The following is a 72,089-nucleotide window of genomic DNA, read 5'->3' as shown; positions in this document are numbered from 1 at the left end:
GCAACTCTAGATTTTCTTGCATTAAGGTGACAGTGGTGAGTCGTCCAGCTTCTTCCATCTTTGATTTTCATATTTAGGTGAGAGTTTTCACAGACGACGCCAAATTTGATCTTGTTTGAAAATTGCAGAGATGGTATGATGGACACGGTGGCTTGGTTGTTGATTGAGAGAAGACATTTTACTCCACAAAGAAGCTTCCTTTCAATCCTGCCCACATTCAAATGAGTAAACAAAACGTTAGTGCCCAAAAACTAGGGGGGAGTCCTTAGCGAAGACCCTTCGACACTCAAGTTAGTACAATTCCAGACAAGTGAATAAAGAACAATAGAGAACATGCACGTGAGAGTAAGTTTCAGATGTTCAAAGAATGTACCATGCCAACGGAGAGAACCCTTTTTTTTAATACTACCTCTCATAACTTTCGTAACCATAAGGTGACTTCAAATGTCGAGGTTGTTGGGTAATGTGCAATAATTATCTGAGGAATCTTCTATTTACCCATATATATACCTCTTTTGTCGTTTATAGTTTATGCCGTTGTTGAGGCCATCAAAGGAATATGCTGTTATAAGCGGTTGGTTGATGAAAAACACAGTAATCCTTGAAAAGGTTCCAACATAATATTCTTTGATATGTGGTTATTATTATGACGGATTGTTAGAATTTTCTGCTCATGTTGTTGGCTGAATATATCCTGACCGACCCATAAGGCCGACCGTCTATATATTTGTCCTTGCATTAAGTTGCTTAGTTATGTTCTGCATAGCATTAGCGATTTGTCCAAAAAATATTATGGTGTATTGGGCGTGTAGGAAATCCGTTCAAGAAATTATATGACGAACTGTATATGTTGGAAATCCATTTGGGAATCAATATGACGCTAAGTACCTTAGGCTTGGCCGACCTTTTATCTAGTCGGGCCTGCATAGAGAGATTTATGAGGCTAAGCCCCTTAAGCTCAGTCGATCTTTTATTTGGCTGGGCATGCATAAAGAGATTTGTGAGAATTGGGTAGACCCACCATTATTTTGACCAGATCCATGACTAGTCGATTGTGAGGTGGGTCAGATATTCCAATCGGCCTATAAGCCCGGTCGTCTTTAAACCCGCTTGGGCATGCTATCTTTTCTGTTCAAGAGTAAAATACTAAACCCCCTATGCTCGACCAACTTAAGGGTCGGTCGGCCTTCTCCCAGCTATCTTGCAATTCGATCGAGTTGAACCTGAAAGCCTTAGCACTGGCCGAACAATCAAGCTAGGTGGGGAATGCTCTCTTTCCTTGACTTTGATTGTCATGTCACCTTGACTTTCACCGTTACGTCGCCTTGACCTTGACCATTACATCATCTTCTGGGTCCGCTCGTTACAACCTGTATCAGTATATATATGAGTAGTTGTTCTAATAAATTTTAGGGTCAATTTTTAATGGGTACAAAATATCTTACTGGGGTGTCTGATCTCTTCGTGCAAACAAATGTTACACTAGGACAAATGTCCACCGTGATCACCTATTTCATAGAATGTGAAGCTGCCTTGAAGGAGTCGCTAAGGTGATGATTTCACCTTTTGTTTTAATTAGTGATGATTGAATCCTTGAGAATAATCTCTTAGGGAATTAAATCTCTCGTGAAGCTGCCTTGAAGGGACCGTTAAGATGATGATTTCACCTCTTTCTTTAATTAGTAATGATTGAATCCTAGAGAATAATCTATTAGGGAATAAAATCTCTCCTGATCTATTTGGTCATTATGATTTACTCATTTCATCTCATTACAAAATTGATAGTGAGAAATGTTGGTGCAAGTTGCACCAGAATCAAACATAAGTTTTGATGTTGTCAAAGGTTCAAGTTAAGTCTTGTTGTGATCTAACAAGTTGACTGAGTGTGCAGGCTGTTTACTCAACTGGAAAGACCTAGTTGGAGGCTAGGCAGGAGAAATCTTAGCAGATTATGGAACCCAAGTGCAAGTCCAAGTGGGTCGAGGGGACCCGAAGCTTGGTCGTACGATCGAGAGGTCTGGAGGACCGAAGATTAAGGAGAAAGTCCTGACGGGCCGATCAAAGCTAAGTGAAAAGTCCAAATTAGATCTGAAGGATCTAAGTTTGGCAGGTAGGTTGTGGTAAACAACTAGAGGAGTGACAGTGAGGTCGGGTTCCTGTAGGGAACAACTTTAGGTCGCTGATCCAACTGAAGAAGCCGGGAAGATTTCCAAGTTGAGATCGAGACAGTTCTACTGTCTTTTATATTACTCATGCATTATTATTATTGTTGTGCTAACATCTGTTTTGCAGGTTTATTGCCTAACACTGTTTTGTAGGTCTGACTAGATCAATCGACTGAACAAGGCAAAATCAATACAGTATTCAGATCAGGTCAGAACAGATCAGAGTCTGATCAAACATTGATCGGTCGACCGAACAGTATGATTGGTCGACCGGACCATGATGACTCAGCACCAGTTTATCAGCATCGATCAGCAGCAAAGGAAAAGAAGCGGATAGGTCGATCGAACATAGGGATCGGTCGACCGAACCAATCAGCATTAATGGTGCATTAACTATTGATCTCGGCAAATCACGACGAACAGGGAAGGAAACTGTTCGGTTGACCGAAAAGTTGGATCGGTCGACTGAACCCTTTATGATCAGTAAATGCAAAAGATCGAGCCAGCGTCAGACTCCAGCCGGGAAGGAAGGGAGCGGGTTCAGTCGACCGAATAGTGAGATCGATCGATCGAACGTCTAGTACACCTATAAAAGGAGGCTCAAAGTCTGCGCCAAATAACACTTCTGATTATCTCAAAAGTTCTTCTTCACGTACGGATTGTGCTACACATCTTCATCAGCTCAGCAAGTCACTCCGTCCAAAAGTACCGACCAAGCTACAGCCTACGCATACTATTGTCGGTATAATTTTTTGTATTGCACTTAAAATTAAATAAGATTGTAGGATTGTTACTATCTTATACTTCTTATATCTGTATGATCTGCTTCTTTCCGAAGGTTTCGGAAAGAAGGATTATAGTGATTGCCCATCGGTGCGATCAAGTACCGTGGGCCTTCGAGTAAGAGTCGAGCTAGGCTCCGAACGAAGTAAATGAACCTGTCTCCCTTTTTACTTTCTGCTGCACGATTCTGATTTAAAAGAAAAACAAAAGTTTTAAAGAAAGCGATATTCACCCCACCCCCTCTTGTTGGGTTTTTTAGGTCACAAAAATCACTTTTTGCGTTACAGAAACCCCGAAATTCCCATGCCACGGATCCGTGCGAAGAAATAAAATTTCGTAAAAATTTCACGTACGAGTTTTCTAACCTAGATCTACTTTTGATCTACAAGATAAGAATTTACCCTTGATGCGAAGCCCTTCGCTTAATCACACTCGTCCATGGTTCGCCGGATCTCGAGAGTATCAAAGTAGATACTCCTCTATGTGTATCCACACAAGCGAGAGATGGAGAAACCTAACACAAAGGTGTGCTAGCACCTTTGTAAGGTTCGGCCAAAGAGGAGGAGAGGGAGAGAAGAAACCTAGAGAGCAAAAATGAGGAAGAAGATGAGAGTTACTCCACAAAATGAAAACTCCCACACAAGAATGAATGTGGTCGGCCACTTCATGGAGGAGTTTTAACTCCATGGGATACCAAGAGTCACAACTCTTGGTAACTCCTATGAGGTGGCATCCCACTTAAGTAACCATGATGATGTGGAGCATTATCATTAGTCCACTTAATGCCAACTCACCAATGAGGTGGCAAATGGTCAAGTCAAACTTGACCCTTCATCTTCCTCTCAAGTCAAGTCAAACTTGACCACTTCTCTCCCTTGGTTGATCTAATCTAACCATTGGTTCAAGTCAATTTTAATTTAATGAATCTATATTCATTGAATTAAATTAATTAAATGAGTCTAAGTCTAAATTAGAGTCACTTAACACATGAACCAAATTGAGTCCAACTCAATTAGCCAAATTTGGATTACTCTTAATCCAATTTGGTTCATCACATGAACATAATCCTTTAGGTTCATCAAATGAACCTAATCCTTTAGGTTCATCAAATGAACCTAATCTCCATCTAATTGTCCTTTGTGTGTGACCCTATAGGTTCTTGTAACGTTGGCAATGCTCTTAAACTCATTTAGAAGTATAAGTAATGAGCAGTATCTAGCTGTAAAATACTGAAAATATACGAATATCAATAAGGGATTTTTCAGGAATTTTTGGAAATTTTTCGAGAATTTTTCGGAGCTCGTATGGATGAGTTAACGGGGATGAAAACGGGGCCCGGGGAAAAGCCTGTTTAGGCGACTCATTTAAGCGAGGAAATGTTTATTTTATATTTCCTTTTTCTTTTTCCTTTATTTTTCCTTTTCCTCTCCGTTTCTTTTCCTCTCCCCGTGCGTGCCCTATTTCCCCGAACTCGAGCGGTTCCCCTTTCTTCCTCTCTTCTCACTCGGCGCCGATCTCTTCTTATCTGTGCCCTAGCTAGCCCCGGCCTTCTTCTCCTCTACTGTAGCCCTTGCCGTGGAGTTCCTAGCACCGGCCACTGGTGCCCTAGCCACAGCCGACGCCGCTTGGAGAAGCACCGAGCCGATCCTCTTCCCCTGCTGCCGATCCTCTGCCGCCGTCGAACGGAGAGTGTCGGCCACCCTTCCTCTGCCCTCGAGCCCGAGCGACATTGCCGAGTTCTGTTTCCTCTCTTCCGACAGAGCATCGCCGTTTCTCTTCGCGCCCAACAGCAGCACTCTGTGCCCTGGCATCACCAGCATCTGATCACTAGGCTCTGCTAAGCCCTTAGTCTCACCTTCGGGAACGAGGGGCACTGATTTGGGTAAGACCAGTAGGTGTTGATTGGGGATGTTTAATATAGAGACTAATAGTTTCCTTACAGTGTCGACAATGGATTTGTGGCAGGAAAATTTTTCGGTTAGCATTGTACAACATTTGCATCTCTTGGCCGTGTGTCCACAAGAGTGACTGAGGATAAGGTAAAGAGTATGCTTGTGATACATTTAATTGAGTTTGTTTGGATAAGTTTGATTCATTATATAGTTGGTGGTTCAAGTGTAGTTAGGTCGACTTGTGGTTAAGTTAGGAATGAAACCCTAAGCTTTGAATTAGGTATAGTTAACTGTGATTAACTATTTAATTAGGGTTCCTGGAGAAAAATAATTTGGTTTAGCTATTTTGCTTATAATTAAATTTAGCTAAACTATACGATTTATTACAGGACTTTGATTCGAGACGAGCATCTCGACGTCCGAGTTGGACCGGATTGATCTTATTTCGATTGGAGGCGGGTACTTTGACTTATGTCTTTGATATGCATAATAATATGTTTAACATATAGCAGTGATTGTGTAATCATTTTGTTTCGGTTGGTCACTACATGATAGTTACATGGTTGCTTGTTTATTTATTCTGCACTGCATATTATTTACCTGATCATATATGCTTTAGGTAGTGACCTAACCACATGCTATGTTATCTTCTGGATCTAGGGTTTATTTGATGCCCTATCTGATTTGTGTACCTTCTATCTGATACATCTTCCAGTGATACACACTTTGTATTATTTATATGGTCATTACTATGTTATTCATGAGATTGTCATGCTTAGTGTCATGCATCATGATTGCATGCTGTGCGATTGTCGGCTCCACTATGGTTGAGCCCATCGCCGGTTACATGTACTGCACACACCACCACCACCCATGGGTTAGTGGTATATCAGACAGGTGTGTGGCGGTTCTGTTGTTTGGCTCCGTTGGTCTGAGGACTCAGCGTGGTAGCCGACAGTTAGTTCCGCTCTGTTTGGCTCCGCTGGCATTTAGTGTAGCAGCGTAGTAGCCGGCAGATGGTGGACTCTGTTTGGCTCCGTTGGTCAGGTGACTCAGCGTGGTAGCCGGTAGAGATATCCTCCCCGTCATTGTGTACCGCGAGATGAGAGCATTGAGCTCCCCCATTTATAATTTGGGGTCAGAGGACAGGAGTACTCCGACAGCATCCGTCCACTCGGTCGCTCATTAGGAGCAGTGATGTCAGAGTGCACGGTCACCATATGCATTTATTGCATTTATTGTTTATGATTGCTGCATTTACTTGTTGCATTTATATGGATGCATATGATTGACATGCATACAGGATTATGACTTCCCCGGTCTGACGACCCTATTACCTTTGTACTTTGATTCCGGTTAGTATAGTTATCTCCTGATTTCGTTTCAGTTGTATTTATCCTTCTCGTATTCAGAAGACTGTACGCATGATTATTGTTGTCTGTTATTTGTTTTATTATGCATATCAGTTGTACCTGCTGAGTGTTGGACTCACCCCACTCCATTGTTGATATATTTTCAGGTTGAGGCTGTCCGGAGCAGTTCCAGTCGCTGGTCCCCACAGCACGTAGTGCTAGTCCATCTGCTGGTCTTTGAGTTGTTATTTTATTTTAGCTTTTCTCTATCAGACTTTGTTTTAGTCTTGTTTTGGATTTTACATATGGATATTATATGGACTCCTTCCGTTTGATGGACTTTTGGTATGATTTGGATTTTATTCTACTACATGCCTGCCTGGACGGCAGAAGAGGTGAGTTCGTCGGATTTGAGTTTTACGAGTGTAGTTTAGTAGGGTGGATTTCGAGTCAAAGTATTATTGTTTGCGATTATTAATATTAACTGTGTGGTTGTGACAGCCAGAGGCTGAATATCTATATAAACTGCGTGGTGATTGTTTTTATTTGTGTTATTATTCCAGCCGCATGTGGCTGAGGTATATAGTGCTTGTAAAAAAGTTTCAGATTGTCCGCCGTACAGGGGAGATGCTGCCGAAATTTCTTCGGACAGAGACTCCTCCGGGGCGTGACACTAGCAACACATCATTACTACTCAAGTTACAAGAATGTTAAGATCCAACATCACCTTGTGACTACTAATTGTGACTCCTCACAATATATGACAAGTGTCCTTCTATCATAGACATCTAGATTGATCAATGTGAGGCATAGACCGTGTCATCCTCTAATCGATCTAAATCTTGAACTCCAAGTAGACTCACTCAATCAAATGAGCTCAACATCTCATATTGACTCATTTGGGCATGACCATGCACTTAGTGGTCTCACTCTATCAAGAATATCGATGTCACTCCCGTCATATAGGAGGGATAGATCACATCTACATCACTCACATCCCTCCGCATAATTTGTTACATACCCAGTAATCACCTTTATAGTCCACCCAGTTACGGGTGACGTTTGACGAAGCCAAAGTATGTAACTCCTTATGTAGGGAACCATGGTGACTTCAGGTCCAAGGACTAATAGTCATACTAATAGCCACATGAGAAAGTAAATGACACTCATATAACGATCAATGATATTTTCTCATGGCGGGTCATTCAGTATACATTCTCCAATGCATACCCATGTGTTAACTTGATATCTCTATATCCATGACTTATGAGATCAAGTCATTGAGTTGACCTACATGCTAGTCTCGTCGCATTAACATTGTCCCTGAATGCTAATACTTGACTAGGAATGATTAAGAGTAGTGTTCCCTATATCATCTCACTATCGATTCAACTAACCGATTGATATAAGTAAGAACCTTCTACTCAAGGACGCTATTATACTTAGTTATTTGACACTAATACAAGTAAGCATAATAACCATAAACAAATGCCTTTATATATATATATATAAGAATATGTTACAATGAGTCCATACAACAATTATCAAATGATTGGCTCTAGGGCTCTAACTGACAATCTCCCACTAACACTAGTGCCAATCAGTATAGGCTCTAAGGCCCAATGACCTAGTGTGACCATCATGCTTTCTCTGTGCCAAAGACTTGGTCAAGGGATCTGCGATGTTAGCCTCAGTGGGTACTCTGTAAATCTTCACATCTCCTCTATCGATGATCTCTCGAATGAGATGAAAGCACCGTAGTATGTGTTTGGTCCGCTGGTGTGAGCGAGGTTCCTTGGCCTATGCTATTGCTCCATTGTTATCACAATAGAGCTCTATGGGATCAGCTATGCTAGGAACCACCCCAAGCTCAGTAATGAACTTGCGGATCCAAACTGCCTCCTTTGCTGCTTCTGATGCAGCAATATACTCGACCTCTGTTGTACAGTCAGCAACTGTGTCCTGCTTCGAACTCTTCCAGCTCACAGCACCACCATTTATGCAAACACGAACCCTGACTGTGATCAATAATCATCCTGGTCAGTCTGGAAGTTGGAATCACTGTAACTCTTTACAGCTAGCTCATCATCGCCTCCATATATCAAGAAATATTCTTTAGTCCTTCTCAAGTACTTAAGAATATTCTTGACCGCTATCCAGTGACTTTCACCTGGATCTGACTGGTATCTGCTCGTTATGCTCAAAGCATACGAGACATCAGGACGAGTACATAGCATGGAGTACATGATAGATCCTATGGCTGAAGCATAAGGGATCTGATCCATGCGGTCTCTCTCCTCTCTAGAAGAGGGACTTTGAGTCTTCGAAAGACTCATACCATGTGACATCGGCAGAAATCCCTTCTTGGAGTTCTACATGGCAAACCGAAGGAGTACCTTGTCAATGTATGTACTTTGACTTAGGCCAAGCAATCTCTTAGATCTATCTCTATTGATCTGTATGCCTAGAATGCGGGATGTTTCACCTAAGTCCTTCATTGAGAAACAAGTCCCTAGCCAAGTCTTGACAGACTGCAGCAAAGGGATGCCCTTCCCAATGAGTAGTATGTCATCCACATACAATATGAGGAAGATAACTATGTTCCCTACAACCTTCTTGTAGACACAAGGTTCATCTTCATTCTTGATGAAACCAAACTATTTGATCGCATCATCGAATCGAAGATTTCAGCTCCGAGAAGCTTGCTTTAGTCCATAAATGAACCTATGCAGCTTGCATACTCTGCCAGTATGCTGTGGATCTACAAAACCCTCAGGTTGTGTCATGTACACATCCTCGAGCAGGTTTCCATTTAGAAACGTGGTTTTGACATTCATCTGTCAGATCTCATAATCGTGGTACGCTGCAATAGCAAGCATGATCCGAATGGACTTAAACATCGCTACTGGAGAAAATGTGTCATCATAGTCAATACTATGAATTTGCTTGAAACCTTTAGCTACCAAGCGACCCTTATAAATAAGTCCATCCATGTCAGTCTTTCTCTTAAAGACCCACTTACACCCAATGGATTTGACCCCTTCAGGTGGATCAACCAAAGTCCATACTTGGTTAGTGTACATGGATTCCATCTTGGATCTCATGGCCTCTAGCCATTTCTCGGAATCTGGTCTCATCACAGCTTCCTGATAGCAGGTAGGCTCATCCTCAATGAGTACAACATCATCATGGTCAGACAAGAGAAATGAATATCTCTCAGGCTGATGACACACCCTATCAGACCTGCGAAGAGGTAGGTCAACTTGAACTGGTTGTGGTTCCTCAACTCCTTCTGGAACAACATCATCCACAACACTTTGTGGTTCCAGTTCAACTTCCATCGAGGCTTCAGTGCTATGGTCCACATCTTGAACTTCTTCAAGATTAAACCTACTCCCACTAGTCTTTCTAGAAACAAAGTCCCTTTCTAGAAATACCCCAGTCTTAGCCACAACTACCTTGTGTTGACTGGGAATGTAGAAGTAATATCCCTTCGTTTCCTTGGGATATCCAATGAAATAGCACTTGTCGGATTTGAGTCTCAATTTGTCCGAGACTTGACATCGAACGTAAGCCTCACAACCCCAAATCCTCATAAAAGACACCTGGGCATCTCTCCGAGTCCATATCCTATATGGTGTCTTTATTACAGCCTCAGATGGAACTCGGTTGAGAATGAAGGCTGCTGTGTCTAGAGCATAGCCCCAAAGATACACAAAAAGATCTGTGTGACTCATCATAGATCGTACCATATCTAATAAGGTACGATTCCTCCTTTCGGATACACCATTCCACTGTGGTGTTCCAGGAGGAGTGAGTTGAGATAGAATCCCACACTCAGCTAGATAGTCACGAAACTCATGGCTAAGGTATTCACCACCTCGATCTGATCGAAGTATCTTAATACTCTTACCAAGCTAGTTTTGTACTTCATTCTTGAATTCTTTGAACTTTTCAAAGGATTCTGATTTATGTGTTATCATATACACATAACCATATCTACTGAAGTCATCAGTAAATATAATGAAGTACCTATAACCACCTCTAGCAACGACATTGAAAGGGTCACATACATCACTATGTATAAGACCTAACAAGTCAGTCGCTCTCTCACTGTGTCCACTAAAGGGAGTCTTGGTCATCTTGCCTAGAAGGCATGACTCGCATATCTCATATGATTCAAAATCAAATGAGTCCAGCAAACCATCTTTATGGAGCTGGGATAAGTGTTTGTCATTTATATGACCTAAGCGACAGTGCCAGAGATAGGTTTGGTTTATGTCATTTGACTTGAACCTCTCGATACTTATGTTATAGATAGGGTTCTCAAGGTCTAGAATATAAAGTCCGTTCATCAGAGGTGCACTACAATAGAACATATCATTTAAATAAATTGAACAATATTTGTTCTTTATTATAAATGAAAAGCCTTTCTTGTCTAAACAAGAAACTGATATAATATTCTTAGTCAAAGCAGGCACATAACAACAATCATCCAATTCTAGTACAATCCCAGAGGGCAAAGATAGAGAATAAGTTCCTACAGCAACAGCAGCAACCCGTGCTCCATTGCCTACGCGTAGGTCCACCTCGCCCTTCGTCAATGCCCTGCTATTTCTCAGCGCCTGTACATTAGTACAAATGTGAGAAGCACATCCGGTATCTAATACCCAGATGAAGAAATAGATAGATTGACTTCTATAACATATATACCTGAAGTGGATGTCTCACTTCTCTTCTTCTTAAGATCTTCCAGGTAGATTTTGTAGTTCCTCTTCCAGTGCCCGGTCTGACCGCAGTGGAAGCAGGTAGCATCCTTGGCGACCCCACCTTTGGGTTTCAGTGCCTTGCCTTTGCTCTTGGCTTGGGACTTTCCCTTACCTTTAGGCTTGCCCTTGCCTTTGCCCTTTTGCACCATCAAAATGGAGTTGGGCTTAACCTTCTTAAGGTTGATCTCAGCAGTTCTCAACATACTCAGAAGCTCAGGCAGTGGCTTATCAATTTCATTCATATTATAATTTAGAACGAATTGACTATAGCTATCCGACAAGGATTGCAATATCAGGTCAGTGGCCAGCTCTTGGCCAAGCGGGAATCCCAACCTCTGTAGGTTTTCTATATACCCAATCATTTTGAGTACATATGGGCCTACGGGAGTCCCATCTTGCATCTTGCACTAAAACAGTGCCTTAGAGATCTCGAATCTCTCGTGCCTCGCTTGTCCTTGATATAGTTGACGAAGATGCTCAACCATATCATAAGCGCCCATCAACTCATGTTGCTTTTGAAGCTCAGAGTTCATGGTCACGAGCATGAGACAAGATACATCTAATGTGTCATCTTGATGCTTCTTATTAGCATCTCGATCAGCTCGCGTGGCAGTGGCAGGAGATGCCTCAAGAATGGGCTGCTCCAGGACGTACAGTTTTCGTTCCTGTGTGAGAACGATTCTCAGGTTTCTGTACCAATCCAGGAAATTTGCTCCATTGAGCTTGTCCTTCTCAAGGACGGAACACAGGGAGAAAGAGTTTGTATTTGATGTCATGGTTATCTATAACAGAAAAATGCAGAAAAATAAATATCATATTCTATTAATCATCTAATTAGGCCTTTAATTAAATGATGCTCCCACTAAATTCTATAATTCATGTGGGACAAGATCGACATCATACTATGCCCTGAGTTAGCTTTGGCTAAATTGCCCAAGACTTAGTGTGATCGGTAGGTAACTAATTACCAATTACATCTCTATGCAACTCTTGTTTATAAGATCAAGATCCGCATTTATATTAAAACTCGAGTTAGCTTTGGCTAATACGTCCAAGAGTTACTATAAATGTGATTTTGACCTATCTACCAACCATTGGAAAATGCCTATAGTTAAACTCGATCCAATTGAGTTAACTAGTTACTTAATCTAATTGAGTTGTACTCACCCATGTGTTGATAGGCGGGACTAAGATTGTCCCTCCGCACCCTACCAAGATAGTATGTGTTGCTCTGCTTTGGCAGATTCAACAACAACATGCGATCGAGGTAGTGATGGGTATCACGACATGGTAGGCATTTCGAGTTGATGCGATTGAGATCTAATCTAATCGATGATGCGTATCATATACTCGATTTAGATCTAATCTAATCGTGGAGGTGCATCATGTGCGCGACTTAGATCTAATCTAATCGTTAAGGCACTAATTAATTACTAATCTAGCATGCATCACATATACACACACAAGCAATTAATTAAATATTTTGTGATTAGTCATGACCCTACTACGATCTTCTCAAGCCAATGAGAAGATCGGATGGTCAACCTAAGGTCAGCAGCTTCTCAAGCTCCTTCCTTTGACCACCTTGTGTTGCTCGCGCGCTCCTCGTAACTCCGTCTCGAGTGGACCTTCCACCGTCTTGATTTTGTACATTACAAAGAGTGAAACTCGAGTTACATTCGAGTCTAAATTATTTACAACAAGAATAAATAAATAGAAAGGCACGACGTGCAGGTTGCGTATCAAATATACAACACGCACAATCACATGACGGCACACAGGTCGTATTATGAATTACAACACATAATATCCAATCAAATTGGGTCTTTTGGGTCATGACCATCACAAAATAATACATAATTCTAAATTATGTAATTTCTATAAATTTCTGTAATTTTTCTTACAATTTTTATAATTTTTATGAGTAAAAATTCCCGGCAGTCCCGTTTAGCAATTTTTGGGCGCAATCGCGGAACAAATCCCCTTGCGGGGTTAGGGCCAGTACCCCTACCCGCGATATAACCATCGTGAGTGTTCCTAAGCGATCCTACAGCACCTTAGCCCGCTGTCCCAAAATGATTTGGGGCGAAACCTTGCCATTTCGGAAATATTTTCTCGGTAGTCGAAGCCTACAAGTGTCTAAACACTTGTGTTTCGCTTCTACGAGAAAATTACCTATAAAATCTATAAAAATCATAAAAACACAGAAACTTACAGATCTGTAGAATTTCATAAAATTCAAAATAAAACTCATACGCGCTTCGCACGTGGCTCTGATACCACTGTTGGGTTTTTCAGGTCGCAAAAACCGCTTTTTTCGTTGCGGAAACCCCGAAATTCCCATGTCACGGATCCGTGCGAAGAAATAAAATTTCGTAAAAACTTTTACGTACGAGTTTTCTAACCTAGATCTACTTTAGATCTACAAGATAAGAATTTACCCTTGATGCGAAGCCCTTCGCTTAATCCCGCTCGTTCACGGTTCGCCGGATCTTGAGAGTATCAAAGTAGATACTCCTCTATGTGTATCCACACAAGCAAGAGATGGAGAAACCTAACACAAAGGTGTGCTGCCACCTTTGTAAGGTTCGGCCAAAGAGGAGGAGAGGGAGAGAAGAAACCTAGAGATCAAAAATGAGGAAGAAGATGAGAGTTACTCCACAAAATGAAAACTCCCACACAAGAATGAATGTGGTCGGCCACTTCATGGAGGAGTTTTAACTCCATGGGATACCAAGAGTCACAACTCTTGGTAACTCCCATGAGGTGGCATCCCACTTAAGTAACCATGATGATGTGGAGCATTATCATTAGTCCACTTAATGCCAACTCACCAATGAGGTGGCAAATGGTCAAGTCAAACTTGACCCTTCATCTTCCTCTCAAGTCAAGTCAAACTTGACCACTTCTCTCCCTTGGTTGATCTAATCTAACCATTGGTTCAAGTCAATTTTAATTTAATGAATCTATATTCATTGAATTAAATTAATTAAATGAGTCTAAGTCTAAATTAGAGTCACTTAACACATGAACCAAATTGAGTCCAACTCAATTAGCCAAATTTGGATTACTCTTAATATAATTTGGTTCATCACATGAACCTAATCCTTTAGGTTCATCAAATGAACCTAATCTCCATCTAATTGTCCTTTGTGTGTGACCCTATAGGTTCTTGTAACGTTGGCAATGCTCCTAAACTCATTTAGAAGCATAAGTAATGAGCGGTATCTAGCAACACATCATTACTACCCAAGTTACAAGAATGTTGAGATCCAACATCACCTTGTGACTACTAATTGTGACTCCTCACAATATATGACAAGTGTCCTTCTATCATAGACATCTAGATTGATCAATGTGAGGCATAGACCGTGTCATCCTCTAATCAATCTAAATCTTGAACTCCAAGTAGACTCACTTAATCAAATGAGCTCAACATCTCATATTGACTCATTTGGGCATGGCCATGCACTTAGTGGTCTCACTCTATCAAGAATATTGTTGTCACTCCCGTCATATAGGAGGGATAGATCTCATCTACATCACTCACATCCCTCCGCATAATTTGTTACATACCCAATAATCGCCTTTATAGTCCACCCAGTTACGGGTGACGTTTGACGAAGCCAAAGTACATAACTCCTTATGTAGGGAACCATGGTGACTTCAGGTCCAAGGACTAATAGTCATACTAATAGCCACATGAGAAAGTATATGACACTCATATAACGATCCATGATACTTTCTCATGGCGGGTCATTCAGTATACATTCTCCAATGCATACCCATGTGTCAACTTGATATCTCTATATCCATGACTTGTGAGATCAAGTCATCGAGTTGACCTACATGCTAGTCTCGTCGCATTAACATTATCCCTGAATGCTAATACTTGACTAGGAATGATTAAGAGTAGTGTTCTCTATATCATCTCATTATCGATTCAACTAACCGATTGATATAGGTAATAACCTTCTACTCAAGGACGCTATTATACTTAGTTATTTGGCACTAATATAAGTAAGCATAATAATCATAAACAAATGTCTTTTTATATATATAAGAATATGATACAACGAGTCAATACAACAATCATCAAATGATTGGCTCTAGGGCTCTAACTAACACCTCTATCGCACCCATTCGATCTATCAATTGGTATCAGAGGCTCATTAGCTCTGAAAGTTCTTAACCGATTTTCAAAGCACTCTTTAAAACTGTTTCTTTTCTTGTAGAATAATTCTTTTTCTCATTTCTATTTTTCAAGCACTACTAATCCCAAGACAAAAGTCTTGGAAATATTTTCTCTTTTAATTTTTTCTTACAAGGATGTCTAACTCGTATCAAGAAGGTTACAGTACGGTCCGACCTCCACTATTCAAAGGAGAGAATTTCAGTTATTGGAAGAATAGAATGGAGTGTTACTTAAAGTCCAACATCGAGCTCTGGTTCACAATCTTGAAAGGCTACACTCTTCCAACGAAAGACGGAACAACATTAGAACCAGAAGAATGGACTCCCCAAATGATCAAGAAGGCACAATTGAACTACAAGGCGATCAACACCATTCAGTGTGGGCTCACAATGGAGGAGTTGAACCGAGTCGGCCCCTACGACAACGCCAAAGAACTGTGGGACTCGCTAGTCAAACTACACGAAGGGACAGATGAGTCCAAGGTAAACAAACGAGATCTACTTTTAAATAATTTATTTAATATAAAAATGTTTCTCGGAGAGACGACCTCGCAACTACACACTCGACTAAAGGACATCCTAAACGACCTCCACTTGATCGGGCATAATCTTGAAAATCGCGACACGATAAGGTACGCTCTAAATGCTTTTTCGAGGAATGCTTTGTGGGCATCAATTGTAGATGCGTACAAAGTTTCTAAGGACCTTTCAATACTTAAGTTAGATGAATTATTTTGTGAGTTGGAATTACATGAACAATCTAACATAAGCCATGTCGAGAAAGGAGTTGCTTTGTATGCAGGTCCAAGCAAGGAGACAAAATCAAAAACCAAGATTGAGTCTGAAAGCGAGTCAGACTCTGACGCAACTAATGAAGAAGAGTTAGTCAACATGGTCCGGAGACTTCTGACAAAAAATAAGTTCAGAAGAAATGTCAAGAAGATGTTGGTGCAATCGACCTCCAAGGTTTTAATGTCAGACAAATATGTTTAAGTATGTTTAAGTATGTTTAAGTATCAAGGGAAGTCCTAGTTGTAGACTAGGCAAGGGGAGAAATCTCGGTAGATCGTAGAAGCCAGGTGGATAGGTCTGGAGGACCTGATCCCTGGTAGCCGAATATTGAGTCCTAGTTGTAGGCTAGGTAAGAGAAATCTCGGCATATCGTGAAAGACAGGTGGATAGGTCTGGAGGACTTGATCCCTGGGTAGCCGAATACTGAGTCTTGGTGAGTGAAGCCAAGTGGAGAAAATCCTAAAGGATGGTAACCTTAGGTTTTGGTGAGTGAAGCCAGATGGAGAAAATCCTAGGGGGTGGTAACCTTAGGTAACGAGAAGTCTTGGAGGAGTGAACTCCAAGCAAGGTTGATCGGATGGCGCGGTCGACCGGACCAGCAAATCTTGGTAAATCTAGGTTTAGGTTTACCATTATTTTTTTATATTATTATTGTTGTTGGCTAATATAATATTACAGGAAAAATCTTAGTGGATCAGACGATCAGACACTGAGCAGGCAAAAGTCCAAACAGGTCTGAAGGACCATGTTTGGTAAGTAAGTTGAGGTAAACAACTGGAGGAGCGACAGTGAGGTCAAGTTCCTGAAGGGAACAACCTAAGGTCGTTGATCCAACTGAAGAAACCGGGTAGGTTTCCAAGTTGAGATCAAGACAGTTCTACTGTCTTATATTATTACTCATGCATTTTATATTACTGTGCTAATCTCTGTTTTGCAGGATTATTGTTTAACACTATTTTACAGGTTTGACCCGATCGGTCGACTGAACCAGGTCAACTTAAAGCAGGTATCAGTTCAGACCAAAACAGAGTACAGTCCGGTCAAAGCTTGATCGGTCGATCGAACCAAAGGATCGGTCGACCGAACCCTGATGACTCAGCACAGTCAGCAACGATCAGAGCAGAAGGAAAACACACTGATCGGTCGACCGAACCAATCAGCATTAATGGTGCATTAACTGTTGATCTCGGCAAATCACGACGAACAGGGAAGGAACCTGTTCGGTCGACCGAAAACCTGGATCGGTCGACCAAACCATTAAAGACCAGTTAATGCAGAATATCGAGCCAGCGTCAGACTCCAGCCAGGAAGGAGGGGAGCGTGTTCAGTCGACCAAACAGGAGGATCGGTCGACGGAACGTCCAGTACACCTATAAAAGGAGGCTCAAAGTCTGAGGCTGGATAACGCTTTCTGATTGACAAAAAGGTTCTACTCAGCTCAAGATCATCGTACTACAAGTCTGCAACAAATCTTCAAGCTACTCCAGAAGTACCGACTGCGCTTCATATTCTACTTCTGTCGGTATAATATTTTATATAGCATTGTACTCATTATTTAGTAAGATAGTAGGGTATTACTATCTTACTCATTTGTACGATCTTTTTCTTTCCGAAGGATTTCAGAAAGAAGAGTTATAGTGATTGTCTATCGGTGCGGTCAAGGACTGCGAGCCTTTGAGTAGGAGTCGAGCTAGGCTCCGAATGAAGTAAATGAACATGTCTCCCTTTTTACTTTCCGCTGCACGATTCTGATTTTAAAGTTAAAGAAAAGTTTTAAAAAGAAAGTGATATTCCCCCCCCCCCCCCCCTCTATCGCACTCATCCGATCTATCAGAAGACACCGCTCAACCAGACCCAAAGCAAATCAGAAGTGATTTGTTACGAATGCAACAAAAAGGGACATTTCAAAATCGATTGCCCAAATCGGAAGGAAGAAAGTCTAAATCGACTAGACGAAAGAAGGTTCTTCAAGCGACATGGGACGAGACTTCTTCCGACGAGTCCGACGCGGAGCAAACAAAGCATTCGAGCTATCTTGCATTTATGGCAAGAAACGAAAACTCCAACTCCGAGTCCGATGAAGAGTACGAGTCCGAGAACGACATCGAATTCGAGGAAGGCTACGAATTCGAAAATCCAAATATGGTAACGATTTATTTCAAGTCTAATTTACTTAAAGTAGTTAAATGCTTATTTAAAAAATTATCAAAATCTGAAAAATAAAATAATTTGCTACTTAAGGAAATATACCACCTTAAGCAACAAGTTAACTTGAGTAATTTGACTAACCAAGTTCAAGTCAGAACCTCAACTCAAGTTGAAAAACTTGAGGAAGAGAATTCCAACTTGAAGGATCAAGTCGAGCGACTCAATAAAATGTTGGAAAGGTTCGAATTGGGATCCAAGTGTCTAAATATGGTACTTGGGTCGCAACGAGCAGTGTACAACAAATCAGGACTTGGCTACAACCCTAAACAAACAAACAAATCATATTTGTCTTTAATTAGTTAAAAAGTTAGAAGTCAAGTCCAAGCATGGGTCCAAACAAAACATTTAATCAAACCAATTAAACCAAACCTCTACTTAGTTCCTAAGAGTCAAATTCATTACTTAGATAGACCTTATCTAAGCTATGACTCAGGGGGAGCAAGTAGAAAAACAATACAACCAACTTGATTAACCAAACTCATACACTTAGGATTATGTTTATTTTCTGCTTAGAATGGTTAGATGAAAAAGGTTTACCAAACCCTACAACATAACATCAGAATGGATTGGGATGATAGTACGTCAAGAAAACTTTGTCGAAGGCATGTCTAGGCTGAATATGGAATTCTACCTGGTGCACTAGACTTAGTTGATCTGACCGAAGCTACCCCAGTCAAACATAGGCTAGTTTGACCAAAATTTAGTATTAAGTTCTTTGAGCGGGAATAGTTTAGAAAATCTTCAGCAAGTGGTCCACCGTTGATACACAGAAGGCCATAAGCCTTGCCACTGAACTGAAAGCTTATCCTTAGGAAGTCTACTTGATTAACCCAAAGCTAAGTTTGAATCTAACATGGGTTCAATAGCCTTTTTCAAACCTAATTAAATTTCAAACCTAATTAAAACTTAAAAATTATTTTAAAACTTAAAACTTAAAAATTATTATTTAAAAATTATTTTAAAATATAAACTTAATTAAAAAATTATTTTAAAACTTAATTAAAAAATTATTTTAAAACTTAATTATTTTCAACTTAATTAAAAAATCATTTTAAAACTTAATTAAAAAATTATTTTAAAACTTAATTAAAAAAATTATTTTAAAACTTAATTAAAAAATTATTTTAAAATTAATTATTTTAAACTTAATTAAAAAATCATTTTAAAACTTAATTAAAAATTATTTTAAAACTTAATTAAAAATTATTTTAAAACTTAATTAAAAAAATTATTTTAAAACTTAATTAAAAAATTATTTTAAAACTTAATTAAAAAATTAAATTAAAACTTCATTAAAAAATTAAATTAAAACTTAATTAAAAAATTATTTTAAAACTTAATTAAAAGATTATTTTAAAACTTAATTAAAAGATTATTTTAAAAATAAATTAAAAGATTATTTTAAACTTAATTAACAAATTATTTTAAAACTTAATTAAAAATTTATTTTAAAACTTAATTAAAAAATTATTTTAAAACTTAATTAAAAAAATATTTTAAAACTTAATTAAAAAATTATTTTAAACTTAATTAAAAAAATTATTTTAAAACTTAATTATTTTAAACTTATTTAAAAATTATTTTAAAACTTAATTAAAAAATTATTAAAAAGATTATTTTAAAACTTAATTGAAAAATTATTTTAAAACTTAATAAAAAAAATTATTTTAAAACTTAATTAAAAAAAATTATTTTAAAACTTAATTAAAAAATTATTTTAAAACTTAATTATTTTAAATTATTTTAAAACTTAATTAAAAACTTTTTGAAACTTAATTATTTTAAAGCTAATTTAAAAATTATTTAAAAAATTATTTGAAAACTTATTTAAAAATTATTTTAAAACTTAATTAAAAATTATTTTAAAACTTATTTAAAAAATTATTTTAAAACTTATTTAAAAAGTTATTTTAAAACTTATTTAAAATTTATTTTAAAACTTATTTAAAAAGTTATTTTAAACTTAATTAAAAATTATTTTAAAACCTAATTAAAAACCTATTTTAAAACTTAATTAAAAACTTTTTAAAACTTATTTGAAATTATTTTTAAAACTTAATTAAAATTATTAAACTTAATCAAAGACTCGTTGAACATTAAAAAAAATTAAATGCAACTCAACTAATTTAAATCCAAAAACTTACCCACTCAATTTCATCCTTTAACCAAACTTTGGTTTAAATCCTACGTTTTGTAAGAATCCAAAGTTCTGGATAAATAGATCTTGGACTGAGGATGCTCCAGACACATGACTGGGGATCAGCACAAATTTACTGACATTGAATTTAAAAATTTAGGGTCAGTTGCCTTTGAAAACAATGACAAACTAAAGGTAATTGGTATAGGTGAAATCTTAAGGAATAAACAAATTGGTTGGACATTTCATCATAAGGACAATCTTTCTTTAATCATGCTTGAACTTTTAGGTTGTCATCATTTTTAGAGGAGCTTTGAGCTATTTAAAAAAAAAGACTATTATATATCTTCAAAAATTTATTTTTTGTTTTTCAAAATTCATTTTCAAATTCTGGTTCAAAATCTTTTAAACTAAAATTCCTTTTCAAAAGTTTTAAAACAAAATTTATAATCTATCTTTAAATCAAAAGTTTTAACTTAGGTGAAACTTTTCACATCTTTCAAAATTATCTTTGTCTTGATATTTTTACACATCTTTATTTTTTTAACTTGGTAAAAGTTTTTGAATTTTTTACTTCCTTTTTGCTCTCAAATTAAAGGTAAAGCTATTTTCAAAGTATTATACATATTTTTAGAATTTTCCTATGTTTCTAAAATATTTTGTTATAATTTTTTACATGTTCATTACTACTAGGTTCACACTGAATTAGGTTGTTGTCTTTGAGCTTGTTTCTTTTACTTCCTTTTATGGTTTTCCCTTATTTTTGATGTGTGCCAAAGGGAGAGATAGTGAATTCAGGGGGAGTTGTTTAACTCAGAGGGAGAATTAAAAGATAAATTGCTTGTTTATTTAATTTTTGCATATTTTAACTTAACTTTGAACCTTGGTTGCCAAACATCAAAAAGGGGGAGATTGTTGGTGCAAGTTGCACCAGAATCAAACTTAAGTTTTGATGTTGTTAAAGGTTCAAGTTAAGTCTTGTTGTGATCTAACAAGTTGACTGAGTGTGCAGACTATTTACTCAATCGGAAAGACCTAGTTGGAGGCTAAGCAAGAGAAATCTTAGTAGATCGTGGAATCCAGGTGCAAGTCCAAGTGGGTCGAGGGGACCCGAAGCTTGGCGGTACGATTGAGAGGTCTGGAGGACCGAAGATCAAAGAGAAAGTCCTGGCGGGCCGATCAAAGCTAAGTGAAAAGTCTAAATTAGATCTGGAGGATCTAAGTTTGGTAGGTAGGTTGAGGTAAACAACTGGTGAAGCGATAGTGAGGTCGGGTTCTTGTAGGGAACAACCTTAGGTCGCTGATCCAACTGAAGAAATCGGGAAGGTTTCCAAGTTGAGATCGAGACAGTTCTACTGTCTTTTATATTACTCATGCATTATTATTATTGTTGTGCTAACATCTGTTTTGTAGGTTTATTGCCTAACACTGTTTTGTAGGTCCGATTGGATCGGTCGACCGAACTGCTGGATCGGTCGATCGAACTGCTAGATTGGTCGACCGAACCGCTGGATCGGTCGACCGAACAAGACAAAATCAATACAGTATTCAGATCAGGTTAGAACATATCAGAGTCCGATCAAACATTGATCGGTCGATCGAACAGTATGATCAGTCGACTGGACCATGATGACTCAGCACCAGTTCATCAGCACCGATCAGCAGCAAAGGAAAAGAAGCGGATTGGTCGACCGAAAAGTTGGATCGGTCGATCGAACCCTTTATGATCAGTAAATGCAAAAGATCGAACCAGCGTCAGACTCCAGCCGGGAAGGAAGGGAGCGGGTTCAGTCGACCGAACAGTGGGATCGGTCGACCGAACGTCTAGTACACCTATAAAAGGAGGCTTAAAGTCTGCGGCCAAATAACACTTTTGATTATCTCAAAAGCTCTTCTTCGCGTACGGATTGTGCTACACATTTTCATCAGCTCAGCAAGTCACTTCGTCCGGAAGTACCGACCAAGCTACAGCCTACGCATGCTATTGTCGGTATAATTTTTTGTATTGTACTTAAAATTAAATAAGATAGTAGGATTATTATTATCTTATACTTCTTGTATCTGTACGATCTGCTTCTTTCCGAAGGTTTCGGAAAGAAGGGTTATAATGATTGTCTATCGGTGCGGTCAAGGACCACGGACCTTCGAGTAGGAGTCGAGCTAGGTTCCGAACGAAGTAAATGAACCTGTCTCCCTTTTTATTTTCCGTTGCACGATTCTGATTTAAAAGAAAAAGAAAATTTTTAAAGAAAGCGATATTCACTCCTCCTTCTATTACATCCATTCGATCTATCAAGAAATACTTAGGATGAGTAACTTACCTTGTGTTATATATTAGTGATGACCGATAGAAGATTAATTCAAATTAGACTCACAAGACTCACAGGCGATGAGAAATTTAAACTAACCATGACAAATTTAAAAAATTAGAAATTTTGCGTTGTGGATATAACCGAGTTGATAGTTGAAGCTTACTACTAAATAGATATAATTTGATTTTTAATAGATATAGACACTATTTTAGATTATCTTATACGCCACTCTTTTAAAGTTGAACGAAAGAGATCGTTAAGATGACTTTTTAATTTTGTCATTAGAAAATTGAAATTTCCGCGCGGTATATTTTAAAAGTTTAATCGCCGTGAAATACGATTGTATTTTTTGTTTGTGTACGGACATTCACTTCTTCAACCATCCGCTTTTCCATTCTACGGCCTCGATTCGACGACAACACGTGGCTGTGGTTCCTGGGCGATGCCGAGGTACCTCTGTAGCTTCCCAGTTCCCGATCGCAATGCTCCACTCCAATTTCTAGGGTTTCTTACTTCACGTTTTTTCTCAGATTAATCCTCCCAGAAATCTCGATGGTGGACTACCATCGAAGCAGATCCAACGCCTTCCTTCTCCCTGGTCTTTGCTTCCTGCGGTACCGAACGATTGCTTATATTCTTTAAAAGTAGGAGCTTTTTTTTTTGGTATACAGCTAGAGCTTTTTCGTTTTTGATCTCAAGTTTTTTTTTTTTGTAGCTGAAGGAGGAAGAGGGATGGGTTCAAATCCTGGTCAGGCCTCCGATTTGAAGACGGATCACCTTGTGCGTCAGCCGGCCGGTGGCGAAGGTCACTTAATCGCCGCCGCGGACGCCAGGGCACTGCAATCGTATGGACATGACAGGGGCAACGGCGGAGCCGGTGATGGCATGGAGGAAGATCTCGACGGTGCTGTTGAGGGGGAGGCTATGGAAGGTGATGTGGGTCATGATCACGGAGGCTTGGGAGATCAAAATGCCATCATCGTGCCTCCAGTTGCTAGCAATCAGCTGACGCTCTCGTTCCATGGGGAAGTCTATGTGTTCGACTCTGTCTCACCTGAAAAGGTGACAGTTTTGTCTGCTGTCTCCAGTTCTCCAGTGGATAGGCATCTTATAGCGTTATGCGTTGTTTATTTTATTGGTATATACTATTTTTTTTTTTCACAGGTTCAAGCTGTTCTTTTGTTGTTGGGGGGACGTGAAATTGCTGCCACCTCAGCCTCAATGCCATCAGCATCTAATCAATTGAATAAGGTACTTGGTAGACAATTTTTTTTTTTTGTTTATGTATTACTGGATGGGCTGGGAGGGTGCTTACTTTTGCAGCTTGCTCTCCTGGTGCATTACAGCGCTTGAATTTCCCTCACAGAGTTGCTTCACTAATGAGGTTCCGTGAGAAGAGGAAAGAGCGCAACTTTGACAAAAAGATACGATATGCTGTACGGAAAGAAGTTGCTCTTAGGTAAGAAGTGATCTCCTGCACCAGTTTTGTAATTATCACTTTTTTTAACAGAAAACATATTATGACATATTAACAACATTATTCATGAAAATTTTGTAAGTATAAAGTCTATAAGAACCTACTTTTTTGGGACATTGCTTGCCTTTCAGGAACTTTAGCTTGGCTGAAAGTTTAATTTATTTCTCAATTTCGTCTTGCACTTTGATTGTTGCAAGTTAGCCTCTGAAACTTTCACACATTGAGAGTGCAAACAAAACTGATGTGTTTTTTTTTTGTGCCCAATTCTTGTTATCAATGATAAATTAAAAGGACAAGTGAATAACAATTCGTGATGAAATATAGTCAATCCAAAGTGATGGCTAAATTGAGAATATTATAGTTGGGAAATATTTTGGTACTATTCCCTAGGTAGTCTATCCTACCTATATGTCAATAATAATATGGAAATTTACTAAAAATAATCCCTATATATTGACAATATAACAATTAGATTCTGAAGCTTTGCTCAAGTGGGTTTAAAGATACAATAAAGTCGTAGTAGAGTCAAATATACTTAGTTTTGGATCTCTTAGTGATAGTTAACAAATATGCTAATAGCTCACCGAAAGTAACAAAAGATGCAATCATCTCCTCAGATTGGATATTCTCTCAACAAAATAACAATCCATCTCTATATCTTTTTTCCTTTAATGAAAGATTGAATTGGAGATAATGTGCAGGATTGGTTGATTATCACTATATAGCTTTATTAATTTGGCAGGACCAAAACCTAACTTGCCTTAAACTTTATGAGCTAAATAAGCTCAAATGTTGAGGGCAATAGGCATGAAGTTTACATTAGCCTTTGTTCTAGCCACTATATTCTATCTTTTGTTTTTCCAAGATATTAGACTCTCCCTAAAGAAATAACAAGATGTGGATCATCACTTTGTGAGGGAATTTGCCCATGTTGCAATGTGTGGGTGGCCTTTTTTGTGGCATGGTATTTAAATATCAAATAATCAATTAGTATTGCCTCCTAACGACATTAATATGGAGATGTAGGAAAGTTTCTAGTCATGTTTAGTAATGGTGAGATAATTCAATTAACTAACCAATTGACAATATTTTCCTAGATTAGATGATTACTTCCCTTGTCTTTCTATTTGGACCTATAAAATTAGGAAGAAGGTTAGCACGTCTTTGAGACGTGAGGCACCAAAAGCGCATAGGTGTTGTGGAGCTTGAGGTGCTAGATGCAAGGTGAGGTATACACCTTACTGAAGTAAGACATTTTGGATATAATTTTTTACAATTCAAACATATATAGGAATTTCTGCTAAAATATTTCACTAATAAAATTTAAATATTTTGCAAACTATTAAACAATAATGTAAATACAAAATTCACTAACATTCAAGTAATCAAAATCGAGCTTTAAATTAAAGAAAAATCAAAATAAGTGGAATGAAAATTCTAAACTAATTTACAATTTGAATTTGTGAGGAATAAAAAAATAATCATTAGAATGTAAATTCTGAACTAATTTATAATTTGATTTTGTGAGATAAAAAAAACAAAACCGATAAGAAAAATTATGAACTTAAATATGTGAAGAAAAAAATATACTGTTATGACGAAATAAAAGGAGAAAAGCAACAAAATGTAGCCAAATCTAGAAAATTGATGCTGATTTTATAGACGAGAGAAGAGTTCACGTTTGAGAAGGAAGTGAGGGGAGGGGAGATTGATGTTGATTTTTTAGGGGTGGTGAAGAGTCATGCAAGAGAAAATAAGTGAAATAAGTTTGCAAGGGACTAAGGGAGGTTGATGTTCATTTTCTAGGGTAGAGTAAGAGTCAAGTAAGAAAAATGTGCCGCATGCATGCGAATTAATGCAACCTAATTAATTTAAAGGGTATTTAAATGTATGGGTTGGACTTTAAAAAAAATAAAATAAAACTTCAATAAAGAGAGGAAAAGCATGCCTTAAGCGTGCCTTAACCTCTCAAAAGGCGCATGCTTAAGCGCGCTTCATTCAAGTACTGTGCTTGGGGTGCAAATGGGCAGGCATAGCCAGGCGTGCGCTTTTCACAACTATGTAGCAGATAACATACTATTAGAGCAAAATGTGACATCACTCATTCAAAGCGGCCCAGTATCGTTGGTCTCACGACCCAATAGTACGTAACATACTAGTCTCTATAACTAGAGGTCGATGAAAAAAAAATCAATAGATTCAACATGAACCAAAAATCAAATTGTTTTGACCTGAAATTTGAGTTTTTTGGTTTGGTTTGCATTTCAGGGATGTAAAATACTCTCTTTTGAATTTGGGTTGTATAGTATATAGTGATTATCTTTAAAGTAGTAAAAAGAATAAAAAAGTAGCACAAAATAGATATCAGAAGACTGTAACCATGGATCCTTTATTACGACCTAGCTATACTTCCTTTTATAGAGAGATACTCTTTGTCGTGACAATTTACTACAAAGCAATATCCATAACCACGATGGCCAGAAGTAGCACAAAATATATATCACAAGACTATAAAGTAAACATGCATTTTATTCATTTATGAGTTAAAATGTGTAACTTGTATAAGAAAGGAAAATGCTATTAGGAAACAATGATTTTGTAGGCAAAAGATGCTTTAAAATTTTGACTTGTGTTGGAGTTTCGGTCTCAGCTAGAACAATATAGTTTTGGTATCGTATTGTGCCATGCCAATACAATTTTGGTATTTTTTTTTATTTTTTTTAAAATATAAGTGTATAATAATTTTATTATTAAATATGCTTATATTTTGAGGTGTCGATTCATATTTCAATATTTTCTTATAAGATAATGCTATTAAATTTTTATAAAAATTCTTTAAAACATAAGTGATTCTCAACATTCAAAAGTAAATCTAAAATTATAAAATTATTTGAAAGACTCAAGAAAATTATAAAAATTTTGAGGTCTTAAATTATTTTTTTGAATGTATCTGTAAATTTTAAATTTTTTTGAAATATTTAAGAATCATATTTGGAAATTTTTTAGATTATTTTAAATTCACATTTAAGTTTTACTATATATTAAATTTTTTAATAAATTATTTAAAAAAATTAAATTAATTTTTATTATTTTAAAACTATTATTATTAATATATTATATTTTTTTTACTATTCTATATAATTAACAATTATATAATAATTTATTTATAATAAAAAATACCTATTTAAAAAATAAAAAATTAATCTTAAAAAAATTCACGGCAATAGTTGCAAGTGCTGCAATCCCATGAAGAGGGCCGTTTTGCATCCCACGAAGGGCCATTGTAGGGTTGTGGCATCCTCCGTGACTCGCGGAGGGTTGCAACACTTTCTGCGCCCCCACGAAGGGCCGCCGCGGGGTCATGGCACCCTCAACGAGGTTGCAATGGCCTCGCGGTCGTGGTGCCGGTAGGGTCCTGGTGCCGGATCTGTGCTAGAATGGTAAATACTGCTCGTTTCGGGTGGCATGGATCAATATTTCACACTATGGGCCAAAGTACATCAAGCTTTGTGTGAGTATAATGCTAAATAAAATCTAACAAAATTATTATTCAATAAAAGTAGTTTTTAGCATGTTTGGGAATCTCTAAGTGACTCTATTATGGCTAAAATTGACTAGACCGAAAATACTTGCTGACTCTTGCAAATTAGAGGCAAAAAAAACATAGATTGAGCACAAAGTTGCTAAGTGGGAAATAGAAAGGATTTGTGTAAGGTACAATATTAATTAAGAATTCAAGGATCCATACGTGTTTTGATTCACATATTAGCATTTGGGTTCCACTTAAGCATATAATAATTTTCCTCTTAATATCACTTGTAATTAATCACACATGTAATTACATCTATATTTACCCATTTTTACATTTGGTTAAAGTAAATAATTGAGTAAGAAGAATTACTAGAGTCAAATTCATAGAATATAGAGTATGAAAAGTGTCGTTTAACATATATGTTGAATCCTTTATCACTCTTAGATAATAATATAATGTAGTGTGTAAAAATAATGGCTCTTAAATCATACCATGTAGGCCGAACCTATGTAGTTTGCATATGGGTAAAAGCTCTGATCATATGATTAGGTTCAAAGTATTCACTATTTTACTTTACTTTTTAACATTTGTTTCACCATTTATAATAGTGGTCTATTCACTTTGGTGGTTTCACCAATTAAATGTATTTTTCCATTTTGACCATTTACATTATATAGTATTTTTTCACATTTAAGGTATGATTAGTTTTGAGGAATTAATCTATATGACTATTTAGTAAATCTTGCATTAATTTAACACTATTAAAAGATCACCATTTACTGGTTTATTCACTTTGGTGGTTTCACATTTAGATCTGTTTTCCCATTTTGGCTATATACATGATATAGTATTTTTCACATCTAAGGTCTGATTAGTTTTGAAGTATCATTAGTTTTGAGGAATTAACTTATATGACCATTTAATAGCTCTTGTGCATTTAATAGTGTATTAAACAATCACCATTTAGTAAATGCGAGTTACAAGGCTTATGTTTTAGCTTTTAAGAAGCAGAAGGATCATAATAAAAATCAACATTAAGCATGCAATGTGAAGCAATTTAAAAAGATGACTTTCAAAAGATGAGCCAACAAATCATCATGTAATAATTTAATAATTCACTCTCTAATTCTCCCTATGTGAGTCCTATATGATAATCCACAATGGTAACATAATATAAAAGGAAAAAAAAATAACTTTGCATTAAACATTATCCAACCTTATAGACTCATGATTAGTTTAGTTTCACCACTTTCGCTCATTAATTATCACTTTTATCCCCTTTTTAAAACAAGAACAACAATATAATGATCATTTTACACAATTCAACTTAATCATTCATGCAAAAATTGGACAATAATTTAATGATTATTATGACACAATTCTTGATCATTTATGCTCAAGGATGGCTATTAAAAGACTAAAGAATTTACACACCTTGATTATGCACTGATGAAAAGAGTCAGAGAAAAAGAGTCAAATGAGATCCATGTGGTCTTGGATGAGCCTCTACAAAAACAAACAGACAAACAAACTAAGAATGGGTGTAAGATTACGCTAATCAATACTAAACCTACACATCAAAATATTTAGGACATGGATTCAACCATGATTTCAATTTCCACATTGTAACTTAAACTAAAATACAATATACCTGCGTTAACAGAACAACCTGTAAACCTCGTAAAATAATCATGTAAACATTAATGTGCAATAAAAGGAATGACATTAATGTGCAATAAAAGGAACGATTATGATCGAAAGATAAAACACTCAAGGATATCCATAAGAAAAGTGTCTATTCAACACAATTGAACCAACATCAACAATTGAAACAACCAAAATCAGCAATTTAAAGAAAAATATAACTCTTACCCAACAACTCCGTCAATCAAGGAAGCAATAGAAGGTTTTGATAAAGGATAAAATTTTGATCACAAATAGGGAAATAATGACCGAGGAAACCTTATTTAAGTTTAATTAGTTTTGGTGGACCTCTGATTCAATGGATTGGATCTAGCAATCTACTCAATACTCCAAATCTATAATCAAAGGGAGGATAAATAAGATCAAATTCAAAAGGCAAAAGAATCAACCATTTGATAGCTCATCAATGTCGTTCATGACTTCAGGAAATGCTGCAATCGCAAGTAGAGAAGGAAGAGAGATTGAGAGAAGAAGATAGAGAAAGAGGGAATATCTAGGCTGTTGGAGGAGAGAGAAGCATTGTTGTTTGTTGACATGATGATCACGCTACTCATGGTTGAGGTCTGGCGGTGTCGTGGGGACAACACAACATGAGAGATGAGAGAATAGGGATAGGGAAGAATAGTTTGAACCACTGGATGCATTGCCACTTGTTGGTGGCTTCGATTGCACTACCCCTTGATCAAGATCTGGGTGGTGATGTGAGGTGGGCTACGAGACAAAATAGGTGAGGGAGATGGGTTTGGTGTGGGTTATGGTGAGGAGAGGAGAGTAAATTTCCTAAGCGATCCTCTAAACTCAGCTAAACCCAAATTGAGACATGATTGAACTAGCTCAACCCAAATCAAATTTGGTTCAACCCTAAACGTGTTAAAACAAATCCAAATTGAGCTTGATTTAGACCCACTTAATCTTGATCACAATGTCGACTTAATGAACTCAATAAAACCCTAATTAGACCTCAATTAGACTCCTCATAAGAAAATGTTGGTTTGGTGCAGCTTTAATGACTTAAAATTCAAAATTAAATCGGGACTAGGAAATGAAATGGAATTGAAATACAAGATAACTTTTTTGGTGCTGGAGAGCTTATGTGTTGGAGTGAATAGGTGACAAATTGGGTCGATGAAGGCTATTGCCACTAGAAAGAGATCCCTCGAGATGGAGGCATCTAGATCTGTGGGTGCAATCTGTAGTTAGGAAATTCCAGCAAGAAGATCCAGTTGTGGATCAAGGCATACCTAATGAGATGGACTTTGCAATGGAGAAGTATGCCAATGCTTGAAGCAGTTAGGCTACAGTAGTCTGATCAAAAATATTTTGATACAATATCATAGGTATTGACGTATGCCTTATGCCTAATGCCTAGGCAGTAAGTGAGCAGTTAAGTGGTTAACATTAAAACATTATTAAAATAGGATCGTGCACTAGAATTTAAGATTGTAAAGATAATAAAAGAACTTTAATTGAATTCAAAATAATAGTGGAGAAATGCAAGGCGCCTAAAAGGATAAGATAAAAATGAAAGTATAAAAATAATGAAGAAGTGGATAGTGATACCTTGTTGTGAGGATGCTGAACTTGTTGAGAGAAAAATAGCTGCCACCACAACAACAACCAAGCTTTATCCCACTAGGTGGGGTCGGCTATATGGAGAAATTTACGTCATTGGGCTCTATCTCCTAAATCATCATCATCTATAGCCACAAATTTAGAAAAAAAAATTCTAGGGTAAGAATAAATGTTGAAAATTTAGTTATATATGAACGGAAAAACAAAAGGGATAACAAACTTAGAAATTGCTAGAAAATGGCAGAATTGGTGAAGAAGTTCTGACATTGTTGGAAATAGTAGGCTTGTGTGAAATTAGTTGTTTGTAGCAAATAAGAAAATTTAGGGCTAATTTTTATCAACAAATGAATTTCAAATAAAAATAATTTTTTTACCCTAAACATAATTGCCTAAATAGTTTGCTTGGGTCTCCTAGGTATCCATTTGGGCTGCTTAGGCAGTCTGCTTGGGCCACTTATGTGTTCCTTCTGTATTGCCCCTTAAAACTCCTGCCTTTTAGGAGCTGCCTACCACCTAAGTGAAGTGCCTCTGGCCAAACATGCCTAGGTTAATGTTGGTAATAGTTCATGAATTGTTTATAAGGGGTTCTTTAATATTGTAGAATATGGTCATAATTGTAGTGCATGAATCATGATGCAACAAGATTCTGAAGGATTGTATTTTGTTTTACTTAAGGCTGGTTTGACGAATTTGCATTTTTTTGTATATGTATCATGACCGCAATTTATCTTTTTGTAGGATGCAGCGAAATAGAGGTCAGTTTACTTCATCAAAATCAAAGCCTGAGGATGCCAATTCAGATGTCACAAATTGTGAGGGAACCCAGCATTGGGGTTCAATTGAAGGTCGGCCACCGTCGTCAGCTGTGTGAGTTTCTCTAACTTAGAAAGATCTAAAAATTGAAATTGAAGTCTCCTAGTTGAATTTCAGTAACAGTTTGCAGGCTTTCATTCAGTTGCAAACTTTCTGATGAAGTTGTATGTTATTTGTTAGTTTCTTTCAAATCGGGAACATCGTGTCTGAATATGATTTGTCTATTAATCTAACATGCAACCTCAGATTTAAGTCTATAAAAACTTTGCTTGCTTACGATTTTTCCTCATTTTGTAACCCTGGACAATATTTTTTGACTGCTGTCTGCAAGTTATAATAATTTAGACTATGCCAGTGCTGAAGGTTTTGTTTTGCTATTTGATTGAAAACTTCAGTTGCCATCATTGTGGTATCAGCTCAAAATTGACACCAATGATGCGCCGTGGACCTGATGGACCAAGGACACTATGCAATGCTTGTGGACTCATGTGGGCAAATAAGGTAATCTCTTTGTTTGTAGATCAATTGGCTTTTGATGTGGCCGTGTTAGATGCTTGTATTTTAATTTTTATATAGTTGCTACCTATTCTTTTACTTAAACCAATTGACCTTGTCTCATTTCTTTTATGTTCACGATTATATTTATTGTTCTTTTACCTCAGTGCCCCCTTTCTTTCTCTCCTTATCACCGCTAATAAGTAACAAGCACTAATACTCGTGCTCCTTCTTTGGCTTTTATTTAATTATTTTTTTTCCAGAGGTTGACAAATTATTGAGATTGCTTAAATGGTAGTCGTTGTGGTCAAGTTTACTGAAGTCTAGTGATAAATATGAGAGATTAGACTACTAAAGTTTACCTAGATGGATAATATGATGGGGTTGGGTTATTGTTGTTGGACCTATGGTGTAGTGCTATCATGATTTGTGTCCCTCAACCAATGATCTCACTAGGTTGGTTATCTTAGTCGACAATCTCATGAGAAAAAGGGGGAAAAAAAAATAAAATTATCAAAACAATGTAAGAAATGTCTCTTTTATAGTTGTTACAATAACAGGATCACACATAGTCAATCAAAATTGATTGATCTGTGTAAAAGTAGAGATATTATTATTATTAAGTATAGAAAAATAAAATTATTTTTTTGTATGGATTAATTTATTTAGTTGGATTGGTTTATTTGTTAGAAAATATTGTTATTGTATCATTCTCCTTATCCAAGAGCTATACCTCAACAAGTTAAAAGAAGATTTGTCTCAAGGAACAATGCATTTGTTTCATTGTCATCTCTTTTCTCTTCCCAAAAAACTAAGGAAATTTGAGAGTATTACGTAATTGAAAGTTAAAAACATTGTATGCAGGTAAACTATGGCTTTCATCTTTAAAAATGTTAATGTTGATGATCAAAAAACTTTAAGTGGTGATGAAAGTGAGTCATCTAAAGAGAAAACACTTGGATGTCTTTCAATGCAATGATGTTTAAGTTTGGAAAGTAAAAAATAAAATTAGAATTAATTTTTCTAATCACATATATTGTCAGAGTGAGGACCCAAAAGCTTCTGGAGGGTTTTTTTGAAGGAATTGTCAAGGCTTATAAATAAGGATATAATCTTTTGTATTATAATATTTTAGTCTTGAGATACTTTTGTATATATTTTATAATAATGATTATTTAGCATCATTCTTCTAACATAATGTGATTTCTCTTTTCTACAAATTTTTAGTTTTGTGGAAATAAATAAACAAAGAACCCAAAAGAAAAGGTTAGCAAGATTTAATTGCTCTTGATATTATTTCATAGGGTGTTACTTCCAAGCTTGACATCACTTTTGTTGTACATACCTTGTATTGGAAAGCAACTAGTTGCCCAAACCAAAGAAAAGAGCTTCGACACGTAAGAAGATTAGATTCTTCTTTAGATGCGTGATTCATGAATGACACATTTTACTTTTCTTTTATATTCCTCTCAATTTTTTTGATATATATTAATTATATAATGTCTTTAAATTTTCTTCTCAAGCTTAGTCCAAGACAACTTTGCCCATGACGAATTAGGAGGGTTGCGTTAGGTTACCAATCAATGTTAAAACTATGACAAATGTTCAATGAATGGATCAACTCTGATGCTAATGCTAAGTTTTTCCTCGGAAGAAACCCGTTGCAAGTCTGACTGTAACATCTTTGCGAGGACCGCTACATTTTCAGAATTGGGGTGTAGTACTAAATATGCAAGAGTTCCTGTTACAGGGTCCGACTATAATGTATCGGTAAGGATCGCTACATCTCCATGAGAACTTGAGTGTAGTGGCAAGAGTTCTCACACTATATATTGGATAAGAACAAATATGATAGGAAAATTAATAGTTTAAGATTTTGAATATGGAACATAGGAACTTTCATTGATAAATCAATGGAGGTAGTAGATATGATGATTAGGAGAAAAAAATAATATTTTGTGTGTATATGAGATAAAATGGGTAGGTGCGAAGGCAAAGATGATAAAGAACTTGGGTTTTAAGTTCTGGTACATAGGAAAGAGTAAAGCAAGAAATGGAATGAGTATTGTTGTAGATAGTTCGTTAAAGGATGAAGTTGTAGGAGTAGTTAGAAAAGAGGATCAAATTATAGCCCTCTTAAGATAATAGTGACGAAAGAAACTATGAACATTATATGCATCGGTAGAATTAGATGAATCTACCAAATCAAGATTTTGGGATGACTTAGATGAAGTATTACAAAACATTCCGCCAAATGAAATGATTTTAATAAGAGGTAATCTAAATGAGCATGTCGGAGTGAAAAATGAGGAATATGAGAGGGTATATGGGGTTATGGGTTTCGAATGAGAAATGAAGAAGAGAAAACTATATTAGATTTTGCGATAGCATATGACCTTATATTAGCTAATATATTTTTTAAGAAAAGAAAAGAACACTTAGTTACTTCAAAAGTGGGAATAATAAATTGTAAATTGACTTTCTTATGGTTAGGAAGAAGGATAGAAAGATTTGTAGATATTGCAATGTTATCTTTGGAGAAAGCTTAACTATCCAACATAGGTTAGTAGTGTTGGATCTAGCCTCAAGCATAATATCAATAGAAAGAAAATATATATGACTCCTAAAATTAAGTGACAGAAATTAAAGGATGGGAAGCAAAATATATTTACGGAGAAGGTAGGAGTATAACTATTAGGTGAAATATATGGTGACTAATACGATATGGGATAAGATTGTATCAAAGTTGAAAATAGTAGCTAAGAGTGTATTCGGTGAGTCAAAGGGATATGCACCACTAAATAAGGAATTTTGGTGGTGGAATGAGAAAGTACAGAGAAAGTGAAGAAAAAACGAACAACTTATAAGGAATTATAAGGACGAGAACAATTTTAAAAAATATATAATAGCCAAGAAAGAGGTTAAGAAAGTAGTGAATGAAGCAAAGAATGAAATTTTGAACAATTATATCAAAAATTAGATATAAAAGAAGGGGAAAGAGATATTTATATAATAGCTAAAGTGAGAGAAAGGAAGATAAAAGATCTTATCCAAATAAAATGTATTAAAGATGAATGTAATAGGATACTAGTAAACGATGGAGAAATAAAAGAGCGGCGAAAGAGATATTTTCATTAACTTTTTAATAAAAGTTTAGGTGACCGAGTTAACTTAGGTAAATAGTTTTATCATAGAATTCAAACTTTAGAAGTAGAACAAGCTTTAAATGGGATGCACAATGGAAAAGCCGTTGGACCAGATGATGTTTCGATAGAGGTATGGAAATGCCTAGTGAAACAAGGTATTGAATGACTTATAAAATTATTTAACATGATATTGAAAACGAAAAAAAGCCTGATCAATAGATGGTAAGTACTCTAGTTTCTTTATATAAGAATAAGAGTGACGTATAAAATTGTGCAAACTATAGGAGTATTAAACTAATGAGTCATATCATGAAACTCTGGAAAAAATAATAGAAAAAAGATTAAGGAAGGAGATCGTAGCCGAAAATCAATTTGGTTCATGCCTGGAAGGTCGACAATAGAAGCTATACATTTTTTTTAGACAACTAATTGAAAAATATCGTGAGCAAAAATAAGATGTATACATGGTATTATTTAGAAAAAGCTTATGATAGAGTCAGAGAAATTATACAGAGAATTTTAGAAAAGAGAGGTGTTAGCATAACATATATTGAACTAATTAAGGATTTGTTCGAGCATGAACGAACAGAGTAAAAACTTCAGACGGTGTAATTGAAGCATTTTCAATAAAGATAGAGTTACATCAAGGATCAGTTTTAAGTTCTTACCTTTTTACACTAATTATGGACGAACTCACTACACACATTCAAAACATAATACCGTGGTGCATGTTGTTTGTAGATGATATTGTTTTGGTTGATGAAACACGTGAAGGAGTAAATGTTAAACTAGAATTTTGATGGAAAATAATAGAAGGAAAAGATTTTAGACTTAGTAGAATAAACATAGAATATATGAAATTTAAGTTTAGCAATATTAGACGTAATGAAACAATTGTTAAGATAGGGGATGATGAGTTGTCTGGAATTAAGAATTTTAAATATTTAGGATTATTTTTACAAAACCATAGAGGGATTGAGAGAGATGCCTTACATAAAATACAAGCAAGATAATTGAAATGGAGGAGAGCGTTAGTTGTTTTATCTGACCATAAGTATCTTTAAAACTTAAAGAAAAGTTTACAAAATCGCAGTTAAATTTGTTATATTATATGGAGCTGAATTTTGGGCTATTACTCGAGCACATGAGTAAAAGATGAGAGTTGCAGAGATGAGGATGCTAAGGTGGATGTGTGGACATACGAGAATGAACAGAATAAGAAATAAGAGGATTAGAGAGAAAGTCAGAGTGATATCTATTGAGGGAAAACTCTGAGAGACACGTTTAAGATGGTATGAGCATGTAATTAGACGACCAATAAATGTTCCAGTTAGGCGATATGAAAATATGACAAACACACATATCAAACGAGGAAGAGGAAGACAAAAAAAAATCTTGGTTAGTAACAATAAAACAAAATAAAATTTATTTAAGTATAGATGATGATATAGTAGGAGATAAAGCTTAATGACGTAAAATGATCAATATAGTCAACCCTACCTAGTGGGATAAGTCTTGGTTGTTGATGTTGTTGTAAGCTTAATCCAAGACAAGTCATCAAATGACCAATTATTTGGACTCATTTAAAAGTTCTTTATTATTAAAAGAAGGGCCGACTAGATGAGATGTGGCTCCTACTATTGTCTAGTAGGATATTAAGGTTGACATCGCTTCATCTGGATTTTTTTTTTTAAGTTTCACGTTTAGTTGCGCCTGAGTGGGAAACTGAGGGGTTTAATTTGTTGTTTGTCGCTTTCAATTGGTTACATGTTTATGTTTTTAGAAATAAGCATAATAGTTCTACTGTTGTGTTTAAAGCCATAGCCGTCCTTTTTTTATTGCATGTGATGGAAGGCCATTCTATTAGGGATGTCTTTTAAATGGCTCAAACCGACCAACAATGAACTGTTCTTTTAAAACTAATTGGTATGGTTCAGTTTGGGTTTACTGAAGCATGATAAAAGTTCAGTCTATTTGATTAATTGTATACCATAATCATAAAACTGAATCTTTCTTTTTGTATAAATAATATATTATATATTTATGATTGAGATTCACATTGAACAATTCATTGTTCATAAACTTTGTGTAAAAGCGCACAAAATAACATTTAATTCGACATGCTATATTTAAATTAAAAATTCTGTCAAGAAAAATAATTTAATAATAAATTTTAAAAATTATGATGTATTGTTGCAAATTTCATTAAGTATGAACCAAACTGAACTAAACTAACAACTCCTTTGATTCAGTTTGGTTGGATCTAAACCGAATGGACACCCCTGCATACAATCAACTTAGATCAAGGATGATGTGTGCTACTTTGTGGAATACATTGTTCCGTATTATTGTGATAGTCTGATTGTCTCCCATTTGGATGGGCATTAAGTACTCTAGGACTGATTAAGAGGTTTGATCCACTCAGGGAGTTTGTCCTAGTGATTACATTAGTATAATTATATTCATGCAACTTTCTACATTCAATGGCATTTTTATAATTATTCCTAGATTTGATTAATGTGTGAGAGATGCTTATGCACTTCCAGATGTTATATAGAGCAGGTATCAATAAATATTATGCACAACAATCTTGTAATATCTTCATTCTTTGATGATTCATCTAAAGGATTTGATGATTCATCTAAAGGATTAACTTATTTCTGTTTGGTCTTTTTCATTGTTAACCTAAATGATTGACTTCTCTTTATATCTTCAATGGTTCACCTAACTTACTTTTTTGCTTGAATTATACTAGTATTATATCTTTCTAAACATGAATTGTGAGCAAGGTTGCATGCTAGCTTTTGAGATAGTATTTGTTGAGGCACTCTATTTTTACAAATTCGACGATGTATCATTCTATGTCCATCCTCCATATTGGATTACTTGGTTCTAAAATTTTCTCTTTTTGTAGCTATATCTTTCACATTGGGTGATGGTATTTCTCATCATACTAATATAAGATTTTTTTTGACAACTAAAAATGCTCATAAAGTAAATTCCACAATAAATTTGAGCAGATAATTTTTTTTTAGAATATGAATACTCTATCTGAATCATGTACCCAAAAAAGGTATTTGTCACACTTCCACTTTACAATTAGCAATAATTATCCTAAAAATTAACATTGCATTGCTTTTGCAGTTTAGAATGAGAAAATGTACCACTTCCACTTTACAATTAGTAATAATTATCCTAAAAATTAACATTGCATTGCCTTTGCAGCTTAGAATGAGAAAATGCACCACATAAGTATGATTTTGCAACTTCATTTTTTTTTGCTCTAATTTCATTTCTTTGCTTTTGGGAGTGAAGAGAGGTACTTCTCTCTATTCTGTACGTCTTAATTCCATGTGTCCATGCGAACATCCTTCTCCATCTTTAACATTGATTCTTGATGTGTAATCTCAATCTCTTACTGAGATATTTGTTCTTTCTAGGCTTCGTTCCTCAAGGATCTACATGTGTCTTCGATGTAGCTTTGCATTTCCTTTTCCTTTGTGATCCGGTCTTGGTTGTCCTCATCCAATGCCCTCTTGAGCTCCCTTATGAACATATCCAGCATTGTGTTTATATGTAGTGACATTATCACAGAAGATGAATGTAAACTACAAAAGGTTTCAAATACCTTAGCTTACCTCCTTGCGAGATTGTATCTTCTTGAGTTATATATGCGCCTGTGGAAACTGATGAAAAAACAATGCAGTCTGGTAGCCTAGAGTTAGTAATCAAGATTGTGGATGGGGGATGAACATGTGGGGGTAAGGAACACTCCATGTTTAAAATCTCGACCCATGTCAAGATTTCGGTCCCAGACCGAAACGATACGGTATCGTATCGTGCCGTGCTGATACGATTTTGATATTTTTTTATTTAAACTTAAAACAGTCTTCTAATAATAATAATTTAACTATCTCAATTTAGAATGATCAGAGGTGTATAAGATTATCAGTATTTTATTATGAATCATAACTTGATAGACCTTTATAAAAATTTTTTAAATAAAGCACCTATAATATTTCCTAGGTAGAGTAGCAACATTCTAAGATAAAAATATATGTTTCATATATTCAGGAAGCAAAAATTCTAAAAGTAAAAAAATCAAATATCTTAATATTTATGGATCTAAATTTTAAATTGATTCTACGCTACGTATAATATTTATATAAATTAACTATTTATTTATTTATTTAAATTAATCATTATTTTAAATAATATATATTAAAAATGATAAAAAATATCAGAATATTAATTACATAGTAAAACAGAAAAAATATAAAATAATTAAAAAATATCAGAATATTAATATGATTTATTAGATTTTTTTAATTTTTAAATCTTTTTTTGAATTTTTTAGAACTTTTAAATAAAATTTAAATCAGTAAAACTAATTTTCAGAATATTAATTAATAAAATTTATTATTTTTTTAAATTTTAAATATATTTATATTTTATTGGGATAATTTTATTAGACTTTATAAAAGTCAATTTGAAATATCACACTTAAGTTAGGAAATATTTAAATTAATTAAATCGGAAATATTTAATGTTTAAACCCTAATTTCTTCATGATAGTTCCGTCACGGCACGCTCATCCGACGGGGCCGGAGAGTCGTGGGATGCCTCCAGCGCTACCGGAGGAGTCGTTAGAGGAGTCCTGCGACTCCTCCAATGATGCCTACGAGGCTCTAGCGACTCCTTCAGTGACGTCGGAGGAGTCCCACGACTCCTTGGGCAGCATCGGAGGAGTCCCGCGACTCCTCCGGCAGCGCCGGTTGCGATGGAATTGCGACATGCTATCGCGATTCCTTTTGTCGCATGATGACGAGTGCGCGCGATTCCTCTTGTGTGTGCATGCGATGAAATCACCGCTTGTTGGGTGCCGGTTTCGGTGCCGGGCGGAACCGTAAGTTTCGCCCGTTCCGTCCGTTCCGCTCAGCACGGAATGAAATTTTGAACATTGGGAACGCTAGCTAAGTCAGGATATAATGTTACTTGATGTGTCACCAACAAGTTCCAAGCCTCAATTGGCTATCTCACATAGTTATGTGCCTCGATTGGCCATCTTAGGAAAATTGTATTATCGCTTTGAATGATCAAAACAATGAAAGAGGATCTCTTTAATTGACCTTACAATTTACGTTGTCCCATGTGATCACGTAAAATTGACTATATTTGCTAGAAAAATAAAATTACAAATAACAAAAATGATTCCAAATAGAAATAAAATATAAAAACTAGACCATTGCGTTTGTCGACTGGTTTATTTTATTTAGCCAAATTATTTAGTAGTATCAAATTGTCAATATGTGGAACTTTATATCCACCACAACGTCACTACTTTGACCTTCTAGGCTCCCTCTCTTCTGCATTCTTGTAAATTTTGTTTGTTATCAAATCAAATATTCTACAGTACGAATGAGCACCACTATATTATTACTGTCAGATGTTTGTTTGGAACACAGCATTTCCTTGAAGTGTTTTTTAATTATGTTGTATGATTTGTTTAATCCCTGCAGGGTACATTGAGAGACCTCTCTAAAAATCCTTCCCTGATTCTACAGAGTGGCCCTCAAGAAGGAAATGAAATGGTAGGCTATCTGGTTTCCAGAAAAGATGAAAACATTGATCGTTGTTTTGTTTTCTACTATTTTTTTACCACATCACCATCCCCATGTAAAAAAAGCCCAATGTGCAACAACCAATAGAAGAGAACTGATTTCTCACTTATTTCCGACTTCATTCCTTATATATACATATATTTTTTTTTCTTCAGATACTTGTTTCTCCCCAGAATGAAGCCTCTGCAACAGTAGTTGAACAACAACCTCTTGCTGCTAACCGTCCAGAATCGTTGTCGCCATGAGAAATCCTAGTTGCACATACTGTGGGAGCTCCAGTAGTAGTCAGTAATAGTAGCATACATTTGCCCTGTATTATATCCTCTCACTAGGTTTATCTTGTGTGGATGACCAAGAACTACTTAACTTTAATGAGGATTCATCTGCAGTTAACTCTTGCTGATTAGTCGCATTGATTCTTTATTACAACTTTTTCTTTTAGACTATCGCATTTCTGACACTTTTACATCTATACGAACCATTTACTTAGAGTTAAATGAATAATGTGAGACATGAATCTGGTCCCAATGGTTTAGGACCAACACAACTTTTCTATAAGCCCATTTAGGACAGTCTAAAATATCTCTATATCTAACATAGTCTGTTGGATAATGTAGCTGATAACGTTGGTTATCTTTAGGGACACAGTGAAGTGAAGGTAAGTATTGTTTAGAACCTTTTTGTTTTCACAGTGACTGCATGATAGGTTCAGTAAAAGTACTTGTTTCTCTTGACATCAAGCTTTTGTATGTGCATGGGAATTGTATCTTCTTAAATTTTGCTTTCCCTAGTTGAATGTGTGAAAAAGATGGAATTGATCCTTGCTAAAGGTGTCCATGATAAAAATTTTTAGACCTGGCTAGATTCAAATGACTTGGGGTTTGGTCACAATTATGAGAAATCCCAAGGTGGTTTGGATAGCCTGGGTCATTGGGCTTTGGTAGGGTTTTGGAGAATGATACGGTTCATTGTAGATCGAGACTACTTGTAAAATCCTTGAGGTGAATGTTTGACTCGAATGATATGAAGATTGATTCAAGGAACTTGGAGCCTATATAAGGTTAACAAGACTACTGCAAGCTTTGAGAGTCCATGATGAGAATTATACCGCAATTAGAGTCCTTGAGCTGCATACCTTAGGGATGAAGACAGAATCATAATGTCCCTAGGGCTATGGTACAGTGAAAGGACGTCTAGTTGTCATTTGGGTATTCACGGTTTAATTTCCAGTTATGGTGTATTTGTAGGATTTTTTTTTCCCAATGAGATGCGTAATTAAGGGATGTTGGATTTTTGGGCCGTCTGTTATGAGTGTTTTTGATTTATTCTGGCGGTTGGCGGACCAGTCGTTTCAGGTTTGACGTTATCTAATCTAGTTAATTATATTTTTTTATTATAAGAAAGAATAAGAATCCTAAGACATGTAAAAGGGTCACACATTACACAAAAGTTTAGAATCCAGGAGATTTTGAGTTGTAGGTATAAGTTTTGAGAATTTACATATAAGTGAAGAATTTAATGTTCTAGTTAAAGAAAAAACAAACCAAAAGGTTGTGGATGAAGAAGGAAAATCAACCATGGACGGCTTCTTTCAAGGATGAGCAAGAGATGAGTAGAAGAGTGAAACAAATGATGAGAATAAGGAAGATGACTTGGACAAAGCATTTCAACCATGTAGATCATACAAATCAAGTTCAAGCTATTTAATAGAATAAGTCATGGGAGATATATCTCAAGGGGTAAAAAATAGATCATATTTGAGGAATTTAAAAAAATTATTTTGTATTGATCTCCCAAATTGAGCTAAAAACAAGATGAGACATGTATGACCCAAATGGGATACTTGATATGCAAGAGGAATTGGCTTACTTTGAAAGGAATTAGGTTTACAAACTAGTTATAAGACCTGAGGATTGGTCATTCATGTGTACTCGTTGGGTCATTCATTTGCACTCGTTGGTTCTATCTCGAAAGAGATTTATGTTGAACCTCTTAGTTTTGAACATTTGGATTTTCCAAACCATGTTTTTGAACTTAACAAGACTATGGTCTGAGACAAGTTCCTATACAAGACTGTGGAACCAACAAATATAATATTCTTTTCGGGGCTTAGTTGATTGGAACATTGACTAATTTAGATTTTAGTTGATTGGAAATTTGACTAATTTAGAGTTAATCAACATGAATTTTAGTTGACTTATGGTGGTTGAGTCGATCAAGTAATCGACTCAAGATAATCAATCAACGAATAAAATATTTCTATTAGTGGTTGAGATGGCATGGCTAGCATAAAAACTTATTTACATTCATATTCTAGCTCTTTTGTGTAAATCTTAAGCCTTACTCTACTTGGCTTCATTATTCATCTTGCAAAGAAGATTGTAAGAGAATTTTTCAGCTTTGAGAGAAGCTAGAGTTATAGGTCATAGAATGGGAACGAGAGTTCCAAACCATATTACATTTGAATATATTAGCGTTTGCTTTGTTATTTATTTATTTATTTTCACTATATATTTTGTTTAATTGACCTTCCTAAGTTATTAGAAAGTCCTTAAGTGTCAATCGTAGGAACTACCAATATTCACTCCCTGTCTACCTATCTTACCATCTAACTACAAAATGGTCCCAACAAAATGTGCTCATCGTCAATAGAAAACCATGATATCTATCCAAGAAAATGCTCATTGTGAATAGGTCAACTTCTAAGATAGAAACTCTAGGATATTTGCTACTAAAATATGTCACATTTATTTCAGTGAACTTATAAGGGTAAATTAGGAATACCCTCCCATAAGCTTCAAAATCCCTAAAACATTCGCCAAGCTAATTGACATCCTTAATCTCAAGTACAACCTACTCAAGTGGTTCCTTGAAACTTAATTCACACAGGTATCTTGGGAGATCACCACAAGCCTTATTCTGGTTTGATACATACCCAAATCCTGATTTCATTATTCTTATTCTTATTGCTATCCTTAGTTTATATTTATCTTTTAACACAAATTGTCCTTCAACCTATGACATAATAAATGTGAAAGTACAAGCATGGTGATTAATAGTTTCTATTGGATATTATGCCCGCTTGGGGCATTTTGGTAATATCACTTGTGATTATGAGTGATTATTCTCATGATCTTATTTCTCCATTATTCCGATGTCTGCATAATTCTGTGTAAAAGGGAATGAGAGAAATGGGTAAAGGTAAGTGTGTATTATATAAAGAGCACATTGCATAGAGAAAGAAGCAAGATGTTTTTGACACTTCTTGAATCGTCGAACTTTAGATTACGACGTTGTGGATTCGTGGTGATAGTTCGTTTGTGATTATCACCTTGACTACGAGTTTGATTCGAGGAGATTTTTGTGGTTCCTAGATCTTCGATATTTATTCGCTGAGATCTTTGATATTTATTTCCTGAGGTAAATTTTTGAAAACTCAATCCTATTTATTTTTTTGAGAAATTATAGATGTCACACTTCTGCATTGTGATATAATAAATCTAACATTGATATCAGAGTAAGGTTAGAACAATTTTAGATTTATTAAATAATTTTTCAGAATTCATTATTGAGAAAATAAAATAGGATATTAAATTTTGGGGTCCAGATCACTAATGAGTTTTATGAATCTGATTATAGCACAAAATTATCCATGACTTGTAAAGCATACAAATAATTTTCATTGAATTTTTGAAATCATGTTTAGGCTATGGAAATGGCGATTGAACATCTCAGTCATCATTAGTCGCAGTTTGTCGGCAAACCAAAATTGGCCGAGAAGGGTCATGAGAAAATTTTGAAATGTCAAGTCTAGGGCTTCAATCTTCAGTAAACCGAAATCGGCCGAGAAGGGTCATGAGAAAATTTTGAAATGCCGTGTCCAGGGCTTCAATCTTCCCAAAATCGATTTAGAATTGTCAGGAAAGAAGAAATCATGAAAAACAATCGAAGAAAATAGAATCGGGGTGGCCAAAAATGGGTTTTTCGACTGCCAGGTCTACCCATACTCGAATCTGGATCCGTGTCCTAACCCGGTTCACAACCTCGTTGTCCCGGTCAGTGTGCTTGGAGGCATATGGTTGGGCCATTGTGTGTCTAAGGAGTGGCCCGAGGCCTTAGTAGCGCATGCAAGCACGTGGGAGGTCCTCCAGCTGCTGGTGATAGTGATTTTTCTTCCTATTTTAATATTCAGACTATGTTGATGATTTCTATGAGATTTATGTGACTATTTGTGGATTTTTATGTGATGAATCCAAGCCTGAATGGTAAGATGATGGTGTCCGTTGACTCATATGCTCGCTATGGGGTTTATACTCGAACCATTTGAGACTTGTTGATTTATGGGGTACACAAAAATAACAAAATAAGCATCATATGTCACTAATGCCTCTCATTATATGTAACAAAGACTATGGTTGGATCAAAGACTGTTGTACCTGATCTCATAAAGGGAGAGAAGTTGAATGGCGACAATTATGGGATTTGACACTTGAAGATTTAGCTACTCTCCGAGGATCAAGAATTGACTGAGGTTCTAAAGCATGAGATGCAAGACCCCGGGCAGGGTAACATGCCTCAAGCGAGGTGGGATCAGAAGGTGTACCATGCATGGAAGAAAAAGGATAGCCAAACTAGAGCAATCCTTCTGAGCAGCATGAATGATGACTTGATCCCAGTTTATGAGTAGTTTCCTACTTCGATCTCGATCTGGCAGGCTCTTAAAGAGCATTTGGGCTCCTCGTCAGCTCCTAAGTTGAGGATATTGACTTATAGGTTCATAACCTATAAGAAGAAGCGAGATCATACTATGAAACAACATCTCATTCAAATGTCGAGTATGATTGCTTCTTTGAGGAATATGGGGAAGCCATTATCTGATGAGCTTCATATACTGGGGGTGATCCAGTCCTTGCCTGACTCCTGGGAAGATTGTTAAGACCTATCTTATTTGCAGTGAGAGTATCCATACTTTCATGGATGTAAGTATTGTGAGCTTGAGGAGGAGTGTTAGGAGGTGACTAGATCTACTATAGGTCATGCTTTTGCCATGAAGTCGAGTAAGGGCTTTTGAGGTACCAAGCGCAAGTGGCACAAGCATGATAGAAAGATTAAAGGCCAAGGAAAGAAGAAGCAACTAGTGAGGGCAGATGATAAAGGATAGAAAGGAGAAAGAAAGAGCTCGATAAGAGTAAATTCAAGTTCTACGTGTGTGGTAGAATGCGGCATTTCGCACGCGATTATGGCGAGCGAAAGATATTTCCCTCTTTCTTAAATGGTATGAGTCATGTATCATCTACTGTGATGTTGGCTGACTCCTCTCCTTTGTGGATTGTAGACTTAGGAGCCACCGATCATGTAGCTCAAGAGAGGAGCACATATGTGGAGGTTCGTCGATTGAGTCCCTAGATGAGGAGGTTGTATGCGGGGAATGGAGAATTTGTTGCTGTGAAGGGGATTGACACATGCAAGCTATTGCTATCATATGGTCAAATCCTATATTTACATGATGTTTTGTATACTCCTGAGATTCGGCAGAATCTCATTTCTGTTCGTTGTCTTGATCGTTTAGGATATTTTGTTTGTTTAGGAAACTCTTTTATTTCTATTTCATTAGACAGTTCTTTGATATGTTCTGGTTCAGTCCATGATGGACTCTATGTACTGGATATGGTTTCTATTTATGATATTTCTCATTTATCTCATATTGCCTATGCATTTGATAGTGTGGTTGATGATGTTTCTGTTTGGCATAATGGACTTAGCAACATAGGGCAAGAGAGAATGAACCGATTAGCAGTAAATTGCTTGTTGTGCCAGCTAACCAAGGTTGTGTTGCCCCTATATGAGTTTTGCCTAGCTGATAAAGCTACGAGGAAATCATTTGGAAAAGAAATGAGAGCTAGGACTCCATTGCAATTAGTCCACTCCGATATTTATGGGTCTATGAATGTGAGAGCCCGAAATGAAGTTACGTATTTCATTACGTTTATTGATGATTACACGCGCTTCAGTCATGTCTATCTGATCTTGCACTAGTATGAGGCACTAGAGTGTTTCAGGAGGTATATTAACGAGTTTGAAAATCAACTAGACTTGAGAGTGAAAACTCTCAGAACTGATAGGGGGCGCGAGTATTTATCTGAGCAATTTAAAAAGCTCTATTTTGAGAAAGGTATCATAAGACAGTTGACCATTCATGCTACTCCTTAGCAATGGCTGAGAGAAGGAATAGGACTTTGTTGGATATGGTAAGGTCTATCATGGCATAGGCTAATTTTCCTATTTCCCATTGGGGAGATGCCTTGTTAACTACAGCCTACTTCCTTAACCGTGTTCCAACAAAATCTGTGATTGGTACCCTATATGAGCTTTAGACTGGGAGACATCATGATCTTAGCCACTTGAGGCCATGAGGTTGTACCACATTTGTTCGTCATTCCTCACATCCACACGACAAGTTAGGCCCACGAGGAAAGAAGTGCATTTAACAAGATACTCAGAACAATCCAAAAGACACGTGTTCTTAGGTGAACATACAGATGACATAGTAACTGAGATCGAGTCTCGTGATGCTATCTTCTTAGAAAATGATTTCCTTAAGAGAGGTGAAATCTATTGGGATTACACCTTCTATGAGATGGATGATTGGTTCAGTTGGGCCTAGCGGAGGGACCTAAGAACTTGTTGTAGATCTTGGTCCTAGTGGGAGTAGTCCATTTGGAGGTGAGGAGGCTCCCCCTCCTCGTAGGGGTAGTTGAGGACATGTACCTTGTCGTTATTTCTCGATTGAGGATGAGATCCTCATTGTAACTCCCGAGGATGATGTGTTGGTTGTTACTGGGAATATCGTACTGGTTCCCCTGTACAAAAATGTTGTACAAGTCCCAAATCTTTCTTAACAACCTATTGTGTTCTTTAGAAATTAAATTTGGAATCGTAAACAGAACTTAACATTATTGATTCGAAATTCAACTTATCTGTTCTTAGAGGTTTAGACTTGGATCACAAACGATGCTTAATATTATTGATCCAAATCCACCCATGTTACAAAGTTGATTAAATATTTATTTCAAAGATCGACTTCTAGGTTAATCAAGGCGAGACACTAGGCCTTCTTGGATATGGAATCATCCACCACTTCCTAGACAAAGCCTTTCAACGAAATTCAATATTTAATCTCCTTACTGTAACCCTAGGTTTAACCACCAAGAACAATCGAATCATAAGATCGAAAAATAAAAGAAACACAAAATCGAAACATAAAATTGATTGCCTAGAATCGTTAGCCTCTTGTGTTTGGTAATTCAAAATCGGTATAAAGAAAACTAGTATGATGTAGAATAAGACAACTAGTTATACCTTTCTTTGTTAACAAAAACCTCTTGATCTTCTATTATATTCCTCTCCTTCTCTTGGACGTCGTGTGGGCGACAATCTACCAAGAAGAAATCCACCAAAGCCTTCTTCTCTTCCTCCAAGCTCCGACCACCAAAGGGATCTAGACAAGAGGGCCTCCTTACTCTTCTTCTTCTCCTCCTAGTAACCGGCCACCAAAGCTCCTAGTAGACTTGATGCCGCTGGCCACAATGTGGAAAACAAAAGGAGAAGAGAGAAAGGAAGAGGGTCGGCCACCAAGGGGAAAGAGAGAGGAACAATAGAATAGAAGTTGTGTTGTATGAAGGTACCCTTTACCTCTCTTTTATAATCCTTGGTGAATCTAAAAAGGGAAAGTTTTATAACTAAAAAAATAAAACTTCCTTTTCTATTCATGACATGGCCGGCCACCTCTTACAAAACAAACAAGGAAAGATTTTAAACAAAAATTAAAATATCTCTTTTAAAATATCCCTTTTGTGGTTAGCTATAAAAGGAATATTTTATAAATTAAAATCTCTCTCTTTTAAATCCTTTTATGGATATCTATAAAAGATAAGATTAAAAATAAAACTCATTTTATATCATGGTTACAAAAAGGAAAGTTTCTTAAAAATTAAAATCTTTCTTTTAGCATTATAGATATCTACAAATAAGGAAAGATATCTAATCTCTCTTTTAATCCTTTGTAGAAAATCTATAAAAGGAAAGATTTTAAAATTAAAAACTCTCTTTTAAAATCATGTGGATAAAAACATAAAATCAAAGATTTAATCAAAATTTTATTTCTAATAAAATTCCCTTTCCTTCCTTGGCCGACCACTTGCTTGGGCACCAAGCAAGGCTTGGCCGACTCTAGCTTGAGCTCTAAGCTTAGCTTGGCTTGGCTGACCCCTTGGTTGGGCTCCAAGCAAGGATAGGGGCCGACCCCTAGCATGGGCTAAGAGGCTAGGCTTTGGGTGGATATAAGACTATATATAAGAAGCTACAATAGGGACCGAGAGGAGGAATTGGTTTTGGTCTCTCGATGATCTTGAATTTCCGTTGTTCGCTCCGAACACCCAACTCAAATTCATCAATAATAACTCGTACCACTAAAGAGCTACTATTGAACTACCGCACCAATCCCAAATTACATTATGGGCTCCTTCTTATTATGAGTGTGTTAATCTCCCTGTGTTTAAGATATCGAATGCCCACTAATTAAATGAGTTACTGACAACTCACTTAATTAATATCTAGCTCCAAGGGTAGTACCACTCAATCTTATTGTCATGTCGGACTAAGTCCACCTGCAGGGTTTACATGACAATCCTTATGAGCTCCTCAAGGGGACATTAGCAACCTAGATTACTAGGACACAGTTTCATTCTATAATCAACAACACACCATATAAATAATATCATTTCCCAACTTATCAGGCCTATTGATTTATCGAACTAAATCACACCCTTTGATAAATTAAAGAAATAAATATTAAGTATACGTGCTTGTTATTATATCATGATTAAGAGTATGCACTTCCATAATAACAGAGGTCTTGTTCTTTTTAAAGAGTCAGTATAAAAAGAAACTACCCCAAATGGTTCTGCTCAATACACTCATAGTGTACTAGTGCAATTTATTAGTCAAGATAAACTAATACATAATTACACTACAACCACTCCAATGGTTTGTCCCATTCCATCTTGGTTGTGAGCAACTGTTTATAATTTATAAGGAACTGATAATATGAACTTCTGTGTGTCTCCTCACACCATGTTATCTACAATATAAATTAAATGGGCAACTACACTTAGCATAAATGTAGACATTTGACCAATGTGATTCTTATTCCAAAATAATTGTTGACAAAAAGTTAGACTTTTAGTATACACTCTAACATGATGAAGATCCCATCACATTTCAGGAAGATCTCGATGGACCAGTAAAGGGCCAATGGTATAAGGCCATACAATAGGTGATAGATTCTATAAGAGTCAATGGGGTTTGGGACCTAGTTGACTTACCTGAGGATAGAAAGGCCATTTGGAATAAGTGAATTCTCAAAATCAAAAGAAAGGTCGATGGATCGATAGAGAGGTACAAGGCTCATCTAGTAGCCAAGGGTTACACGTAGACCAAGGGTGTTAACTACGAGGAGAATTTTTCTCCTGTAGTCAAATTTACATCGATTGTCTACTCTTGGCCACTGTTCCGAACATGGATTTGGAGTTACATTAGATGGATGTTGTTGGTGCAACATCCCTCAGGTCAAGATTGACCTGGTTGACCAAGCTTGAGTCTTGGTTTGAGTTTCGATGTTTGACAATACAAGGTTGATTGAAGAAGAGTCAAGTAGGTCAAGGATGACCAGATACTTGACTGGGAAGTCCTAACTGGGATGTTAGGCAGAAGGAAAGACCTAGTGAGTGAAGCTAGGCAGTGAGGAAAATCCTAGTACGTGAAGCCAGATGAAAATCCTAGTGAGTGAAGCTAGGTGAAAGTCCTGGTGAGTGAAGCCAGGTGAAAATCCTAGTGAGTGAAGCTAGGTGAAAGACCTGGTGAGTGAAGCCAGGCAGAAGAGAAGTCCTAGTGAGTGAAGCTAGGCAGATTGGAAGTCCTAGTGAGTGAAGCTAGGTAGATTGAAAGTCCTGGTGTGTGAAACTAGGCACGGGGAAATCCAGATGGGTCAAGGTTGACCAGACATCCGGTGAAAGTACAAGTAGGTCAAAGGATTGACTAGATACTTGGCACGGAGAGATCCAGATGGGTCAAGGTTGACCAGACATCTGGTGAAAGTCCAAGTAGGTCAAGGTAGTGACCAAATACTTGGCAAGATGAAGAAAAGTCCAAGTGGGTCAAAGGGAGTGACCGGACACTTGGTGAGGGAGTCCTAGCAGGTCAAGGGTGACCGGATGCTAGGCATGATGAACCAACATGTCAAAGTTGACCGGATGTTTGTTTGGGAGGCTTGGGACTTGGTTTTGGGCAAAAACCAGAAGCCGAATCGATCAGCCGATCGATTGGCTAGAGCCCAATCGATCGGTCGATCGATTGGCTGGAGCCCAATCGATCGGTCGATCGATTGGGGTGTCCCTGCGAGAAGCCTTCGTCCTAATCGATCAGTGGATCAATTGGGAGGAAGTCGCGAGCGCACAGAATGCCTCTGGATCGATCAGCCGATCGATCCAGAGGTCCCAATCGATCAGTTGATCGATTGGGAAGGTACTGTATGTCGCGATAAGCCCTGGATCGATCAGTCGATCGATCCAGGTGAATTTCCAGAGCACAGAGGCGCTCTAGATCAATCCATGGATCGATCCAAACCCTCCCCGATCGATTGGGAGCAATCCAATCGATCGGGATCCGACCGTTGGCGCAGATAAAGGCCGTTGGTGTGCGTCTTCTTCAGCAGAACTTCTACTGTTCAATCACGATATTCACCAGCAACTCCATAGCTCTCATTAAGCTCCAGATCGCCAGTTCTTGAAGGTTCTTGGAGGTTCTTCCAAGTCAAGAGGCGGATCAAAAGCAAGAAGAAGAAGCTAGGGTTAGGGCTTTTGTACTCATTGTAAGCTTGTGCTTGTATTTCATTACCTTTCCCTTTCTTCTTGTATTGAGAGTCTTGTAGGGATTCTCTACCTTTGGTAGTTACCATAAAGTAGTGTTTCATAGTGAAGGGTGCGTGAGTAGGTGTGGATCCTTGGACTAGTCACCTCTTGTGAGGTGGATACCAAGTAAACCATCCTTGTTAGCGTTGTGTGTTTTTGTTTCTTGTATTTCCGCTACATATCTCTGAAGAAACAAGCAACGACGAGCACCTAGCACGCGATGAGCTATTCGTCCCCCCTCTAGCTGCTTTTCGGTCCCAACAAGTGGTATCAGAGCAAGGTCGCTCTTCACCGGAATCATCGCCGGAAGGGGTAAACAAAACAAGAAAAGCTAGAGGGTGAAGAAGTTGGAGCAAACTTATCAAAAGTCAAAGAATTCAAGAAGCTCAACTTTAAGATGCAATTCCAAGATGAACTTGGATTTGACACGAGGGTGGCTCCACCATACACATCTACAAGCTTCGATCTTTAGAGATCAAAGATCAAAAATTTCTTGATGGTGGAGATAGAGCAATGGTTTGCTCTTATGGAAGGTTTCGAAGCTCCAAAGAACTCCAAGGGAAAAGTCCTCAAGAAAAGCAAATGGAGCTCGGAGCAAATTCAAAGGAGCAAGGCAAATTATAAAGTAATCAAGCTTTTGGTCAACTTATTGCCTAGCCACATTTTGGCTCAAATTGGACAATTTGAAGATGCCAAGGAGCTTTAGAGCAAGTTGGCAACTATACATGAGATCCCCTCCACTGTACCGAATCAAGAGGAATCCAAAGAGGGCGACTCATTGGAGTAAGACCAAGAGGAGGATTCCGAAGTTGAGAGATGCTCAACTTCTGAAGAAGAAGAAGTCCAAGAAGAAGCTTCATCTTCGAGGGAATGCAATGAAGGGAACAAGGAGGGAGCATACTTCTTGTTCCATGTACAAGATGATGAAGCCTCCACCTCTAGGATTGAGGGGGAGCAATTCTTGGTGACGCCGGATCAAGAAGAAGGAGAAGCTTCTACATCCGGGTCAAGAGAAGAAGAGGAGGAAGAGGCTTCCACCTCCACAAGTCAAGCAAAATCAAATGGTGGAGTATCATCCTCGGATCAAGAGGAAGCCTCTACTTCCAAGTCAAATGGAGGAACAAGTGCCGTCCCTACACATGAAGGTATAAACATTTCAATAAATAATAAAGATCATATTATTTGTTTTGAGTGTAGGGAAAAAGGGCACTACAAGAGCAAGTGCCCTAAATTGGCCAAGAAAAAGGGCCAAGTGGCACTAAAGGGCAAGGTAAAGCCCAAGGAGACCATCCCCACAACAAAGAAGAGCAAGGAGCACATTGTGTGCTTCTCTTGCAATCAAAAGGGGCATTATCGAAGTCAATGCCCAAAGGGGAAGAAGGTGGTCAAGGCTCAAGGAGGAAGCTCAATTCAAGGGGGAGCCTCCAAGGTAAAAAGAAAGGTAACTTTCATTGAGCCTACCCCTTTAAATTATGGTAAAAAGCATGCTAATTCTAATCTATATCATTTTAATGCTATTTGCCATGAAAATAGGAAGCATGATAGCATTAAGGAAAAACATATAACTTATCATGCTAAAACCTCTCAACCTAGGTTTAAAAAGGTAGATAGAAATTTAGGCAAGAACCCTAAGGATTCTAGGTATTTGCCTAATAAGAAGAAAAAATCAAGGTTTTAGTGAAAAACCTAAGGTTGAAGAATTATGGCAGGAAAATCAAGTCTTGAGGTCAAGACTTGATAATTTAGAGAAGACCCTTAGAAAAATCACAAATATGACACAAGGGTCTAAGGGTAAAAATCTAGGGCTAGGAGTATCAAAGCCATCCAATTGCCATAGAGGGTTGGGATACAAACCAAAGGCCAAGAAGGATATAATTTCCTATCATAGGGTTCCATATAGTTATGGAACCAATCCTAGGTCTAGTGGGCAAGCCAAAAATACTAGGGAGGTCATCCCTAAGAGTATTTTTGCAATAAATGTGACTAAGGCTTCTAAGAAGTCTAAGAAAGTCACAAACAAGGTCACAAGGGAAGCAATCCCTAGAGTTGATCTAGAAAAAGTGACCAAGACTTCTAAGAAGCCAAACAAGGTCACTAGGAAGGTATCTAGGGAACTTATCCCTAATGAATACCTAGAGCATCCAAGGAGCACCAATAGATTTTGAGTTCCTAGGAGCATCTTCTCTATCCCATAGATGTGCTAGAGAGTGTCAACTCTAAGAAGAAGGGTAGTTAACCCAACTTTGAAGAGATTAACACTCAAGGAGCATTTTCAAGGTTATTATTAACCTTTGAAAATGAAATGGATTTATGATTTACTCTTTGAAAGAGTAAAATGTGTCAAATTGGAGAAGTATTGATTTTATTTTAAATTGGCAAAATTTGAGAAAACATAAGAACTACCAAGTTGGGATTTTGGTATATTCTTAGGAAATTAAAGGCAAGCTAAGCCGTAAGTTAAAGTGCTACTCTTGTGGAAAAATGAAATTTGCCAATATTTGGGGAATACGCTTAATTTCAATTGGCAAAAATTAATCAAGAGAATTAGAAATGCCAATATAGGTTTTGACATTTTCTTGAAGCACTTTTGGGCAATCTAGGTTTAATTTTTAAGTTAGCTAAGATTAAGGATACTTAGATAGGTAATCTAGGTAATTTTATTTATGCTAAACCTTGCCTTGTTATGTTTGCCCATCACATGCCATGACACCATATTTAGTTTTGTATTTTTCATTCATGACTTATTATGAAAAATACAAAAATATCATGTCATGTCATACATACATCATGTAATTGTAGGAATCTTTCTTTTGAAAGCTATTTCATTTTGATGTATGCCATAACATTATCATGCATTATGTTTAATTCCTTAAAAGTAAGGACAAATGACATTTATCAACAAGTGTTTTCAACAAGTGTTGTCAACAAGTGGTATTAACAAGTAACATCCTAAGTGGATGTTCAATATCCACAAAATACCTAGATAGATATGCATGATCCCTAAATTAGGGCAAAACCAAACTTTACATCTCACAAAGACCAATAAGACGACTTGTATGTGTTTTAGTGCACATTAGATACAAGTGAGATGTTAGGATGATGAACAAAACTCAAGATGTTGATTTAGTGCTTTCTTTTGAGTTTTAAGTTCATCAAAACACATAGTTATGTGTTTTCCCATCATTGGAAAAGCTAATGTACAAGTCATGTGCATTAAGCCCAAGGAATATGGTGGGATATTGGTTTTGAAAATATTTTTAAAATCATTTTGGAAAACCTTGGTGAAGGCTATCTTTTGAGAGTAATCACCATTGAATAGTTAGATACAAACTTGAAGAAAACACTAAAATTTTTGCAAGGTTTCAAGTTTGTGTCAATCTTCGAAAATATGAAGTATTTTCTTAGAAAACTATTTTTCCTTTATAGTATATACCCTAAATAATGTCTACACAAATTTTTACGATTTTTAGAATTTTGTAGATTGTTCTAGGGGCTTCTGAAATTCACAGAAAGTGAATTTCAGCAACTATCAGACCTCAATCGATCACCCGATCGATTGAAGGGTCTCAATCGATCGGGCGATCGATTGAGAGCAAGCTTCTAGTGAACAGAAGCTTCCTGGATCGATCCACCGATCGATCCAGCTCTCCTGAATCGATCAGTGGATCGATTCAGCAAGGTTCAATCGATTGGAACCCAACTCCAATCGATCCAAGTTGCTGATTTTGGCTGGGAAGGTCTGATTTCAGCATCTTTGAACATATTTTAGTCTAGGTGACCATTCCAAACCCCTGAAAATACATTTGTATACATAAAAAGGGTGTTTTCATGTGGAAAACAAGGATGGATTGGTTAAGGAAGGCTAAGTTGAAGTTTAGGTTGAGGTTTGTTTCAAATTTTTGAATATTTGAACCTCAAAACTTCTAAAATTGGGTTTCCTAAAGTTTTAGGGATTTCAAGTCATTGTTGGTGTAATGACAGAAGTTACCACCATGTCTTTAGGGGGAGGGACTCTTTAAAGACATGAAAATTATTTTTAATGAACCTTGGAAGGTGGTTAACCTTCCGTTAAGAACATGCTCAAGGTTGAGCGTTTGAACTTTAATGGGAAGTGAATATCCTCATTGTTCAAGTGGTTTCAAGTGGATAATGCTCAAGGATGGGCGTTTGCCTACATTGGGGGAGAATGTAGGGTTAAGGATAATGAAGGGTATGAGACCTTCATTATCGTGTTGATCACAATGAATGAAGTTGTGAACAACGATGAGCAACTCTTCAGGGGGAGAGTTTTCAACAAGTGAATTTGTTGATGTGTGCCCAAAAATGGGGCATGGTTTGATGTGTGCCAATAGGGGGAGAATGAAAGGGAGTAAGTTAGGCTTTCATTACCTAGAGGGAGTTTGCCCTCTTAGGGGGAGAATGAAGGGCTTAACTTATGTATTCATTACCTAGTGGCATGAAGAAGGTTTAGGCTATGAGATTAGCCTAACTTACATGTGGTATTGTAAGTGATAGTGTTGGTATTGTCAAACATCAAAAAGGGAGAGATTGTTGGTGCAACATCCCTCAGGTCAAGGTTGACCTGGTTGACCAAGCCTGAGTCTTGGTTTGGGTTTCGATGTTTGATAATACAAGGTTGATTGAAGAAGAGTCAAGTAGGTCAAGGATGACCAGATACTTGACTGGGAAGTCTTAACTGGGAAGTCCTAACTGGGATGTTAGGAAGAAGGAAAGACCTAGTGAGTGAAGCTAGGCAGTGAGGAAAATCCTAGTAAGTGAAGGCAGATGAAAATCCTAGTGAGTGAAGTTAGGTGAAAGTCCTGGTGAGTGAAGCCAGATGAAAATCCTAGTGAGTGAAGCTAGGTGAAAGACCTGGTGAGTGAAGCCAGGCAGAAGAGAAGTCCTAGTGAGTGAAGCTAGGCAGATTGGAAGTCCTAGTGAGTGAAGGTAGGTAGATTGGAAGTCCTGGTGAGTAAAGCCAGACACGGGGAAATCCAGATGGGTCAAGATTGACCAGACATCTGGTGAAAGTCCAAGTAGGTCAAAGGATTGACTGGATACTTGGCACGGAGAGATCCAGATGGGTCAAGGTTGACCAGACATCTGGTGAAAGTCCAAGTAGGTCAAGGTAGTGACCGGATACTTGGCAAGATGAAAAAAAGTCCAAGTGGGTCAAAGGGAGTGACCGGACACTTGGTGAGGGAGTCCTAGCAGGTCAAGGGTGACCGGATGCTAGGCACGATGAACCAACATGTCAAGGTTAACCGGATGTTTGTTTGGGAGGCTTGGGACTTGGTTTTGGGCAAAAACTAGAAGCCGAATCGATCAGCCGATCGATTGGCTGGAGCCCAATCGATCGGTCGATCGATTGGGGTGTCCCTGCGAGAAGCCTTCGTCCCAATTAATCAGTGGATCGATTGGGAGGAAGTCGCGAGCGCACAGAATGCCTCTGGATCGATCAGCCGATCGATCCAGAGGTCCCAATCGATCAGTTGATCGATTGGGAAGGTGCTATATATTGCGATAAGCCCTAGATCGATCAGTCGATCGATCTAGGCAAATTTCCAGAGCACAGACGCGCTCTGGATCGATCCATGGATCGATCCAAAGCCTCCCCGATCGATTGGGAGCAATCCAATCGATCGGGATCCGACCGTTGGCGCAGATAAAGGCCGTTGGCGTGCGTCTTCTTCAGCAGAACTTCTACTGTTCAATCACGATCTTCACCAGCAACTCCACAACTCTCACTAAGCTCCAGATCGCCAGTTCTTGAAGGTTCTTGGAGGTTCTTACAAGTTAAGAGGCGGATCAAAAGCAAGAAGAAGAAGCTAGGGTTAGGGCTTTTGTACTCATTGTAAGCTTGTGCTTGTATTTCATTACCTTTCCCTTTCTTCTTGTATTGAGAGTCTTGTAGGGCTTCTCCGCCTTTGGTAGTTACCATAAAGGAGTGTTACATAGTGGAGGGTGCATGAGTAGGTGTGGATCCTTGGACTAGTCACCTCTTGTGAGGTGGATACCAAGTAAACCATCCTTGTTAGCGTTGCATGTTTTTGTTTCTTGTATTTCCACTGCATATCTCTGAAGAAACAAGTAACGACGAGCACCTAGCACGCGACGAGCTATTCACCCCCCCTCTAGCTGCTTTTCGGTCCCAACAGATGTAAGAACCATCTTCAGTTTGGATAAGGAGATTTACATGGAGCAACCTTCTGGGTTTGTTCTAGTAGGTCAGGAAGATAAGGTTTACCGACTATGGAAGTAGATATACAACCTAAAATAATCATCTAGACGGTGGTACTTAAGATTTCATGAGGGGGTGATATCTTATGGTTTTTCTATGATTAAGGAGAATCATTGTGTCTATCTGATATGTTCTGATGATTCCTTTATTATCTTGTCGTTATATGTAGCTGATATAATGTTGGTTGGGAATAATATTGAGTATCTTATGACTATTAAAATATGGTTGTCATCCAGTTTCGACATGAAATACATGGGTGAAACAGAGTTCATCCTTGGAGTAAAGATCCAAAGGGGCCGCTCAAGAAGAATGTTGGCTCTTTCACAAGAGACCTATATTAAAAAAATTCTTGAGCATTTTGGGATGAGCGATAGCAATCCCATAGATACTCCTATAGCCAAGGGTGATGGTCTGAGTCTTGATATGCGCCCTAAAACTCAGGAAGAAGTAAGGGAAATGAGTAAAGTCCCTTATTTTAGTGTAGTAGGAAGTCTAATGTATGCAATATTTTGTACACGACTAGACATATGTTACGCAGTCAGTCTGGTGGGTAGATATCAATCCTAGAAAAGATAATTTGAGAGCAGTGAAAAGGATTTTTAGATATCTTAAGGGAACTACGAGCCTCTCCTTGTGTTATTAGGGGAGATAATTTGTGCCTTGTGGGATATTCAGATACTGACTGGGATAGTGATCTAGATAAGCGCAAATCTGCATAAGGTTTTGCCCTTTTGCTCAATGGTAGTACTATTTCATGGAGCAATAAGAAGTAAACTTGTGTAGCCTTATCTATGATGGAGGTTGAGTTCGTGGCTTGCTCAGTTGCAGTTCAAGAGAGTGTTTGGCTCTAAAAACTATTGGATGACTTAGGCATTGTGGTAGATAGTGGGAGGCCAATGTTTATCTATCATGATAATCAGGCCAGTGATTATCTATTGTGATAATCAGGCTATTATCACATACACTCGAGACCCTAAGTATAATAGTAGGACCAAATACATAGACATCAGATATAACTTTGTGAAAGATATCATCGAAAAGAGTGAAGTGATCATCAAGTATGTATTGACATTTCTCATTTTGTACTAGATTGATAATGTTGATGCTTATTATTTTTTGATATATGATAATTATGCATTATTCAATCACACATGAGTTATTATATTTCAATTAATGCATTTTCTTATTATATATTTTATGATGTGGTGAAAAGGTATGTGAGGTAGGCCAGGTCATCTCTCTCACACGAGTGACCACCCCTAGCTCTAAGTGAGTAGGGTGAGACGATCTATAGCTGTAAGAGGTTTTGAGAGTAGCCCTGCTAGAACATAAGTTGCCTTGATATGTGTTCAGGATGCGGTCATTTGCAAAATGACCGACATGGATATACTCAAATTCATGTTACCTGTAAGTAGCTAGGTATGAGATCTTAAATATCACCTATAATTAGTGATATCATTTCTAACATACTCTCCTTGAGATCTCTGGGTAAAGTTTTACATGTAGACTGAGTTCCAAACCTATAAAGTGTTCTTTGTTTTGCTCCCAACTCTAGTTTCGACAAAACCAATATACAAAACACAAACAAACAAGCCATAGTCTACTCGACCTACATACTTACTCTTGCTTGGAGATCACTCCTCTAAAACTTCTCACCACCTAAGGTTTTTTCCCTTAGGATATTTCCTTTGTCAAACAGCTAGTCTCCTTGACCTTCTTGGAATTGTCACTTGCTAGACATTAAGCTCCTTGACCTGCCTAGACTTTCCCTTTGCTAGACATTAGGTCAACCTTGACTTACTTGGACTTTAACCTTGCTAGTCATCTGATCAAGCTTAACTTAACCATATTTTTCTTTGCTAGTCATCTGATGAGCCTTGACTTGCCTAAACTTATCTTTACTAGTCATTTAGTTAATCTTGACTTGATTAGACTTTTATTTGAATTCACTTCCAAACATATGGTCTTGTTTGAATCAGTTCTTGGTTAATACTTGACCAGATACAGGTATATTGTCAAATATTGAAACTTTAGAGGCTGATTACATCAACAATCTCTCCCTTTTTTATGTTTGATAACACTTTTAAGTTAAACTTAGGTCTTATGCTAAACTGAGAGGTTATAAAATTTTCTAACTTAAACATTCCTCTCCCGCTTTATCATGTAAGGTTTTCCTAAGGGGGAGCTTAGGTTTTGTACCAACAATTGTAAGGTTTTCTTTAGTCAAAATTCTTATCTATCCCTTCTTGAAAGACCATTATAATTAAATAATTTCGTTTGAAAGTGGTCAGTTTTTCAAAACCTTTGAAAAATTTTCAAAATAGTTTCAAAAATTAAGGTTTTTCAAAATTTTGCATTTTCAAGATATTTTCAAACTTTTGCATAATACAATTTTCAAAGAATGTTTCAAAATGAATTTCAAGATAATTTTCAAAAAAAATAATTCTAAATATTTTTCAAACTATTTTTTAAAGAATAATTTTGAAAATATTAAAGACAAATATTTTTTTTAAAGGAATTTGCAAAATAGATTTTGAAACAAAATATGTTTCCAAAATTTCCAAAATATTTTTTTAAAAAAATATTTTTGAAAAACTCCACTTTTTATTTTAAAAAATTGGTCATTCATTAGAGACCTACCCCTTAATTAGATATTATTGTTAACCACAAGGAAGACATACCTAGATGTCTAGGGGTCTAGAATTCTATAGTTGACATAAGGATCTAGAAGCTTAGTGTTGGTCAACAATTTACAAAGGTGTATAAGGTTTTAAAAATATATAATTACACCTAATCAAATATGAAATTCATTAAATATTTGATGTTGAATGACTATTTTAAAAATAACTTTAAGAAAATAATCTTATTGATTTTGTTTTTTTAAAAATATATTTTTAATTTAATTTTCTTACATCTCACCCATTCTATGTGTTTTAATACATAAAATACACTATTGTCTTTTGAGTTTTGTGAGATGATTTTTTTAATTTTATTTGGTCGAGGTTAAGTTTAAATTGGGAAGATTGTTTGACCTTTAGAATCAAGTTTAGCCTTTAATCAATTAAGTGGGCATTTTTAGACTTGGCTTTAAGGATGTGGCGAGGCATAGATGGTCTTCTTAATCAGATCAACGACTACTTCCTTAGGCAAAGTCAATTCAAGAAAGTGATCACTTAACTGACTTATTCTAAAACCCCAATCTAACTAGTTTAAGATGTGATGAGTTAGATTCAATCAATTTCACTTAACTAGGTGCATGATAACCAATATTTTGATGGGTTATTTTAGCTTTTATACTTGTCATCGTTATCCTCTCGTATGGTTAAAAGTTGATTCATATCATGTTTTACGAGTTTGGATTCATTTAGAGCTTTGACACAATTCTTCCTATATTTGTAAATTTTTACTGAAAATTATGCAATTATTATTTGCAAGGGAATGAGAATGAGTTGTGGATTGTACTCGAGTTGAGTGCACCAAATAGGATACGTCTTATCCCGCCTAGACACACTTAGACTAAGTATCCTTAGCGTCCTATCAGCTCACCGTGATACTATGTTGTCAATGTCAAGTTACCTTATGCTATTTAAGCATTCTATGATATAGAAAGTAATACAAGACTAGCATGCATGACATGACATAAATAGACATGATATATTTAATTCGCATCCATATCAATTATCCTATCTAAGAATTTTATCGTAAATTTTGGATTGGGTAGCTAAAAAATGTTTACATTAGTTACCCTTTCACTATCCAAAATTTTGCATTTATGAATAGTCTTTTTTAAATTTAAGGAATGAATTCTATTTTTTAAATATTATAAAGGAGAGAAAAAAATAAAAAAATTGATATATGATATAGTAAAAAATAAATATTTAAATTTAATAAAGTAATTATTTTCCCTTAAATTATGTAATTTAGATGGATGCTCTAACTATGCACGTGCACGACAAGCATGACAAGCATGTCAAATAAGTCAATCAAAATTATTTGTTTATAATAATATAGCTAATTCTCAATTTGATGTATTTTATGTTAATCGACGAATCAATCTGATACATTTTGATTATTATTAGGTTTATTATTTTCTTGGATTTGTTTTATTAATTAGTACCCTAATTAGATGGTACTAGATAATACTTGGGTTTATGACATGTATTTTATTGGTGCGAGAAACATCCGACGATCGAGTCTAAGTTTTGATAATAATAAAGAAATTCAAAGTTAAGATTCCTTGTTATCTAACGTGCTTAAATGAGTTTTCAGGAAAGTCCTAACTGCGGTTAGGCAAGAGGAAAATCCTAAGGGGTGGTAACCTTAGGTCTTAGGGGGTGGTAACCCTAGGTGGAGGAAAACCCTAAGGGGAGGCAACCTTAGGTCCTAGGGGGCGGTAACCCTAGGTGGAGGAAAACCCTAAGGGGCGGCAACCTTAGGTCCTAGGGGGCGGTAACCTTAGGTGGAGGAAAATCCTAAGGGAGTAATCTTAGGTCCTAGGGGGTGGTAACCCTAGGTGGATTAAAACCCTAGGGGGTGGTAACCCTAGGCAGAAAGTCCAGTTGGTTTGGAGGATCAGACTGACATTAGGTAATCTCTCCTGAGGGGAGTAGGTGAGGATGCATTCCCCGGAAGAGGGAACAGTAGGCGTCAGTTCGACCTAGGGTTTCCAGTCGGAAATCCGAAGTTAGAACCGGACAGTCCAGAGACTGTCAATACTTTATTTATATATGTGCTGACATTGTCTTGCAGGGCATGCTGTTGTTTTGGGACTAACATGTCTTGCAGGTACAAAAGGAACAAGCTAAGCCTCGGATGAACAGTGTCCGAGACGCTTCCATGGAGCTTGGAGGCGCCTCGGGTGCAAAGCAAAAGTTGACTGTGAAGAGGACCTGGAGGTGCCTTGGACCAGGGATTGGAGGCGCCTTGGAAGCTTGGAGGCGCTTTGAACTGGCCATGGAGGCGCCTCAAGCAGGATAAGCGACGAAAAATTCAGCACTCATCCACACGGCTGACCCGGCAGTGTTGAGGCACCTTGATTGGGGTTTGAGGCGCCTCAAGCAGGCTATTTAAGGAGGGTTCGAGCAGCATTTGGAATAACAACCTTCCAAGCAATCCTTACGCAACCAGCTGCTAACGAGAAGTTCCGATGAAGCTATAACTTGACGCCGACGACCTGGAGCCCTGATTCTACTATTTCTTGTTTGTCGTCGGTAAATTTTACTACTGTTGATTGTACTTTATTTGTAAACATTTTAACGATATTATAGTTGTTTCCCAACGTAAACGCTCAACGAGCGTGGGCCTTGGAGTAGGAGTCGCCACAGGCTCCGAACCAAGTAAATACCTTGCGTTTGCGTTGTGTTCTTTTACAGGTCATCTGCTTTAATTCTTGATCATTTTACGAATCTGAAATGCGTAAAGCCACGAGCGTTATTCACCCCCCCTCTAGCGCGATCTCGATCCAACAATTGGTATCAAAGCGGGGTAGCTTTGATTTGGTGCAACCACCAATCAAGCAATTTTTTCTGGTGTTTTTCAATTTTTTCATAGTCAATTGGAATTAGTATTGTTGCTATATTCCAATCTATTTTCTTAGATTGAATCGATTTCTGCTCGAAGTTGGTGTAATACTACTCGAGTTTGCTTTTCTTTTATAATACATCTCGCACTACTAATCTAGGATCGAGTCCTGAGATATTCTTTTTGTCGGTTTTTTTTGTGCATATCCTCTAAATATCCCAACAAGAAGGCTTCAGCATTGTTCGTCCCCTGCTCTTCACCGGAGAAGACTTCGATTACTAGAACGACAGAATGGAGAATTTCCTGAAGATCCAGTTCGAGATGTGGATGATCGTCAAGATTGGATTTAAACTACTGATTGACGGAGACGACAAACCTACACTCTGCGAAAACTAGGATCCAGCAGTAATCAAGAATGTAGAAGCAAATGCCAGAGCAACTTGCACCCTCCAATGTGGACTAACAAAGGAGGAACTCAACCGAGTTGGCCCGTTCCCAAGCGCAAAGGAGTTGTGGGAGAAGCTGATCGAGCTTCACGAAGGGATGCCCGACACCAAGGTAAGTAAAAGGGATTTAATACTTAATAAACTGTACAATATTAAACTACATGAAGGTGAGACGTCTACCCAACTCCACGCCCGGATCCAAGACCTCCTCAACGGGCTTCATGGGATCGGACAAAAAGTGGAGAACCAAGACATAATCAGGTACTCTCTAAACGCTTTTCTAAGGAACACCCTGTGGGCATCCATGGTAGATGCTTACAAGGTGTCTAAGGACCTTTCCTCTATTAAACTAGATGAGTTATTCTCTGAGTTCGAGTTGCATGAGCAGATTAATGCACACCCGACCGAGAAAGGGCTGACTTTGGTTGCAGGTACAAGTAGAGCGCGTGAATCAAAATCAAAACGCAGAACTGAACCAGAGTCAGAAGTGTTGGATCGTGATGAATCGATAGAGGGGGGGGGGGTGAATATTGATAACAAAAAAAAATGTCGAGTAAATTACGCAGTGGAAAGTAAAAACAACGCTAACACAGGTCGATTTACTTAGTTCGGAGCCTGTGTCGACTCCTACTCCAAGGCCCGCACATAAGGATGCTTTCGATGGGCAATTCACTAGCAGTTCGAAAGTTATTACAAACTAAGCACAGAGAAATGCCAATGGAAAATTAAAGCAATACCGACAAAGTAAGAGACTAAAAAAAGGAGAAGCGCGTCGTCGGAGAGCTTAGTAGCGTCGCAGGAGCACAGGAGAGTGAATTCTGAGTTGTGTTGGAGCTTCAACCTTGACCCTCCTTATATAGGAGGTTTGGGGGTGCCTGGAACCTTCAAGGCACCCCGGTGTGACGTAGCTGACCCAACCAGGAGCCTCCATGTGGTGTTGACGCGAAGGGGATAAAATCTTGCCTCCGGGTGCCCGGACCCAAGTTTTCCAACAGACTCCTTCCTACAAGAAACACGTTAGTCCGAGGCAATTATACCTTGTAAAACAGATTATTAGCACAATTCATCGTTTAACAGAAAAAGAGTATGACTTAGATTCCGTCTTTTCGAGACCGGAATCTAGTCACGATCTCGACTTTGAGTTCTGAAATGGTTCTAAGTCGGATCAGCGCCTAAGTTCCCTTCCCGGGAACGCGTCCTCCCAGTCACTCAACTCCAGTGACTTACCTTTACTTACCTGCCAGACGTCCGGTCGGCCCTTCGACCCGTCTGGACTTCGCGCCAGCTATCTGGTCAGCCCGTCGACCTAGCTGGACTTCGTGCCAAACATTCGGTCAACCCGTCGACCCGTTTGGACTTCGTGCCAGCTATCCGGTCGACCCGTTGACCTAGCTGGGCTTCGTGTCAGACATCCAGTCAGCCCGTTGACCTGTCTAGGCTTCTCCTGCACACTCGGTCAGAGTGTTAGATTAACAATAAAACTAACTTAACCTATTTTGTCATTCATCAAAACCTGGGTTAGACCGTTAGTGCTAACCACACCAACAATCTCCTCCTTTTTGATGGAAGTTAAATACAAGTTAGTTTTCAAAAACTTGGTTAAGTTAGTGTAAAATGTAAGTTAAAACAAGCATTAACAGGTTTTTAAGTTAGTTTTCATTTTCAATTTGTTTTAGCTAACTTAACCACCTAACCCTCCCCCTTTGGCATTCATCAAATGTAAACATAGATCAAATAAACATAAATGCAAAAATTTTACAACAAGGATGCAAACACAAATCAGATTGACTCAGGGGAGTTTAATTAAATATTTTACTCTAAAAGTATCTCTTAGCCTTTTAAAAAATAGCTAAAAAATGTTAAGTTAGAAAAATCGCTGTGAGGGAATAACTTTTAATAAGCTTTTCAAAATAGCTAGAGTTGAAAAAAAATGGTTAAGTTAAAAAGATAATTTAGTAACTTTTTATAATATATTTTTTAAAGGATAAAATTTAAAAAGTTAACAAAATTTTCAAAACTTTTTAAAACATGAGTTTTATAGAGATCAATTTTCAAAATAATTTTGTAGGTTGACACGATTCTAGTTTTAATGAAAGGTATTTTGAAGGAAAACTTAGTTTGTAAATTTAAACTAAAAAATCCAACTAAGTAAACTCAGGTTTGAAAAATCTAATTTAAAAGATTTTTAAAAAACTAACTTTGTAAAATTTTAGCTTTTAAACTAAATCGTCAATATTAAGTAAACTCTATTTTCAATTTAAAACTAACATTTAAAATTAAAAAAATGAGCTAAGTTTTGTAAAAGTTAGTTTCAAAATGTTTTTAAGAGAATTTTTTTAAAAAAAATTAATTTCTCCCCCTAAACCTGATATACAAAATCTGTCTAACCAGTTAGTTACTTACTGACTATTCAGAAGATAGTAGTTTTCACTAGGTTAGTCAAGTTAAGTCTAAGTATCAGTTAGTATTTGACTATACTGAATGACTTAATTTGATTAATGTTTGTTTGGTATTTAACGCCCAGACCTATATCGATGCACTGATATAAGCATCTTAAGTCCAGGCAATCTGCCTATGCATCTCACCCCTTTCTATGTTTGACAATCACAAGCAAGGGAGTCCTAGGGTGTTGGTGAGATGCTCAAATACTAACCCTAGGGGTACATGATTTCTAGGGAATTTTTCTAGTCTAAGGCTAAAACTGTTTTGAAATTCTAAAAATAGGAAAATTTGAAAACATAAAAGTATTTTACCTTAGAATTTGAAAATAACCATTTTTTGAAGACAATTTTAAAATTCCTAATCTATTAGGCACATTCCTAGTTTTCTACGTAGATTGCTAAATTCACTCTCAGGGAGTGGTTTGGTGAAAATGTCAGCTAAATTTGACTTGGACTCAATGTATTTGAGTTTAATGTCACCTTTAGTAACTTGATCCCTGATAAAGTGGTGCCTAATTTCAATGTGTTTGGTTCTTGAATGATGAACAAGATTTTTTGTTAAATTAATTGAGCTAATGTTGTCAATTAAAACTTTTATATTTGTAAGGTTTAAGTTAAAATCTTTTAGGGTGTGCATCATCCATAGTAATTATGCAACACACTCTCCTATAGCTATATATTTTGACTCAGTTGTAGATAAGGCAACACAGTGTTGCTTTCTACTAAACCAGCTGACAAGTGATGGACCTAGTAGTTGACATCCACTACTTGTACTTTTGCGGTCTAACTTGCACTCGACATAATCTGAGTCAGAATATCCTATTAATTCAAAGTTGTTGGTCCTAGGATACCAAATTTCTACATTTATTGTTCCTTTAAGGTATCTAAAGATTCTTTTGACTTGAGTCAAATGAGATTCTTTAGCACAAGTTTGGTATCTAGCACACATACTAACTGCAAATAAAATATCTGGTCGACTTGCAGTTAAGTATAGTAGGCTGCCTATGACACTTCTATAATATTTTAAGTCAACCGGTTTTCCATTGGGGTCATTATCTAGGATTGTGTTTACAGCCATAGGCATTTTTATTTCTTTAGTATTTTCCATTCTGAATTTTTTAAGTAATTATTTAGTGTATTTTTGTTGATAAATATAGTTTCTTTCATTTGTTTGTTTGATTTGTAAACCTAAAAAACAAGTTAGCTTTCCTACTAGACTCATTTCAAATTCTTATTTCATTAGACTTGTGAATTCATCTAAAAATTATGAATTTGTTGACCCAAAGATAATATCATCTATATAGATTTGGGCTATGAAAATATCTTTTTGTATTGACTTAACAAATAGGGTTGGGTCAATTTGACCTTGGTTGAACCCTTTATAAATTAGGTACGAAGTAAGTCTTTCATACCATGCCTAGGAGCTTGCTTAAGTCCATATAAAGCCTTTTTCAATTTAAAGACATAATCAGGGTGTTCTAAATTTTCAAACCCAAGTGGTTGTCCTACATACTTCTTCTTTTATTAGTCCATTTAGGAAGGCTGACTTAACGTCCATTTGGTAGAGTCTAAATCCTTTGTGGGCTGCATAACTAAGTAGCATTCTAATGGACTCTAGTCTCGCCACTGGGGCATAAGTTTCATCATAGTCAAGTCCCTCTACTTGACTGAACCCTTTAGCAACTAGTCTAGCTTTATTTCTTGTGATTTCCCCAGTTTCACTTAATTTATTTCTAAATACCCATTTTGTTTCTATTATCTTTTTATCTTTGGGTGGTGGCACTAAATCCCAAACTTAATTTCTTTCAAATTGAGCTAGTTCTTCTTGCATTACAATTATCCAGTATGGGTCAAGTAATGATTTAGCCATTGTTTTAGGTTCAATTTTTGAAATTAATGAGATTTGACTTAGGTTTCTAAAGGATGACCTAGTCTGAACTCTTAGGTCTGGATCACCAATTATTTGGCTAGTTGGGTGATTTGGGTTGACTTTAATAGTTCTAGGAGGTTGATTCTCTTGAGGTTCTTCTTCCTCTTCATGATTTAGAGATTGATTGGTTCCTTCAGAATTGGTATTTTCTTGAACAAATTCAATTGATTGAAGTTGGGTTTGTTCTACATTTTGTTTGGATTCTTCAAATTTTACATTAGTAGTTTCTTCAATTCGTAAGGTAACCTTATTATAGACTCTGTAACCTCTATTGTTTAAGGAGTAGCCTATAAAGATTTCATTTTCTACTTTAGAGGTGAATTTTCCCAAGTGTTTTCTTGTGTTTAGGATGAAGGCTGGACATCCAAATACTTTAAAATATTTTATATTGGGTTGTTTATTATAATAAAGCTCGAAAAAGGTTTTATTTAGTGTTATTCTATTTTGTACATAGCAGGCTGTACTAACAGCTTCTGCCAAAAAATATTTAGGTAGGTTGTATTCATTTAGCATTGTCCTAGATGCTTCAAGTAGAGTTCTATTTTTTCTTTCTACAATTTCATTTTGTTGGGGAGTTTTAGGACATGAAAATTCGTGATGATAGCCATTTTCAAGGCAAAATTTATTAAAGTTATGATTTCTAAATTCTCCCCCATTGTCACTTCTAATTCTTTTAATTTTAATGTCTTTTTCATTTTCAACTTGTTTACAAAAGTTTGTAAATATTTCAAAAGTTTCATCTTTATTTTTTAAGAATTTGACCCATGTGAACCTGGAGTAGTCATCTATTATGACTAGATAGTATAGACTTCCATTTATTGTATAAGCAAGTCTTAAACCATAAATATATAACATACCAAAAACACTCTAGATACCCTAAAAATAGAAATGACTAAAAAATAGAAAAAAAAGACATTCTGCAGCTCTAAAAAGGTATTAAATGATATTTTTCAGATCCAAAACTAGACGATTACGGGTTACACCCCTAGCAAACGTAGATCTTTAAAAAGCTATGTGTGAGCACAATCAAAGCTTTAATCCGATATCCGAGTTAAAAGTTATGACCTGTTAAAAATTAGGTCATCCTATGTTGGTCCTGCATCAGTCGCCCTAGGTTAAAAAGAACTCATTCTCAAGTTCATAGTAGTATCATTAATATCCACAGAATAAGGAGTCAAGTGCTTCACATTGAAGGCATCAGAAGTCTTCAAATGACTAGGAAGGTACAACTTGTAGGTCATGTTGTTGATCTTCTACAATATTTCACACGGTCTAATTTCTAATCCTTTAACTTATTATATTCACCAATAGGGAAATGATCACGAGTGAATACTAACAAGACAAAATCTCCAACTTAAAAAAGTAATTAACGATGATAACTATCAACCTGAGTCTTGTACTTAGTATTGCTCTTAATAATTACCAGTTTCACCTACTCATGAATGCCCCGAAGATGCTCTATCATCTCATCTACTTTAGGACTAAATCATTCTACACATGGAATAAGGGCTAAGTCTAGAAACCCGAATGGGTTTCGTCCATAGATAATCTTAGAAGGACTCAAATCTGTGGTCTTGTTTCTAGATTTGTTGTAGGCGAACTCTACTTAAGGTAACGCCAAATCCCACTACTTTGTCTTAATTCTTAGTGGACATCTCGGAAGATTGCTCAAACTCCAAATCACCACCTCAGTTTGAGTATCTATATGAGGCTGGTAGGCATTGCTAAAGTTCAATTGTGTTAGTTTTCTCCATAAGCTCTTATAGAAATGACTGATTAACTTACTATCATGATTTAAAGTCATGAATATATAGGATCATAAGAGTACGATATAGGGGGGGGGGGATATCGCGCTTTTAAAAACTATTCTTTTACTTATTTAAATCAAAGTCATGTAGCGGAAAAGTAGAGAACAGGTTCGGCTACTTGGTTCGGAGCCTAAGTCAACTCCTACTCCAAGGGCCGCGATCCTTGATCGCACCGATGGACAATCCACCAAGACTCTCCTTTTCGAAAACCTCGGAAAGAAGGAGTGCATACAATATACAAAAATATAAGATAGTTACAACCTACTATCTTATGTGAGTTTAAGTACAATGCAAGCTTTTTTAAAAATAAAATATACCGATACTTATATGGAAGATGATGCTCGGTTGGTGCTTGAACAAAGTAGTTGATTGTGTGAGTTGGAGAGTAGTAGCATGAACAGCCGTAGCTAGCACATAGATGAACTTTGAACCAAAACAGATTTTCATTTCCAAGCCTCAGACCTCGAGCTCACTTTTATAAGGGTCGTCGACGTTCAGTCGACCGATCCTTGGGTTCGGTCGATCGAACCAACTCCTTTCTATCTTCGCTAAGATCTGATGCTGATTCGATCTTCGGCACTTAATGACATTAAAGTGTTCGGTCGACCGATCACCTTTTTCGATCAATCAAACAGAGAATTTCCCTGTTCGCCGAGATTCACACTTAATGCTGCATTGATGAGGTATCGTTCGGTCGACCGATCTCCTAGTTCGGTCGACCGATCTCCTGGTTCGGTCGACCGATCAGCTTGGTTTCCTTCTTTGCTTCTGACCGAACTGATGTGTGCCACATCCTCAGTGTTCGGTCGATCGATCGAGATTTGATCGGATTTCTCTCTAGTTTGGTCTGAATTGGAGTCTGTTCTGAGTTAGCCTGGTTCGATCGACCGATTCTCGTTTTCGGTTGATCGATCAGGCCGAACCTGAAAAATAGAGTTAAACAGTATATTCCTGCAAAACATAGATTAGCACAGTAATATATAAAATGCATGACTAATAATAGATAGTTCAATTATCTTGATCTCAACTTAGAAACCTTCTTGGTTTCTTCAGTTGGATTAGTAACCTTAGGTTGTTCCTTTCAGGAACACCACCTCACTATCACTCCTCCAGTTGCTTACTTCAACCTACCTGCCAAATGTTGATCCTCCAGATCTGTTTAGACTTTGCGTGCTCAGTGTCTGATCACCTGATCCTCTAAGACTTTTCCTGCAATACTACAATAGCCAACAACAATAAGGGTGTGTTTGGTTGGGGGTTATCCTTGATAACCTTGGTTATTCATCCAAGGTTATCAATGAAAACCCTGTTTGGTTTAGGTAATCGATGATTCCCGAGTAATGTTCCATGCCCAATACATCAACAAAAGGAGCATGCAATCCAGAATTAGAAAACCTCGAAAAACTAAGGGGGCGTTTGGTACGCGCGTTTTCCATTTTCATTTTCTGGAAAACGCGCGTTTTCTGAAAAATGGTGTTTGGTTTACGTTTTTCGCGTGCGTTTTCTAAAAAATTGGCTATCATTTTCTAGAAAAACAGAGAATGATAAAAAGTCGTTTTCTGTTTTCTAGAAAACGCGCGTTTTCCAGAAAATGAAAATGAAAATGGTGCAAACCAAACGCACCTTAAGGGTTGGTACGCGCGTTTTTCATTTTCATTTTCTGAAAAATGCGCGTTTTCTAGAAAACAGAAAATGACTTTTTGTCATCTCTGTTTTTCTAGAAAACGCTATCTATTTTTTTAGAAAACAGGCACGAAAAACGCAAACCAAAC

The 72,089-nt window shown here is 36.9% G+C and overlaps 1 protein-coding gene across 3 annotated transcripts; it reads left to right on the top strand.

The window, feature by feature from the left end:
• The first annotated feature begins 23,010 nt into the window (after positions 1-23,010).
• Positions 23,011-41,370, top strand: LOC122027621 (GATA transcription factor 17-like). Of its 3 annotated transcripts, none has more exons than XM_042586610.1 (9): positions 23,011-23,054; positions 23,135-23,218; positions 23,320-23,666; positions 23,769-23,855; positions 23,951-24,063; positions 31,628-31,756; positions 32,098-32,203; positions 40,863-40,934; positions 41,120-41,370. In XM_042586610.1, the coding sequence occupies exons 3-9, from the start codon at positions 23,337-23,339 to the stop codon at positions 41,207-41,209; spliced, it is 927 nt and encodes a 308-aa protein (XP_042442544.1). In that variant the 5' UTR covers positions 23,011-23,054; positions 23,135-23,218; positions 23,320-23,336; the 3' UTR covers positions 41,210-41,370. The 3 variants fall into 3 exon arrangements, with proteins under 3 accessions (XP_042442544.1, XP_042442546.1, XP_042442543.1); XM_042586612.1 differs by having other exon boundaries at positions 23,036-23,054; positions 23,135-23,248; XM_042586609.1 differs by lacking the exon at positions 23,011-23,054 and having other exon boundaries at positions 23,064-23,218.
• The last annotated feature ends 30,719 nt before the right edge of the window (positions 41,371-72,089 follow it).

The sequence above is a fragment of the Zingiber officinale genome, chromosome 10A, assembly GCF_018446385.1.
Source record: "Zingiber officinale cultivar Zhangliang chromosome 10A, Zo_v1.1, whole genome shotgun sequence".
In the NCBI taxonomy this organism is placed as follows: Eukaryota; Viridiplantae; Streptophyta; class Magnoliopsida; order Zingiberales; family Zingiberaceae; genus Zingiber; species Zingiber officinale.
Note: the sequence above shows the minus strand (reverse complement) of the source record. Positions and strands in the feature narration are given on the sequence as shown.

What these genes read in the sequence shown, in the direction of transcription:
- LOC122027621 (XM_042586610.1), top strand. Translation starts at nt 23,337, where the DNA reads ATGGGTTCAAATCCTGGTCAGGCCTCCGATTTGAAGACGGATCACCTT. An exon ending in CGGCCACCGTCGTCAGCTGT is followed by an intron (nt 31,757 to 32,097) that starts GTGAGTTTCTCT and finishes TGAAAACTTCAG; the next exon opens with TTGCCATCATTGTGGTATCA. An exon ending in CTCAAGAAGGAAATGAAATG is followed by an intron (nt 40,935 to 41,119) that starts GTAGGCTATCTG and finishes TTTTTTCTTCAG; the next exon opens with ATACTTGTTTCTCCCCAGAA.